The following is a 54,800-nucleotide window of genomic DNA, read 5'->3' on the forward strand; positions in this document are numbered from 1 at the left end:
AAAGCGCACAAACAGGTGCGTAAATACTCCAACAGTGGAGGGAAGCTCAACCGAGCGAAATACAGGAATCACGCCCTATACACGAATGACAAAAATCAATAACACACAACACTAGACAAACACAACGAGAAACTTATAGAACACTAATTAGGCTAAACAAGAACAGGTGTGACAACAAACAGACAAAAGCAAACGAACATGAAACATACAACGGTGGCAGCTAGTATTCCGGAGACAACGAACGCCGAAGCCTGCCCGAACAAGGGAGAGAGGCAGCCTCGGCCGAAACCGTGACAAATAGTAGAGAGAATGATTGATTTTCTGCTTTTATTTCTTTCATCACATTCCCAGTGGGTCAGAAGTTTACATACACTCAATTAGTATTTGGTAGCATTGCCTTTAAATTGTTTAACTTGGGTCAAACGTTTCGGGTAGCCTTCCACAAGCTTCCCACAATAAGTTGGGTGAATTTTGGCACATTCCTCCTGACAGAGCTGGTGTAACTGAGTCAGGTTTGTAGGCCTCCTTGCTCGCACACGCATTTTCAGTACAGCACACACATTTTCTATAGGATTGAGGTCAGGGCTTTGTAATGGCCACTCCAATACCTTGACTTTGTTGTCCTTAAGCCATTTTGCCACAACTTTGGAAGTATGCTTTGGGTCATTGTCCATTTGGAAGACCCATTTGCAACCAAGCTTTAACTTCCTGACTGATGTCTTGAGATGTTGCTTCAATATATCTAAATTTTTCCTTCCTCATGATGCCATCAATTTTGTGAAGTGCACCAGTCCCTCCTGCAGCAAAGCACCCCCACAGCATGATGCTGCCACCCCCGTGCTTCACGGTTGGGATGGGGTTCTTCGGCTTGCAAGCAACCCCCTTTTTCCTCCAAACATAACGATGGTCATTATGGCCAAACAGTTCTATTTTTGTTTCATCAGACCAGAGGACATTTCTCCAAAAAGTACAATCTTTGTCCCGATGTGCAGTTGTAAACCGTAATCTGGCTATTTTATGGTGGTTTTGGAGCAGTGGCTTCTTCCTTGCTGAGTGGCCTTTCAGGTTATGTCGATATAGGACTTGTTTTACTGTGAATATAGATACTTTTGTAACTGTTTCCTCCAGCATCTTCACAAGGTCATTTGCTGTTGTTCTGGGATTGATTTGCACTTTTCGCACCAAAGTACGTTCATCTCTAGGAGACAGAACGCGTCTCCTTCCTGAGCGGTGTGACGGCTGCGTGGTCCCATGGTGTTTATACTTGCGTACTATTGTTTGTACAGATGAATGTGGTACCTTCAGGCGTTTGGAAATTGCTCCCAAGGATGAACCAGACTTGTGGAGGTCTACAATTTATTTTCTGAGGTCTTCAAATCAAATCAAATCAAATTGTATTGGTCACATGCGCCGAATACAACAGGTGCAGACATTACAGTGAAATGCTTACTTACAGCCCTTAACCAACAGTGCATTTATTTTTAACAAAAAAAGTAAAAATAAAACAACAACAAAAAAAGTGTTGAGAAAAAAAGAGCAGAAGTAGAATAAAATAACTGTAGGGAGGCTATATATACAGGGGGCTGATTTCTTTTGATTTTCCCATGATGTCAAGCAAAGAGGCACTGAGTTTGAAGGTAGGCCTTGAAATACATCCACAGGTACACCTCCAATTGACTCAAATTATGTCAATTAGGCTATCAGAAGCTTCTAAAGCTATGACATCATTTTCAGGAATTTTCCAAGCTGTTTAAAGGCACAGTCAACTTAGTGTATGTAAACTTCCAACTTCAACTGTAGGTGTATAAACAACAACTTTGTACTATATTAATTTAACAATATGTTTGTTATTGCCTTAGATTGAATTAGAACATATCATGATGTAAATAAATGTCCTAAGTTTGGAGACATAACAATTTCTTCTTATCGTTTTTTGGGGGATGGGACTGCAATTTGCACCACCTAAAAAAAAAAAATCTAGGTCATAACCTCGAAAAATACATTTCAGGTCACTGTGACTTTAACCTTCTGCCAAGGACATATTCTTTAGACATTTGGAGTCTGTCCAATGGCCTTTCTTATTTGTGTCAAATATGATAAAAAATACCTTCTGTAAAAGCTGAGATAAATAACTACTTATTCAACTGAGAAATGTGTTTCCGGTGATTCACTGTTCAATAATGATTCAATATTTCAGTGGGTCCTAGGCCATATAGTCTAATTTTTAAGTTTGTTTGGTGGATCGCAACTAACTGAAAAAGTGCATACACCACCAGCTACTGCACTGGACAGAGCCTGAAACAAACGTTTTGGTCCACCAGCTACTGCACTGGACAGAGCCTGAAACAAACGTTTTGGTCCACCAGCTCCTGCACTGGACAGAGCCTGAAACAAACGTTTTGGTCCACCAGCTCCTGCACTGGACAGAGCCTGAAACAAACGTTTTGGTCCACCAGCTCCTGCACTGGACAGAGCCTGAAACAAATGTTTTGGTCCACCAGCTCCTGCACTGGACAGAGCCTGAAACAAACGTTTTGGTCCACCAGCTCCTGCACTGGACAGAGCCTGAAACAAACGTTTTGGTCCACCAGCTCCTGCACTGGACAGAGCCTGAAACAAACGTTTTGGTCCACCAGCTCATGCAATGGACAGAGCCTGAAACAAACGTTTTGGTCCACCAGCTCCTGTGGCAGGTACACTGAACAAAACTATAAACACAACATGTAAAGTTTTGGTCCCATGTTTCATGAGCTGAAATAAAAGATCCCAGAAATGTTCCAAAAGCACAAAAAGCTTATTTCGCTCAGATTCTGTGCTCAATTTTGTTTACATCCCGGTTATTGACATTTCTCCTTTGCCAAGATAATCTATCCACCTGACAGGTGTGGCATATCAAGAAACTGATTAAACGGCACAGGTGCACCTTGTGCTGGGGACAATAAAAGGCCACTCTAAAAATGGCAGTTTTGTCACAAAACACAATGCCACAGATGTCTCACATTTTTAAAGGAGTGTGCAATTGGCATGCTGACTGCGGGAATGTCCACCAGAGCTGTTGCCAGATAATTTCATGTTAATTTCTCTACCAATGTCATTTTAGAGAATTTGGCAGTACATCCAACCGGCCTCACAACTGCAGACCATGTGCATGGCGTCGTGTGGACGAGCGGTTTGGTTATGTCAACGTTGTGATCAGAGTGCCCCATGGTGTTGGTGGGGTTATGGTATGGGCAGGCATAAGCTACGGACAATGAACACAATTGCATTTTATCGACGGCAATTTGAATGCACAGAGTTTGGGATGCTCTGGATCGACATGAACGACAGCGTGTTCCAGTTCCCGCCAATATCCAGCATCTTCGCATAGCCATTGAAGAGGAGTGGGACAACATTCCGCAGGCCACAATCAACATCCTGATCAACTCTATGCGAAGGAGACGTGTCGCGCTGCATGAGGCAAATGGTGGTCACACCAAATACTGACTGGTTTTCTGAACCACCTTTTGTTAAGGTATCTTTGACCAACAGATGCATATCTGTATTCCCAGTCATGTGAAATCCATAGATTAGGCCGTAATGAATTTATTTCAATTGACTGATTTCCTTATATGAACTGTAACTCAGTAAAATATTTGAAATTGTTGCATGTTGCGTTTATATTTTTTGCTCAGTGTATGATTGAAGCCTTGTTTGTCTACCCAATGTAATGTTGAGAACCACCAGAAGATGGAGACAGAAGCTTATGCAAGGAAGAGGGTGGAAGAGTGGTCCACAACTAACGTGCACAAGGGCTGATTATTTTCTTATTATCTCCACTTAACTAGGTTGGGTTGACTTTATGCCTTTGTTTTTTTCCTATTTATTTTGCAAGCATTGCTAACTGCATTGTGAGCATGTAAATCTGTTCATATATTATATAGTTGGTTGATTTTAGCCCGGTCCCAGATAATTTTTTAAGTGGAATGTAAAAGAACCCGTGTTGGTGTTCATAATCAGAGTTGAGTGTGACTGTGTCATTTTTACAAAGACACTTAAAACCACGCCCCTCATTTTCATATTTCCATGCTCTTTGGCAGGTTGATTTTTAGAATTGATTGTTATAATATCTGTGTTTTTGCATGTATATTGATTGATTGATTGATCTTATGCTACACAAAAATACATTTACAAAATATTATAATCTAATCCATTCTGTTAGTAGTTGGATTTATTGCACCCGTTACTGAGATGGTTGTTCCTGTTTCGATGGTTTGGGAACTAAGTCGGAGTCTCAATTTACTGTTGAGAGTTAGAATAGTAGAATACACAAGATACAATTTCGAAATTTTATTGTGCATCAGCAGTTTTTATTTTGTTATTTCAGTCACTGACAGTCACTCAATTAGCCATGTCAACAATGTTTTGATTTGTAAATTAGTCTAGCCAGCTATCTAAACTGGTAGTAATCATATGTGCAGATACAGTTGAAGTCGGAAGCTTACAAACAAAAAACATCCCATGTGTTTATCTATACAATACCTTAACGCAGAGCTTTCCATGATTCTACATTATCTTTAGCCAAAAGTGTTTAATTTTGAGTAGACATTGTTGCCTGATAAAGGTGTAGGGCCTAGCCCTCCTTCATTTAAACCGCAATGTCTTTAAATATTCATAACAGCCATGTTTAGGGCCAATGGTTCACAGTCATTCAAATACAGTTAGGAATTGACCCCAACCCTATTTGGCACAGAATAACATTCAGACAAGGCTGCCTAAACTGTACACAGTATTATGTCACTAGATGGCGATCTAGACTAATAATTATTATTTCTGTATAAGACATTTTTACAGACACTTTTCCAAGACCTTTTTAGTCATTATTAGTTCATCACCCATGTCCCCAAAATAATGAAGATAGTAAGATATGACATCTGGTGGAAGCCGGTCATGATTGTCTTCTATGAATCACAAAAGAAAAACAGTTAGTCAAATCTAAATCAAATCTATTAAAAAAAATCAGTATTACTGAATTGTTTTTTAAAAAATATTGGGGATTCTCACGTAAGAAACATACAGTTGAAGTCGGAAGTTTACATACACTTAGGTTGGAGTCATTAAAACTTGTTTTTCAACCACTCCACAAATTTCTTGTTAACAAACTATAGTTTTGTCAAGTCAGTTAGGACATCTACTTTGTGCATGACACAAGTAATTGTTGCAACAATTTTTTACAGACAGATTATTTCACTTACTATTCACTGTATCACAATTCCAGTGGGTCAGAAGTTTACATGCACTAAGTTGACTGTGCCTTTAAACAGCTTGGAAAATTCCAGAAAATGATGTCATGGCTTTAGAAGCTTCTGATAGGCTAATTGACATCATTTGAGTCAATTGGAGGTGTACCTGTGGATGTATTTCAAGGCCTACCTTCAAACTCAGTGCCTCTTTGCTTGACATCATGGGGAAATCAAAAGAAATCAGCCAAGACCTCAGAAAAATAATTGTAGACCTCCACAAGTCTGGTTCATCCTTGGGAGCAATTTCCAAACGCCTGAAGATACCACGTTCATCTGTACAAACAATAGTACCCAAGTATAAACACCATGGGACCACGTAGCCGTCATAGCGCTCAGGAAGGAGACGCATTCTGTCTCCTAGAGATGACCGTACTTTGGTGCGAAAAGTGCATATCAATCCCAGAACAACAGCAAAGGACATTGTGAACATACTGGAGGAAACGGGTACAAAAGTATCTCTATCCACAGTAAAAATGAGTCCTATATCGACATAACCTGAAAGGCCGCTCAGGAAGGAAGAAGCCCCTGCTCCAAAACCGCCATAAAAAAGCCAGATTACGGCTTGCAACTGCACATGCGGACAAAGATCATACTTTTTGGAGAAATGGCCTCTGGTCTGATGAAACAAACATAGAACTGTTTGGCCATAATGACCATCGTTATGTTTGGAGGAAATAGGGGAACGCTTGCAAGCCGAAGAAGACCACCCCAACCGTGAAGCACGGGGTTGGCAGCATCATGCTGTGGGGGTGCTTTGCTGCAGGAGGGACTGGTGCACTTCACAAAATTGATGGCATCATGAGGAAGGAAAATTATGTGGATATATTGAAGCAACATCTCAAGACATCAGTCAGGAAGTTAAAGCTTGGTCGCAAATGGGTCTTCCAAATGGACAATGACCCAAAGCATACTTCCAAAGTTGTGGCAAAATGGCTTAAGAACAACAAAGTCAAGGTATTGGAGTGGCCATCACAAAGCCCTGACCTCAATCCTATAGACAATTTGTGGGCAGAACTGAAAAGGTGTGTGTGAGCAAGGAGTTCTACAAACCTGACTCAGTTACACCAGCTCTGTCAGGAGGAATGGGCCAAAATTCACCCAACTTATTGTGGGAAGCTTGTGGAAGGCTACCCGAAACGTTTGACCCAAGTTAAACAATTTAAAGGCAATGCTACCAAATACTAATTGAGTGTATGTAAACTTCTGACCCACTGGGAATGTGATGAAAGAAATAAAAGCAGAAATAAATCATTCTCTCTACTAGTATTCTGACATTTCACATTCTTAAAATAAAGTGGTGATCCTAACTGACCTAAGATAGGGAATTTTTACTAGGATAAAATGTCAGGAATTGTGAAAAACTGAGTTTAAATGTATTTGGCTAAGGTGTATGTAAACTTCCGACTTCAACTGTATGTGCACCACATCATTGCGCTCTCTCTTGCTCTGCTGTTTGTGCATCTTGCTATTTGTCACCCCAATGGTGAGGGGCTGTAGCTTATTGGCTAGAACTCAAATTGCTAGGGGGCTGGCCCACGTGGGGGAATATTTTGGGAAAATTGCGCAGCACAGCTTCCAGAAGAAGTTGCTTTCAATCTAGGAATTTTGTGGCTAATTGAGGTAAAACAGTAATTAAGCTAATAGATTATGCATGTATGAACTACACATTGACACATCCAGCCCAAAGTGGAGGTTTAAAAAATACTTAGTCGCCACATTTCTGGAGCATGTCTTTGACTATAAAACGTACATTTTTTTCTCCACTGTCAAGATGGGGGCATCAAAATGATTTGCCCGTGAGGTGGGGGGTCCCCCAATCAAATCTCACTTTGGGCCTGTAAAAGGCCCGGCCCTGGCTACTGGTATAAAGCATTTTTTAAAGAGAATTAAGTAGTTTAACTGCACAAATGGATTGATTGCTCAAATCATTTGACTGTATGTGTGGGTATGGATGTGGTTATGCAGACCTGTAAGTCACTGCAGCCCCTCATGATGAGTTCAGATTTTTTTGTGGCCCCCATCCCCATCAAAGTTGCCCATCCCTGGTTTAGGTAGTCTCATTTATCTATCTTCCCTACCTTGGCAGTCATTCTGAATGTGGGTGGCGGGTGATTAAAAGTTCAAATTGTTGGATATCTTCACTCTGGCTGGATTCCAATAGAAATTACATGTCACTTTGCAAGCTAGCATAATGTGACTTGCACGCCTGATGTAGCCTGCAAATCAGGAGTTTCAGAACAATGTGAGGTAAAACTAGACCGCCAAAGTAAAGCCTTATTATTATGTAATGTGTTGTCATAAAGTTTAATTTTAATGATAGCATATTCACTTAGGCACTCACTTGATGAAGGCTACAGGATTGAAAGCCATCGAATGCAACAACCATGTCTCTGTCACTAACAAACACAGTCATGGGTGGTACAGTAACTCTACAATTCACTCGAAAAGCACACTGGGATATATGCAAATAAGGCTTTACACCCTTCATAGAGGGTCCTAGAAAAAACCTTCAGAGGATAAAAGGGTTCTTGGTAGAACCTTTCGTAGAGGGTTCTAGGAATAACCTTTCATGGAGGGTTCTATGAAGAATCGTTCATAGAGGGTTCTAGGTCTAGGTAGAACCCTCTGCAAAAGGTTCTACCTAGCACCAAAAAGGGTTCCCCTATGGGGACAAACCGAATCACCTTTTTTTTCTAATAGTATAGATTTGATACTGAATGTTATGAATTATTCTCATTTCTGTTGATAGTGATTGACGCCAGACTGGAGGTACAAGGGCCAAGGACACACTGATTATTCACTGTTGTATTGCATTGATGACATTCTGTGAACACTGTACACAGTGTGATTCTGTAGCAGCTGACAAAGTTACTGCATGTTTGTTTTGACTTCCTACAAGCCTCTCGGGCTGGAGTTTACAGAACATTTACTGCTGTCTGATTAAGATATAAAGGGCCTGTCTCCAAGAATAGAATACAACATTATTTTCCATGTTTTACAGCGAACAACGGAAATGTGTCTTCTGCTCCGTTCTCATCCCAGAATGATTTTAGCTGTATATCGTTTTTTATCTCTTAAAAGCTACAGACTGGGATCTGGGAATCTGTCTAATGGTAATGTCAATTCTCTGTATATACCTATTGACATACACCATAAGCCCACAGGTCATATCTCAACCTCAGACACATAAAACATTTTTAAAATAAGAAAGCCTAGGGAGGGAAAAATCATTGAAAGTCAATTGAAGTTCTTGAATGAAACACACCATGGCTTTGTTTGACCAGGGAACAAATACAAATGGTGGAAGACTGGGGAAAAAACATCCCATGTGTTTATCTATATAATACTTTAACGCAGAGCGTTCCATGATTCTAGATTGTCTTTAGCCAAAAGTGTTTAATTTTGAGTAGACATTGTTGCCCGGTAAAGGTGTAGGGCCTAGCTCTCCTTCATTTAAACCGCAATTACTTTAAATATTGCCCTGTTTCATAACAGCCACGTTTAGGGCCACTGGTTAACAGTCATTCAAATACAGTTAGGAATTGACCCCAACCCTATTTGGCACAGAATAACATTCAGACAAGGCTGCCTAAACTGTACACAGTATTATTTCACTAGATGGCGATCTAGACTAATAATTATTATTTCTGTATAAGACATTTTTACAGACACTTTTCCAAGACCTGTTTAGTCATTATTAGTTCATCACCCATGTCCCCAAAATAATGAAGATAGTAAGATATGACATCTGGTGGAAGCCGGTCATGATTGTCTTCTATGAATCACAAAAGAAAAACAGTTAGTCAAATCTAAATAAAATCTATTTAAAAAATCAGTATTACTGAATTGTTACAATTTTTTTATTGGGGATTCTCACATAAGAAACATAAATGTGAAGTTGTGGTCCCATGTAGCTCAGTTGGTAGAGCATGGCGCTTGCAACGCCAGGGTTGTGGGTTCAATTCCCACGGGGGGCCAGTATTTTCAAAAATGTATGCGCTCACTAACTGTAAGTTGCTCTGGATAAGAGTGTCTGTAAAATATAAGTCGGAAGTTTACATACACTTAGGTTGGAGTCATTAAAACTCGTTTTTCAACCACTCCACAAATTTCTTGTTAACAAACTATAGTTTGGGCAAGTCGGTTAGGACATCTACTTTGTGCATGACACAAGTAATTGTTCCAACATTTGTTTACAGACAGATTATTTCACTTACAATTCACTGTATCACAATTCCAGTGGGTCAGAAGTTTACATACACTAAGTTCACTGTGCCTTTAAACAACTTGGAATATTCCAGAAAATGATGTCATGGCTTTAGAAGCTTCTGATAGGCTACTTGACATCATTTGAGTCAATTGGAGGTGTACCTGTGGATGTATTTCAAGGCCTACCTTCTAACTCAGTGCCTCATTGCTTGACATCATGGGGAAATCAAAAGAAATCAGCCAAGACCACAGAAAAATTATTGTATCCTTGGGAGCAATTTCCAAACGCCTGAAGGTACCACGTTCATCTGTACAAACAATAGTACCCAAGTATAAACACCATGGGACCACGCAGCCGTCATACCGCTCAGGAAGGAGACGCGTTCTGTCTCCTAGAGATGACCGTACTTTGGTGCGAAAAGTGCAAATCAATCCCAGAACGCTAGGACAGCAGAGTCACTCACCACCTTCCGGAGACACTTGAAACCCCACCTCTTTAAGGAATACCTGGGATAGGATAAAGTAATCCTTCTACCCCCCCTTACCCCACCCCAAAAAAATAAAAAATAAAAAAGAGTGTATGTAAACTTCTGACCCACTGGGAATGTGATGAAAGAAATAAAAGCTTAAATAAATAATTCTCTCTACTATTATTCTGACATTTCACATTCTTAAAATAACTGACCTAAGACAGGGAATTTTTACTAGGATTAAATGTCAGGAATTGTGGAAAACTGAGTTTAAATGTATTTGGCTAAGGTGTATGTAAACCTCCGACTTCAACTGTATGTAGTTTATAAATCTTTATCAAACACTTACTCTTTAACTCATTGATTCAAATAGTGTTGTTTTGGTGTATTGTAATCTATTATTGCTGTTATTTTACAGCGACATATTAGCTCACTATTTGACATGCACCAAAATGATCATTCCACAATTTGTATGACTTATGTTTATGAGTTAAAACTATTAATCAATTATTTATAAACTACATGTTAACTAAAACTGTTTATTGACTAGTCTAGGATTAACCATAACAACCCCCTTAGGATAAAGTAACATCTAACATTGATTGCAGCCATGAGCTTTATGGCTTTATGAAGCACAATTAGAGGGGCTTGACCTTTCATTTCATGTCTTACAATCAAATTCACTTCAAAAGGCACACACACTTTTAAAGTGTGTTGCATATCTTCCAACATTTACAACAAAAATCTAATCTGGGCATCTCAGTGATTCACAGTTGTTAGTCTATTTTACAGAACTTGATTGTAAGAAAAACTGTCATTCCAGTCTTGCTGTGCTCACATTGAAGGATGCATGTATTGCTCCTCATTGGAAGTCTGATTGGTCAGTGGAAATGGCAAGGCTGTTTTGTCCATGATGGATGTGATTCAGCTGGAACAAGGGTAGTGCTATTGAACCAAGGTGAGAAAGATGGGTGTTTGTGTCTTGTGATTGGTTTTAGTACAACTGACCTGGCCTATTCATTATGTAGTTCCACCTGTGTGCCTGTCCAGTCTAGAACTTAATCATCAATTTTCTGAATTCTACAAGAAACATCCCACATTATACAACACCCAGAAATGCCCTAAAAGTAACATTTAGACATAGCCTAAAGTACTTCAAAATGGGGGGTCGGGGTGCTAGGGGGGTCATATTTGTTGTGAACAATCAATAGTGCTGTCCTTATAAAGTCTGATTAAGGCTATTGTCTGAAAAACAATACATATCCAAATTCATTGAACATGGCTTGCAATAGCGCTCCACTCTCTCACTTTCTCGGAAAAGGTCATTGCAAAGGCATAATTTCGCCCGTGATGATCACATGTGTTTGTATCCGTGACGCAGAGCAGCCAGTCACACACAAACCTATATTATCAGTCGAGTGATAGACCATATGCATTCTGTGAAATAAAGCTCATAACAGAGCATGTTAGATCTGTTGGTTTTTAAGCGTCGACAATGGACTATAAAAGCCACATAAGTGCGGCAGCCTACAAAAAATAGTTAGAAAAAGCCTACAAACCAACGATTCTGACGCCCTCTACCAGCAAAACTATGCGAGATCTTGTTTCTTGAAACCACTATTGCTTTTGCGAGGATAAATAGGCTGCGGACCGTTACAGCAAAGATTACTAGTAACTAACCCAATATATTTAAATCAGCAAAAGAAAGCATAGTGGGGAAAACAAGCAAGGTGGACATTGCCAAGCACCAGCTAGCGACATCCTATTGACGCGATTTAGCATGTAATTGCATATTTTCGTTAGGGAACGCCTTCTCGGTGAAGTGCGCGTATGCAATAACTCGAGTCGCCCTTGCAATCCTTCTGAACAACGCAATTTCTTGAAACTTTGGCAAGTCTACAAAACGTTGTGCAATCTGTTCGTAACACACTCTAGTTAAATTGTATTGAGATCGAATGTTTGTTTCATCGATTAGAAAATTAGTTTCCCGCTACTGGACTTCCTCTCATTACCATATTTGTGGTGAGTGGAAGTTCTAAACGGATGCTTCAGATATATACATCCTGTGAGACATCTGGCTTCTTTCTATCTGTGTTCATAAACTGTCGACCAGAACTAAAGTATCGCGTAATTGGTCAAATGCTAGTTTGTCCAGCAGAGATTAGCTGTCGATCAATGTGTCGTTTAGGCAACAGCTAAGAAACCCAGTCTGACCATCCCATTGTTGAAGCTATGTTATAATTCCTTACATTTCAGCATCACAACATGGAGACAGAGGCGTTGGTATTCACCAAATCTCCCAGCACCCGGTCTGAACCGGTTCGGGTGATGCGCAAACTCGTGGTACTAACTCCCCCCTCTGTGCTGTAGCTATGACATGCACTGAATCACAGCATCCGCGCGCCCACGTTGGCCACACCCCGGTGTTAATTAACGCATTCTCATTGGCTCACATGCCTTGCGAGCCTCCACAGCGTCAGCATCCTGATTGGACAGTAACACCGGTTGCACTCCGTTCTCGTCCGGCGCTCCGGATTTCACTTTAGAACCAATGAAATTGTATAAAATACGCAAACTCCGCCCATAGAGCTAAAACTATAGCGCCTTCTCCTGCGACCCGTTGGTTTATAAACTGCGATTGGTCGATATGATGGCATAAACTCGATTATCATTGGCCATCTATTGTCCGGGAACGCGGAAAATTGAGTTGTAAACGAGGCGCGTGCTTGAAGAAAAACGCAGGACTGAAAACAAGCGTGCACCTTTTCAGCACCGATCCTCGTGGATAGCGGTACAGGTCCATTCCACCAATTAATCAGACCAGACAAGCGTGGGGATACGAGCAGCATCTGTTTCTTCGATAATCATAGAGCTACCACAATTGTGTTATTCAGCCAAGCGGCTGCCGTGTTCACTGGGTAGTAGCTGTTGAGTTCGATGAGCGGAGGATTCGAAGCAAAACGGCACAAGCTTTGTTTGCCCTAAGGGCTGCAAGTGCAAGGAGCAATAGCTAATACTGCTACCAGTATTGTTTTTAGAAGGGAAGAAACTGTGGTGCTCATTGTGATTCAGCGGGTTCTTGGATCGAAAGGGACCAGGAATAACGGCCTGCAAATGAAGGGAAGCAAGTGGAAATCGAGTAATTAATCGACCATTAAAAGAACAGCCGTAATCGTGGTGTTTGATTTTTTTAGCCACATTGCTTGTTCGTGTAGCTGCACTCTATTGTGTGAGCATCTTTGTATTATTCCCGTCACTCTCTGACCAGGATCCCGCGCTCTCGTTCGCCCGCCCGCCATCCACTCGGCCACAGCTGTGTGTATTCGCTACTATTTTCAATCGGCACGACACAGTTTGATATAAATATGTGTTCTCGGGTTTGGTTTGTGACCGACCGGCGTATCCACCAGGAGTATCCGCAAGTTCAGATCCTTCGGGCTCTGAAACAGCGATGCGCCGAGGAGGATGTTGAATTCCGCTCTCTTCTCATGGACCAAATCGTGCTCACCATCAGCGAGGGACAATTAGGCAAGTATCACTAGATTTGAAGTTGCACATCTACTACCGTAATACAATAGTCATCTAATTTTTTCAACTGTTTTGAATTGGGGTTTAATCGTGTATTGTTTTTGTCTATGGTGGGGTGTATTTCAGTGTAGTATTATATAGCCACTAGCGAGCCTAGCAGTAGCAGGTATTGTTCGGTACTGAAGCACACACACACAGCTTGCTAGCGCGAGCTGCTGGCTAGCTAGCTAACTGTGTGACGTGACCGCCTAAACCTTGGTAAAATTAGTTATATTGGATTTTTGGTTCTCTCGTCAATAGCTATTGAACCAAGCATGCAATGACTATTAAAATGGTATATTCTGAATCAGGGAAGGATGGAAAACAATATTTAATTTTTTGAATAATAATAATAAAAAGTAAGTTTCAGATTTCAATCTTCAATAGCTCTTAAACAAAGCTTAACATTACTATGAAAATTATATATTATGTATCAAGGTAGGATGGAGAAAAATGTGTTGATGGTTCTCCATCCTCCCCTGATTCAGAATATACCATTTTCATAGTCATGACATGCTTGGGTCAATAGCTGTTGACGAGTGAACCGAATATAAAAGATCAAAACCGAATATCCAATATAAAACTAATTTTACCTAGGTATAGCTCCAACCCATTTTCCAGACAGCCCCAAATAGTCAGACGGAGATACTCCATGATGCCAAGCCAAAAAATTGCTACATCGAATAGCTACTTTATTATATGCGTAGCTGGAAAATATTGTCCACATTATGTAGCCGTATAATAATTAACAAGCTAGCTAACGGTATGCTATATAGTTGTTGTGAACAGCGCATCGCAATACAAGAGTGGCCAGCTAGTAGCTAACGTTATTAGGTTATGGGCTATTCTTCATGGGCCAGCACAGCTATGCGCTACTCTAGCTTACATTAATTCAATGGAAGTATATAAGCTGTAGAAGAGGATGTAGTGCCATTTTAATTGATTTGATTTGTAATTAGCTAAGTGAAGTTTGTAGTGGGTTTAGCTAGCTAGATTGTTTCATTTTTAGCTTTTAGCTGTCTTCTCTTTCTGTCATACACTTGAGTCAACACTAGTACAACAATTGCTAATAAATAGGAGAAATTGGGTTTCTCACGAGGCACTTGCATGCAGGGACAACAGACACAGGCATCAGAACAGACTTGAGCGCTGGTGGGACAAGTACAACAATAGCTACTATAAGTTTATCACATATTAATATCCTTGGTTGCTTGATTTGAAGAACATGTGTTCCAAATTGTGGAATTTGGTAGTCATGCGTGAGCTTGGGTAAGGGGGTTGCATTTAGCTCAATGAGGTGGCAGGCTGTTTTATAGCACATCTTACATGATGGCATTGACTGGAGAGAGGGAGGGAGGGAGCAAGCTGACTCAGACCAGGAGGTGGGGATGGAGCTTGCTCTTTGACATGTGGCAGTAAGATTGGGAACAGCTTCTGAATCCAGAAGCCGCTTCCTCACGTGGGATGGAGCACGTAAGATCTAGAAACCAGTGTACTCTCCTCATCCTCCACGTAGGCTACATGTCGAATGTGCTACTCTACAATAGTTGAAAATACTTAGCTTACGAAATTACATGGCTTACAAAATGGTGGTAAAGTCAAAGCCAGTCAGACACCCACTTTAACAATGGCCTACTTAGTAGATAGCCTAGTCTTCAATGCTGAATAATCTGTGAGAAACTCAGGAGGAAGGGAGGGTAGGACTATTGGCCAAAGCCACAACTGGAGCACGGCTGTGTCCTGTGTGGGCTGCCCTCTTTTTTTCTCATAGGGAGTCATACATGCTCATGACATGACAGGCCTTACAATCCATTGTAACTGCATCATAGTGCATTAAGCCTATACCTGCAGTGCTATCTAATAAACAGTATGAAATGACAGCATGCTTGAAATGGTTCAGTATGTATCAGCCCTGTAGTGTGTAAATAACTTTAGTAGCAACAGACCATGGGCAAAGTCCACTGTCATAGCCTGTTCCATGCAAAAGTGGTTAATTGATGCTCCATGTCCTCTGAACAGGCTATGTGCTAACTAGCTTGTCTGGATTATCAAAGATGGACCTTCACGTAAGAGGCCAAACCCAGTGGTCAGCCAAAGGAATCTCACATCCCATGATTCAGAGATACAGAGTTGTGCAAGAGGAACACATGTTACGAATCGACGCCGGATTCTTTGGCCTTCCACGTAGAGGCGACACAAACACACTTTTCACCGCTAGATGACAAATATAACACTTCCATAATATTATCGAAGGCAACAGGACACAGGATCTCTCGAGCTATGGCCAACTGAACACAGTGATTTTCCACCGCCGCCAGTCATATGATGTGAGACGCATCAGTAATAGACCAGGGGCTCAGTTCCCTATCTTTCCTTAATCATAATCTTGGCACCGGAACACTGAGGAAAGACACCCCATTGACGAACCATGCTCATCCATCAGTTTAAAGTTTTATTGTCACATGCACAGGATACAGCAGGTGTTAAACAGTACAGTGAAATGCTTACTTGCCAGTTCTTTCCAACAATGCAGAATAAAAGTAATAATATAGTTAATAAAAATAAGAAATACGAGAGAAGGAAACAGAAACACGAGAATGCAAGTTATATACAAGTCAGTGCCAGTACCATTATTACAATGTGCAGGGGTACTGGAGTGATTGAGGTTGGTATATACAGTGGGGTCCATAATTATTGGCACCCCTGATAAAGATGAGCAAAAAAGACTCTATAAAATAAATAATACAAATACTGAGCTATGTTGTTTGTTTAAAATAATGGGGAAATTGTATTATTTTATACTAATAGAATTGCTCAGAGAAAGATCATTTGTTTAACAAGTAATTTAAAAAATCTCAAAGATATGGGTCAAAAGTATTGGCAACCTGTTTTCATAACGACACTGAGCCTTTTTCTAAAATGTTTTATGATATTGAAGAACACATTGGGAGGGATCTTAGACCATTCCTCCATACAGAATCCTTCCAGATCCTTGATATCCTTCATCTGCCCTCTTCAATTCTTCACAGGTTTTCAATGGGATTCATGTCCAGAGACTGAGATGGCCATTGCAAAATGTTGATTTTGTGGTCAATTAACAATTTCTTTGTTGATTTTGATTAGTGCTTGGTGTTATTGTCTTGCTGGAAGATCCACTTGCGGCCAAGTGTCAGATTCCTGGAAGAGGTAACCAGGTTTTTGGCTAAAATATCCTGGCTAAGATGCCACTGACCTTAACAAGGGCCCCAGGATCAGTGGAAGCAAAATAGCCCCGTAACATCAAAGACGTTGACTATAGCACCGGTTCCGATCCAAGTGCCAATGCCATTTATCAAACTCCAGGCGGTGCTATGGTCAGATGACATGAAAATAGAGCGCTTTGGCCACGCACACCAGTGGTGGGTTTGGCGTTGAAAAACTGAAGCATATGCAGAAAAGAACTCATACCTACATTAAAATATGGTGGTGCATCTTTGATGTAATGGGGCTATTTAGCTTCCACTGGGCCTTTGGCCCTTGTTAAAGAGTAACTATCATGAAAAAAAAGATGTAATAATTGATAAACAGATGTTTTCGACTTAGTTATAGTGAAACACTTAAATTCTGTTCTTAATTTTGACAGTTCGTTGCAAAAGTGATATATTTTGGTCTTTTAGTAGTAAATCTAGCTCTTTTTGCCCCTAGCGGTTCGACTCTACCATTGAAATAGTGATGTAGAGGCAACTTGAGAATGTTCTTCTACGTCATCTCAAGGGAGGGGTTCGGTATGAAATACACTCCCTTCTAGATGTGCTGGGTGGTACCACCTCAAGGCTTACTATAAAAGCAGGTGACAGCTCGCCTTATTTGGCAATGGTCTTGGTAAGTGGAGTGTGGCAATAATATATACTGAACAAAAATATAAACGCAACATGTAAAGTGTTGGTCCCATGTTTCATGAGCTGAAATAAAAGATCCCAGAAATGTTCAATACACACAAAAAGGTTATTTCTCTCAAATGTTGTGCACAAATTTGTTTACATCCCTGTTAGTGAGCATTTCTCCTTTACCAGGATAATCCATCCACCTGAAAGGTGTGGCATATCAAGAAGCTGATTAAACAGCATGATCATTACACAGGTGCACCTTGTGCTGGGGACAATAAAAGGCTGCTCTAAAATGTGCAGTTTTGTCACACAACACAATGCAACAGATGTCTCAAGTTTTGAGGGAGCGTGCATTTGGCATGCTGACTGCAGGAATGTCCACCAGAGCTGTTGCTAGAGAATGTAATGTTCATTTCTCTACCATAAGCCAACGTCGTTTTAGAGAATTTTGCAGTACGTCCAACCGGCCTCACAACCGCAGACCACGTGTAACCACGCCAGCCCAGGACCTCCACATCGGTCTTCTTCACCTGCGGGATCGTCTGAGACCAGCCACCTGGACAGTACTTTTGTGGGGAAAAGCTCATTCTGATTGGCTGGGCCTGTCTCCCCAGTGGGTGGGCCTATGCCCTCCCAGGCCCACCCATGGCTGCACTCCTGCACAGTCATATGAAATCCATAGATTAGGGCCTAATGAATTTATTTCAATTGACTGATTTCCTTATATGAACTGTAACTAAGTAAAATCGGTGAAATTGTTGCATGTTGTTTATAATTTTGTTCAGTATATTTTGCATGATGCTTGATTAGACTACTGACGTTACACAAAATTCAAAAGGCAGTAAGGCATATTCCCGCATATGACCAAATTCAATGTTTTTGCTTACCGTTTCATACACATCTATGTGCTTTTGCAAAAAAAAAAAAAAACATGTAGGCTATCAGGAATATGCATTTATATTAATCATACAAATAAATAGATGACAATGGTGGTCATGTCAACCTGTTGTCTTTTTTCCCCAACTGCAATGACTGGTGGTGCAGTCTGTTAAGACAGTTGGCTCATAGTTCAATGGTTGTGAGTTCTAATCCCACATGGGCAGATATATATTTTTCTTCTTCTTCAAATCCTTTATTTACAATATTCATCCCGTGCCTACACACTTCTAATTCTGAAAATTGAAAGCATACCTGTGAGAGGGGTCACCCTGGTAGTACAGTAGTTGTAGGTTTGATACAGTACCCAAGACCAATCTGAGTTAATTTGACCATTAGAAAAAGAGCCACTGTAGCGAGCTGTGTCACGACAACTCATTTGCAAATTGGAGTGGGTCCAAGGTGTCTTGGATGATGGAGTTGATGTGTGCCATTGACCAGCCTTTCAAAGCACTTCATGGTTAAAGATGTGAGTGCTACAGGGCGGTAGTCATTGTGGCAGGTTGCCTTAGAGTTTTTGAGAACAGGAAGGATGGTAGTCCGGTTGAAACATGTGGGGATTACAGACTGGACAAGGAGCGGTTGAAAACGTCTGTGAAGACGCCTGCCAGCTGGTCTGCACATTCCGTGATGACGCACCCTAGAATTCCGTCTGGCCCTGCGGCCTTACGTGTGTTAACTCGTTTAAAAGACTTAGGTCTACTCACGTTGGCTTCAGAGAGAGCGAGGTCCTCCGGAACAGCGGGGTGTATGTATATACTGAACAAAAATATAAACGCAACATGTAAAGTGTTGGTCCCATGTTTCATGAGCTGAAGTAAAAGATCACAGAAATGTTCCATATGCACAAAAAGCTTATTTCTCTCAAATGTTGTGCACAAATTTGTTTACATCCCTTTTAGTGAGCATTTCTCCTTTGCCAAGATAATCCATCCACATGACTGGTGTGGCATATCAAGAAGCTGGTTAAACAGCATGGTTATAGAGCCTCCCGAGTGGCGCAGCGGTCTAAGGCACTGTATCGCAGTGCTAGAGGCGTCACTACAGATCCGGGTTCTCCCGGCTGCGACCAGGAGACCCATGAGGCGGCGCACAATTGGCCCAGCGTCGTCCGGGTTAGGGGAGGGTTTGGCCGGCTGGGATGTCCTTGTCCCATCGCGCTCTAGAGACTCCTTGTGGCAGCCGGGCGCATGCATGCTGGCTTCGGTCGCCAGCTGTAGGGCGTTTCCTCCGACACATTGGTGCGGCTGGCTTCCGGGTTAAGCAAGCCGTGTGTCAAGAAGCAGTGCGGCTTGGCGGAGTCGTGTTTCGGACGACGCATGACTCTCGACCTTCGTCTCTCCCGAGTCCGTACAGGAGTTGCGGTGATGGGACAAAACTGTAACTACCAATTGGGGAGAAAAGGGGGTAAAAAGTACCACAAAAACAAAACAGCATGGTCATTACACAGGTGCAGCTTTGCTGGGCACAATAATAGGCCACTCTAAAATGTGCCGTTTTCTCACACAACACAATGCCACAGATGTCTCAAGTTTTGAGGGAGTGTGAAATTGGCATGCTTACTGCAGGAATGTCCACCAGAGCTGTTGTCAGAGAACTGAATGTAAATGTTTCTACCATAAACCGCCTCCAACGTCGTTTTAGAGAAATCCATTTAAATTGACTGATTTCCTTATATGAACTGTAACTCAGTAATCTTTGAAATTGTGCATTTTGCTTTTATATTTTTTCCCGGTGTAAATACCTCTGCTTTTGACAAGGTCGTTTTAGCTCAAACTAAAATCATTTAACCAAATGGGAGAAATAGGCATAGCTTAGGCTATTTCCCAGGACATTGTCAGCTGTAAGATATTGTATTCAATGAAGGACACGTGCCTTGGAAATGGTAAAGAGCAAAGTGAGCAAACACCAAGTGGTCTGAAGGATATATATTTTTAGAAGTCAGTGTAGCATTTCACCTTTTGTTGTTAGCCTACGGCTGAAGTTGAATGGAGAATTCACTTGTCTCCCAATATAATGTCAGCATTACACAGGGATTGACATTAAGGGTTGCCCTATTGCCTGGGGCCATTGAACTGAGCAGTCGCGCAAGTTGATCTTGCTCTGAGGTTGCCCCATTGGGGAGGTGATTTTGTATTATTTTTTTAAAGTGAAAACAACCAAACTATAAAGAATTCCAGTAGCCTCCCACTGGGCACAAACGTCTATTCCACGTTGGTTCAACTTAATTTCATTGTAATGACGTGGAAACAACATTGATTCAACCAGTGTGTGCCCAGTGGGCTGAAACTGATCTTTGTGGTCCTCCCCATTAAGTGAAAGACAGAAAATGTATGGCAGTAGGGCAAGTTGAGCCTGCCCTGAGAATGTTTTGATAACAACCAAAATACAAAGAATTTCAGTACTGATCTTTCTAATTCATTCCCTATGTGTACGTGAAAGGCAGGCAGAAATATATGGCACCTAAATATGCGTCTAAATAACTAATGTGCATTTTCGGGCAACCAAAAACTACTCCCGACTTGCCCAATGGGCAAGTGCCGTTTAGACGTTAATGTGAAAATCCCAACTGGCACGGGTGTTTCTGTGTGTGTGTGTGTGTGTGTGTGTATCCACTGCATTTTATGTGTGTGAATTTGTGTATCGCTGCATGTGTCTGTATTATCAGTAGACAAACCAGACCAGTGTCCAGTCCAGCCAGCCAGCCACCCTCTCCCCAGAGGAAGTGGTGCCCGCCTTGCAGGGGCTGCGTCCAGGGTTGGCAAGGCCCACCGAGCGTTGGCATGTGTCAGCCCAGCCGTATTGTGACGTCACGACAGAATGCACAGAATGCCAGAGCTGATGGGAGTCCCCCACTCAGCAGTTATGGAGCCAGTCAGTCCTGTCTGGCACAATGAAAATAACACACAGTTCAACGGCCTGTGAGGATGGAAGGCCCGGCCCACTGAAAGACGACTGACAGATCAGATGGTCGTAAACGTAATTTTTTCACTAGAAACTAGTAACACACTACTATGCCTGGATGGTCTTTCTGACAAGAGGACTAGAAGGTTTCTTTAACTTTTCTAAATGATCACATGGCTGGCTAACAGTACTATAAGTGCACCCACTCGCCCCAAATGAATGAACGGATTCATTGGGATTTTCCATGTGCTCTGTGTAGTTCCCTTGGAAACCGAGACAAGTGATGTGGACACCGAATACTGTCTTGGCCGGGGTTCTTTAATACTTAATTGTAGCATGGCTTGCTCAACGGCTGCACAATCAAAAGTGTGAATGGGGAGAAAAGGGTGTGTTTATGCAGTGATGTGAATTATCCCCCGATTGAATACTGAGAATGAGGGGAGGGGTGACGGGCAGGGCTATTCCTCAACAAACGCTTTCCACTTCTCAGAGTCATCCCCGCCACACACTCACACACTTCTCCCCACCACACCTGCAGTTCTTTATGCATACATCTCCAGCCTTTTCCATTTTTCATTTCACTGACCATAGTTTGAACCAAAAATGACCTATATCCTTCCTTCTCTCTGTGCGCTCCTTTCAGCATCAGGAGGCAGTATTTGAGAAGCCCGTCACCTATTTGTTTGTGTGCCTCAGACACTGCGACCTCTGTCGATCCAGCGTTGACGCTGTCGCTTTGGTGAGTGGAGATCTTAAGATGGCTGAAAAGCAGGTCACAGTGGAGTGAAGAGTGCTGCGTCAGTGACAAGCCTCTCTCCTCCCTCCCTCCCTCCTCTCTTCCCCCGCTCCACCTCGTGTACCATCATCACCCCATCTGCCTCTCCTTATTGTTCTTCTTCCGGAATTAAAATGGCTGGTAGTAGGCCAAAATGGACTGTTAGTTGCCAATTCAAATCTCACAGTGAGTAACTTCGGGCACAATAAAACGTTCAAACACGCAAACTATCAAATTATTATTTTACAATATGTTTGTATACAATCTATAGATAGGCTATGTCTTGTATACTTTCTCAAAAATGTGTTTGAGGATCATTCAGAGAATAGGTGCTGGTGGTGCCACTTGCGTGCATGATCGTTGAAATCTCGTATGTGTATTTAGGTTCAGTCTCCCCTATTTGTGCTGATACCTTCCTATATTGGGAGCATGCAATGAACTGTAAGCTGTATTAAGTACACTGCTGGGGATCGGTGCTCCTCCAGGGGCGACGAATCTTGGCCCTGGGGCCAGAGAAGTTGGCAGTGCCACTGGGGAGCATGTGGATGTGGGCAGGGTGTGATGTGGGTGAGCGATGCAGGCAGGACCCAGTCCAGATGATGCTATTACACCACTAGGCTACCCTACCTGGACCCACGCCTCTGTTACTCACAGCCAGCTCAGAGCTCGCGCATCCAGAGCAGCTCGATAATGACGAGCTGCGTAGACAAACACAGTAGTATCAGGCCTACGTTTGGTGCAGTGGGAACAGATTTATGGGTGTGGCCTGAATGTTCCAAACGGGCATGGGCTACTGTTCTGTGATACAGATAAAGCCAAGCCACTGTCGCTACCTGAGTTGCTCAGCAAAATGTTGATATCAATTAAATGTGTTGTTTCAGTTGGCATTCATGAGTGAAAGTGTAGCCTGCATTTCCGTATCTGTAGAAGATTGTGAAACCTGTCTATATGATCAATCATTGCCAAAGCTGTCTATATGAAACTATGTGAAATGTGACATTGGGAATATTTTAAGATAAGAGGCCTCTCTTTTGTGTCTCTCCCTCACTCCTTTCATCCACAGGTCTGCGGGTGGAGCAGGAGGTGGTGACGTCCTACCCTCAGGTGGCGGTGGTGCGGGTGCCCACCCCCTGGGTGCAGTCGGACAGCGACATCACGGTTCTGCGCCACCTGGAGAAGATGGGCTGCAGGCTGGTCAACCGGCCCCAGGCCATCCTCAATTGCGTCAATAAGTTCTGGACCTTCCAGGAGCTGGCCGGCCACGGGGTCCCCCTCCCGGACACCTTCTCCTACGGTGAGCTCAGAAGCTTGGTCATATTATTTCTGATTCCTGAGTTTAGAAAACCCATAATCCCTTGACTTTTTATGTTGTGTTGATTACATCCTTGATAATAATGATTTGCTGAAATGTATTTCTGTAACTGAAATTGGATAACTACACTGAACAAAAACATAAACGCAACATGTAAAGTGTTGGTCACGTTTCGTGAGCTGAAATAAAAGCATAAGCACAAAAAGCTTATTTCTCTAAAATGTTGTGTACAAATCTGTTTACATAATCCATCCACCTGACAGGTGTGCCATATCAAGAAGCTGATTAAACAGCATGATCATTACACAGGTGCACCTTGTGCTGGGGACAATAAAAGGCCTCTCTAAAATGTACAGTTTTGTCACACAACACAATGCCACAGATGTCTCAAGTTTTGAGGGAGTGTGCAATTAGCATGCTGGCTGCAGGAATGTCCACCAGAGCTGTTGCCAGATAATTGAATGTTAATTTATCTACCATAAACTGCCTCGAACATCATTTTAGAGAATTTGGCAATACATCCAACTGTCCTCAGACCGCAGACTACATGTATGGCGCCGTGTGGGCGAGCAGTTTACTGATGTCAACGTTGTGAACAGAGTGCCCCATGGTGGCAGTGGGGTTATGGTATGGGCAGGCATATGCTACGGACAACAAACACAATTGCATTTTATCAATGGCCATTTGAATGCACAGAGACACCGTGACGAGATCCTGTGGCCCATTTATCGTGCCATTCATCCGCCGCCATCACCTCATGTTTCAGCATGATAATGCACGGCCCCATGTCGCAAGGATCTGTACACATTTTCTGGAAGCTGAAAATGTCCCAGTTCTTCCATGGACAGCATATTCACCAGATAAAGTGCATTCGGAAAGTATTCAGACCCCTTGACTTTTTCCACATTTTGTTATTTTACAGCCTTATTCTAAAATTGATTAAATCGTTTTTTTCCCTCATCAAAACAGGTTTTTACACATTTACACAAAAAACAGAATTATCACATTTACATAAGTATTCAGACCCTTTACACAGTACTTTCATTGAAGCACCTTTGGCAGCGATTACAGCCACGACTCTTCTTGGGTGTGACGCTACAAGATTGGCACACCTGTATTTGGGGAGTTTCTCCCATTCTTCTCTGCAGATCCTATCAAGCTCTGTCAGGTTGGATGGGGAGCGTCACTGCACAGCTATTTTCAGGTCTCTTCAGAGATGTTCGATCGGGTTCAAGTCGGGCTCTGGCTGGGCCACTCAAGGACATTCAGAGACTTGTCCCGAAGCCACTCCTGCATTGTCTTGGCTGTGTGCTTAGGGTTGTAGTCCTGTTGGAAGGTGAACCTTCGCCCCACTCTGAGGTCTTGAGCACTCTGGATCAGGTTTTCATCAAGGATCTCTCTGTACTTTGCTCCGTTAATCTTTCCCTCGATCCTGACTAGTCTCCCAGTCCCTGCCACTGAAAAACATCCCCACAGCATGATGTTGCCACCACCATGCTTCACCGTAGGGATGGTGCCAGGTTTCCTCCAGACGTGACGCTTGGCATTCAGACCAAAAGTTAAATCTTGGTTTCATCAGACCAGAGAATCTTGTTTCTCATGGTCTGAGAGTCTTTTAGGTGCCTTTTGGCAAACTCCAAGCGGGCTGTCATGTGCCTTTTACTAAGGAGTGGCTTCCGTCTGGCCATTCTACCATAAAGGCCTGATTGGTGGAGTGCTGCAGAGATGGTTGTCCTTCTGGAATGTTCTCCCATCTCCATAGAGGAATTCTGGAACTCTGTCAGAGTGACCATCGGGTTCTTGGTCACCTCCCTGACCAAGGTCCTTCTCCCCCGATTGCTCAGTTTGGCTGGGCAGCCAGCTCTGGGAAGATTCTTGGTGGTTACAAACTTCTTCCATTTAAGAATGATGGAGGCCACTGTGTTCTTGGGGACCTTCAATGCTGCAGGAATGTTTTGGTACCCTTCCCCAGATCTGTGCCTCGACACAATCCTGTCTCGGAGCTCTACGGACAATTCCTTTGATCTCATGGCTTGGTTTTTGCTCTGACATGCACTGTCAACTGTGGGACCTTATATAGACAGGTGTGTTCCTTTCCAAATCATGTCCAATCAATTGAATTTACCACAGGTGGACTCCAAATAAGTTGTAGAAACATCTCAAGAATGATAAATGGAAACAGGATGCACCTGAGCTCAATTTTGAGTCTCTTAGCAAAGGGTCTGAATACTTATGGAAATAAGGTATTTCTGTTTTTTATTTGTAATAAAAATAAACAGTTTTCGCTTTGTCATTATGGGTTATTGTGTGTAGATTGGAGTGATTTTTTTAAAACTCTATTTTAGAATAAGGCTGTAACGTAACAAAATGTGGAAAAAGGGAAGGGGTCTGAGTACTTTCCGAATGCACTGTATGTCACCCATTGAGCATGTTTGGGATGCTCTGGATTGATGAGTATGACAGCGTGTTCCAGTTCCCGCCAATATCCAGCAACTTCGTACAGCGCTGCATGAGGCAAATGGTGGTCACACCAAATACTGACTGGTTTTCTGATCCACGCCCCTACCTTTTTTTTAAAGGAATCTGGGACCAACAGATGCATATCCCTATTCGCAGTCATCTAAAATCCATAGATTAGGGCCTAATGAATTTAGTTCAATTTACTGATTTTCCTTATATGAACTGTAACTCAGTAAAATCTTTGAAATTGTTGCATGTTGCGTTTTATATTTTTGTTCAGTATATTTAGTTATGTACAGTTAATTAGCTACCGCACCACTCCTTTCTGTTTCTGGCTATCAATGCAGGGGCAGGAAATCAACAGGTACAGTATCTTTGTTCAAGTCAGTACCCACCCACACTTAAGACAGCTTGTATTTAATTACAATACCACTAATAAAAAAGTCAGTAACCAACAACACAGAAGAAAATATATAATTACAGAGGAGTAAGGAGTCGACTCAAGGAATCTTAGACAGTTTGTCCAAGTTCAGTTGTTTAATTAATCGCGATGGAAGGGTTGCGCTTCAACCAACACCATGCAAGTTTGAGGTTTTTACATGGCTTTTATACTGTCACATAATGCACTTCTGATTGGTCGGTACAGAACTACCCATACTTCAAATATGGCATTAACATGAGGTTAACAGAGAGCTGAAAATAAATGTTTCAAACGGGTCAACAACTCAAGTTTACCCTCCAGGAGAATGTGTCTTGGTCAGCAACCTTACTGCCCAGAATAGGCAGAGCTCTCTTTCAGAAGAATTCCTCAGCGGAGTGGCCCTTTCTCGCACAGACATCTGACCACAAGTGAAGGGTTAAAACACACACACATTATCTGACACACACAGTACTTGAGATCTCTATATGGATATATATTGGACTATAATAACTAAGGATATATTGCTCCAAATCTCGATCTACAACATTATCACAGATCAAATGTCCTTACACTATACTGCAGATTGTACATAAAGCGGAAAATCAAAGCACGGCTGCTCTCTTTGTTCTTGGAGTGAGGGCAGTGATAATGAATTGGGTGCATCCTTGTATCGGAGATATGCCTTGCAGAGAATGATTAGCCAAGCAAGCTTTTTAAATGCACTTGAGTTGGTCTGAGTGTAGATGTAGTCTAGACATAGTCATGACAAGCGGATCTACAATCAGGATTAACCTAAAAAGTCACCTGATAGTTGCCCTTCAGAATCAAAACAGAAAGAGCATCCCCTCTATCATCATCCCTTTCTCCAACACCAATAGTCTGTGTCATTTTGGGGTATTTGTCACATTTTCCATGGAATTTCTTCCTTCTTTACGTTGGACAAAGCAGGATGTGGAAGAATACAGGCAGGCAACGGGGCCTGTACGCCCTAAGCCAAAACCACACACTCGCTGTGTTTTTGTTTTGTTGTAAGACTACACCAAAGCTGACAGACACTGTGTATTTTGATATTTGTTTTGCCACTGCAAAAATCGAATGCCGTGTGTTTTGGTGAGGGCAGCAGGGATAATCCCGAATAGCACTCAGACTACAGAGGCCAGGCGGTGCAGGGAAGCTGGAGCGCTTATGTAATGCGCCCCTCCACCCTCATGACTGAAAATAAAAGAGACCTCCCCCTGCCCCTCCCCTCCTCTGGCTCTCCCCCAGCCGCAGCAGCCAGTAACATGGTAGAACTGAGCTTGAAATGTTATGTGCTGCTCTCTCTCTTTCTTTCTGTCTCCGTCTCCCATTCTCACAGCAGTGTGGACGTGTGCTTTTTGAAAAAGGCATGTGCGGGGCAGCTCACATCTGGTTCTCTTTTAAAACGGCAGACCAGAGACAGAGAGCACAGAAAAAATCTAAATGATCCTGTGTTTCCTTCTTGCTCAAATTTCAGTGTTCAATATTCCAAACAGTCCCAGACAGAGCAAACTGAAGCAGAGCTCTCTCTCTCTCCAGATGACGTTTAAATGTCAACAATGTTCTTAATGGTCAATTGTATTAGAAGTATTATCAGATATAGTCATATGAAAAGTCAGAGACGTTAAAATGGCCGAGTATTAACACAGAATGACATACCCACAGCAATCCTCATCCAATGGCAATCATTCCTTATCAGCCATGAGTCATCTTTAAGGCCCAATCCATTCTGAGGGACTCACAGCATCCCTTGTTTGATGAATTTATGTTGCTTCCCTCAGAGGGCAGATACAGGCTCTCCAAGTTTTAAAACGAATAGGTCTAAAATCTCCTTCATGCCAGCTGCTATCAGCTTTCTCAATAAGCTCTAGTAGTACTGTTAGTGGTATATTAGTACAGTTTTGGTGTATATTATTGTAATGTGTTCAATGTGTTTTTACTATGTGCTGCAAAATCAATTGCCACCCTGTGATAATAAAGACTACACTACTCTACTCCTTGCTTCACAAGTCACAACATGGTTTCTATAGCAACAACCCCCAGTTCTCACAGTCAAATGACTGAGGTACACAGAGGGTTAATAGAGAGGGTTTGATCATTGGACAAATTGTAACGTGTGTGTGTGTGTCTTGTGTGTTTCATAGGAGGACATGAGAACTTCCGCAAGATGATCGACGAGGCGGAACCACTGGGCTACCCCGTGGTGGTGAAGAACACTCGTGGTCACAGAGGTCAGTCTGACTGCGACCATCCCTCCCCTCACCTCTCTCATTGCTGTCTCTTTACAGCCCAGGCCTCTGGGTTTATGCAAACATGTCTCTCGAATCCTCTTCCACCATTATATGCGTCATGGCCAATGGCACCTCGGTTCACCTATATAAGGAATTCAACAAAGGGGTGCTAATTGATTGAGGAAAGCACCAAGTATGAATCTTTGACAGCTTATTTAAACCCATATTTATCACGTTCCCTTTCGTTTTCATATTTTCCCCTCATTTATAGTAGGATTGCCAGAGACCTTTTTTAGAACCCTACAATTTTGGAAAGAGATTGTTCTCGGGCTATTCCACAGAGCCTTACCGGCCCATCAACCTATCTATTCATAGTCATTGACACTTTAGTTGGTCTCTCAGTTTGTCGTCCATTGTCTGTATGGATAATAGACTTTGGGTAGCGACAGGGCATATACTATCAAGACAGGGCATTGTTAAGGAAAGTGACCATTGGTGGATATCAGCCAATGAGCCATTTCTTGAGCATTTAACATGACTTAAGATCCAGCTACCTAGCCAATAGCAATGCCAACAGGGGCAGAGTCGTTCCTTCTTTTCTCACATGTAAAGCTAAGTGGTCCTCTTTGTTGAGTGTAGACTCTACATTTAATTTGGTTGGCTGGTTGACACTGGTTTTTAGTGGGTGTCCACACTCTATCTCTCATTGGACAGCTGTCTTGCCCCTGTTCCATGGGGCCTTGCTATGTCCTGTTGTTTGATCTCAGCCATGAGGTATCATGGCTATCATTCTGTGTCGTCTGCATACTGTAAGCAACGCAACCTATTAGAATATCTCTACACACACATTTTTACATTTACATTTTAGTCATTTAGCAGACGCTCTTATCCAGAGCGACTTACAGTTAGTGAATAGATCTTTTTTTTATACTGGCCCCCCGTGGGAATCAAACCCACAACCCTGGCGTTGCAAACGCCATGCTCTATCAACTGAGCTACATCCCTGCCGGCCATTCCCTCCCCTACCCTGGACGACGCTGGGCCAATTGTGCGCCGCCCATGAGTCTCCCGGTCGCGGCCGGCTGCGACAGAGCCTGGATTCGAACCAGGATCTCTAGTGGCACAGTTAACACTGCGATGCAGTGCCTTAGACCACACCCCACCACACTCACATGTGCCTCTCATGGGTCTCCCTCCCTGGTCCCTTAGTCAACGCTGACCTGTGTTGGGGTCAGAGGACATGCCACTGAGCACGAGGACAGAGTCTGCACTAATTAAAATGGGCCCTGGCATTTTTGCTAGCCAGTGCGAGAGGCATTCTGCTCTCCCCACCATGGCTTCTCAGTTAGTGTCCTGAGTGTCTCGAAATATTACTCAATTTCAATTGTTACATGGCAGTCCAGGTGAGAGGTGTCAGCATTCACACTATCACTGTCAGCTTCAGAAAAATACTGAAAGTACGTACACTGTGTTCAGAAAGTATTCACACCCCTTGACTATTTCCACATTTTGTTGTTACAGCCTGAATTTAAAATGGATTAAAATGCCTACACAATGTCAAAGTGGAATTATGTTTTTCTACATTTTTACAAATTTATTAAAAATTAAATGCTGAAATGTCTTGAGTCAATAAGTATTCAGCCCCTTTGTTATGGCAAGCCTAAATAAGTTCAGGAGTAAAAATCTGCTTAACAAGTCACATAATAAGTTGCAAGGACTCACTCTGTAATAATAGTGTTTAACATGATTTTTGAATGACTATCTCATCTCTGTACCCCACACATACAATTATCTGTAAGGTCCCTCAGTCGAGCAGTGAATTTCAAACACTGATTCAACCACAAAAGACCAGGGATGTTTTCCCATGCCTCGCAAAGAAGGGATGGGTAAAAAAAAATAAAGCAGACATTGAATATCCCTTTGAGCATGGTGAAGTTATTAATTAAACTTTGGATGGTGTATCAATACACCCAGTCACTACAAAGATACAGGCGTCCTTCCTAACTCAGTGACAGAGTTTAATGGCTGGGATAAACAACATTGTAGTTGCTCAAAAATACTAACCTAATTGAAAAGTGAAAAGAAGGAAGCCTGTATAACAAATCACTAAAGTAATATAGCAAAAATGTATGTCCTGAATACAAAGTGTTATGTTTGGAGCGTATCGAATGCAACACATTATTGAGTACCACTCTCCATATTTTCAAGCATAGTGGTGGCTGCATCATGTTATGGGTATGCTTGTAATTGTTAAGGACTGGGGAGCTAAAACCTGGTTCAGTCTGCTTTCCACCAGACACTGGGATATGAATTCATCTCAGCAGGACAATAACCTAAAACACAAGGTCAAATCTACACTGGAGTTGCTTTCCAAGAACACAGTGAATATTCCTGAGTGGCCAAGTTACATTTTTGACTTAAATCTGCTTGAAAATGTATGGCAAGACCTGAAAATGTCTGTCAAGCAATGATCAACAACCAATTTGACAGCTTGAAGAATTTTGAAAAGAATAATGGGCAAATGTTGCGCAATACAGGTGACAATCCAGAAATACTCACAACTGTAATCGCTGCCTGTGATTCTAACATGTATTGACTCAGGGTGTTGAATACTTATCTAATCAAGTGTTTTTATTGTATTTTTTTTGTGCAAATGATAGAATTTTTCTTCCACTTTGACATTACAGGGTATTTTGTGTAGATCGTTGACAAAAAATGACATTTAAATCTATTTTAATCCCACTTTTTAACACAACAAAATGTGGAAAAGGTCAAGGGATGTGAATACTTTCTGAAGGCACTGTATGTAGAGTATTACATGGTCAGGAGGGCAATGGTCACGTTAATGAATGATGACTTTTGTGACTGAAAACCCTTGCTCACTTTCTCTCTCATTCTGTTTAACTCGATCATTGTCCAGGCCATTAACTATAAATAGCCTAATGTTTATTTTTCTTTTTAAAGCATCTTTGAGATTCTTGACATGCAATGAAAAGTGCTAAATAAATTAAATGTATCATTCTTTCTCCCTACCCTCCACTCCTCAACATCCCCCCACCGCTCTCTCACAGGAAAGGCAGTGTTCCTGGCCAGGGACAAGCACCACCTGGCTGACCTGAGCCACCTGATTCGCCACGACGCTCCCTACCTCTTCCAGGAGTACGTGAAAGAGTCGCACGGCCGTGACGTCCGGGTGGTGCTGGTGGGCGGCCGCGTCATCGGCTCCATGCTGCGCTGCTCCACTGATGGACGCATGCAGAGCAACTGCTCCCTGGGTGAGTGATGCTGGACAGAGGAGAGAAGGATATTATTCAGCCACTCTTGGACAATGGAAGTACATTTTTTATGGTTCTCTATTAAAACCAACACGGCATGTAGCCTTCATCAGGGTTTTACAGACAGAAAATAAAGGTGGCTGATGTGATGCTGGACAGGCAGGTCCCCTAGGGCTGACAGTTGTCACCACGGTGTCTGGACAGGCACCCACTGGTCGGCCCTCTGCAATGTTTGTCTCCAGTGACTAGGTCTATAGACTGGTTATCGCTAGGTCAGAGTCAAATATTTTTTTTTTTTATGGAGTTCTAATCTCTCGTGGACAGATAAAACGGCAATAATCTGTCAAGGCTCACGTAGAATTATGTGATTACGAGCAGGAGTAGTTCCTGGTTTTGGGTTTTCGTCGCTGATTATTTGGACGCGAAGGCGGTGCTTAAACTGGTGCAGAGATTTTCAAGCCTGTGTGCGTTTGATAAACGGTTTCCACTAGATTCCACAGCCACAAAGTCAAAATTGTCAGAGATTCCGTTTTCAACGGAGGAGACTTAGCTTAAAAACAGAACATTTGAAACTTTCTAACCAGAATTTTACATCTGGGTACCCGAGATTAATGGAGTTCCATAAAACAAATGTTGCTTTGTTGTTATGTTATTTTCAATTAATGAGAATTTCTTTAGTTGGCTAAGAATCATATTTTTTTACTCCCGCTGAACATGCTGAACATGCTATTTCCATTAGTTTTGTTTATTTTGTTGTTCACAAGAGGATTCCAATGGATTTTGAAGGGTCATAGTTTGTCTATGTTAGGAAACCACACCAGATCATAGGGGACAGCGAGAGGAGCAGTGCACTTGAATTTGGCCACAGAAGGACAATATAGTTAGTTGTCTTGAACGTGACTTTGCTGTTGATGACAGACTACGCTTGTCATAACGTCTGCAGTTTTAGGCTAGCCAACACACTCATGTCTTGTGACATTTTGGGGTCATCAGTCATCAATTGTTCCACAGTTATATGACAAGTGTCACATGATGTTTATAACAAGATTTGGTTTGTCTTACGCAAGCATAGATTCTCGGTTGCTCCGGCTGGTTCATATAGTAGATGATGTATGTGTTTGTCCATCCTATTACTATCTATTTCTCTAAAAGAAATACTAATAATTCCACATTTCACAAGAAATAGTTGTCCTGAGAGTTGGTCACTGTTTTCTCTGTCCTTCTATCCTTCCTCGGCTTAGAGGCCTCAGAGAATGTGAATAATGTGAATGTAAGGCACACAGTCCACAGTGAACAGTCCACAGTGAACAGTCCACAGTGAACAGTCCACAGTCCACAGTGAACAGTCCACTGTCCACAGATAGCGGTGACTGGCGAGTGTGTGTGTGTGGTGACTGATGTCCCTATATTTCAATTGTGCCCTTCTCTCCTGCAGGCGGCGTGGGGATGATGTGCCCGCTGAGCGAGCAGGGCAAGCAGCTGGCCGTGCAGGTGTCCAACATCCTGGGCATGGACGTGTGCGGCATCGACCTGCTGCAGCTCAACGATGGCTCGTTTGTGGTGTGCGAGGCCAACGCCAACGTGGGCTTCATCGCCTTCGACCAGGCGTGCGGCATGGACGTGGCGGGCATCGTGGCCGACCATGCCCTCTCGCTGCTGCCCAGCCGCCTCACGCGCAAGATGTCGCTGCTCTCGGTGGTGTCCAGCGCCAGCGAGACAAGCAGCGAGCCCGAGGTGTGCCCGGCAGTCAGCAGCGTGCTGCCCGAGGCCGTGTGCAACATGAGCGTGGGCTCTACTTCTAGCGAGAGCGATCCAGAGCTGGCCGATACCACCCCGCAGCCCCCGAGCCGCCAAGCTGGCCCCAGCCCGGTGCTACCCAACCTCCCCGACCCGGCCTACAACTTCAACACCCTCCTTGCCAACGAGATCAAATTATTGACTGAGTGAGCTGGACACAGCCAAGGCGCACACTCACACACTCACACACACTCAAACATACAGACACACACACACTTACAAACACACACCTGAACATTTGGCGGTGGACATTCCTGTTACAGAGCACAAACACAAACTCCTATACACGTTACACAGGCAGGATGTTACATGCAAAAGCATGAGTTGAACAAACAAAAATGTAATGAAAAATGCCATGACCACATAAACTGACATTACGAACAGACGTAGACGCACGCACCTTCTCATACTAACTCCCCCCATAAACACATAGAGATCTGAGGCTGCTCCCCTGACTCTTCTCCCCCACTGCGAACAACCCAGTTAGTTTACAACCGCAGTTGGTGGCAGAAGTGGGATCCAGAAGGTTAGCTGAATTACTGAATCTTTTTGTTTTCAATTGTTTTGTGAGGGTGAGTTGAGCAAGAGTGTTTTTTTGGGAGAACCCTAAAGAGCGTTACATACACCAGCACATAGTCAACGGAAATCTGTCATCCTATTGAGCGAACACACACTACAAAACTGTATATTGGAGAATGAGATTGATGCGTGGTCGTCGTTGTAGATCAACCACTGAAGACGTAGCCAGGCTTGATTTACTGGTGGTGAAATGAAATGTTTTGCATGTGATTTTCTCCATGACTGGGAGAGGGGTACGCACACAGAGGACTAGATAGACTGCCCACCAGCTCCATGTAGCACAGGACAGACAGAGGACACTGTCACAGGGACTATTAAGTGCAGATTGGGGCCAGTTCCATTTTCTACCTCAGTTAATTCTGGAAATGGGATGATTTGAAAATCATAAAATAAAAATCGGTTCTCCTGAGTGGCGCAGTGGTCTAAGGCACTGCATCGCAGTGCTAACTGTGTCACTAGAGATCCTGGTTCGTATCCAGGCTCTGTCGCAGCCGGCCGCGACCGGGAGACTCATGGGCGGCGCACAATTGGCCCAGCGTCGTCCAGGGTAGGGGAGGGAATGGCCGGCAGGGATGTAGCTCAGTTGATAGAGCATGGCGTTTGCAACGCCAGGGTTGTGGGTTTGATTCCCACAGGGGGCCAGTATAAAAAAATATATATATATGTAAGTCGCTCTGGATAAGAGCGTCTGCTAAATGACTAAAATGTAAATGTAATGTAAATGTAAAATCGTCATCACATTCATTTGCATTAAATTCATGAATTGTCTGGAATCAAAATGGAACTTACCCCTCAACACTGATAAGGAGCCCCTAAACACTGGATCTATGGTCTGACTTCCCTTCCCCCAACTCTTAATTGAAGATGTTAGAAAATATTACAGATTATTAGAATTACAAAACTGACCTAGGACCATTGCCTAAGGGCACCTTGTATAGTAACAGCACTACACGATACCCTCTCAAGAGAATGCATCTAGAAACACATAAGCGTAGGTCAAGCACAATTGACCCGAAATCGAGCACTACAGTCACTCGGTTTTCAATTTCATGTTTTTAGGGGCTTGTTTTTATTAGCTTTTTTGAGCTTTTTACAAGAACAATAGTCAAACGGTGACTCTTCTTATGAGACACCGTTTCTTTTTCTTAATTTGAAAGTTCTCGGGAAGAAAGTTGGCTCCGTCTAGGAACAGTGAGGAAGCTGTCACTACACCTACAAGAATAATATACCTCAAAACAGAACTTCTCACTGCCATAGAATAAACTACTTTGAGTCATACATATCAGCCAGCATCCTTGTGGTTTCAAGTGAGCCTTGACTTACAAGCTTTGATCCCTCCATAGGACGTAGATATAGTCAAGTAAATTGTTTGTAAATAATAATTTTAGAAGCGTTCATGCATACTAGTCTCTGGCTGATAGGAAAACCCTAGGGGCTGAAATAACTGTCAACTTTCTCAACTTAAACATTTTGGTAAGCTATTGTGTACAACATATTGGTTTGTGCAGAACATGCAACGTAAAAAATAAAGTTTTAACAAAGAACATGCGTGCTAACGCTTCTGTGGATTTGGCTAAATGTGGTTAATCAGCCCAATGTTTTGGCCGATGACGAATTACTGTTTATTCTTCTCAAGTGAGCTAAACTTCATAAACATGTTGTACAAATAAAATGCAAAACAATACTTTCTTTTTTTACAGTGTGTTTGATAGAATGTTACCGTTTCATTCCTCAAAAGGAAAACTTCTCCAGGGATATATGTGGCCTAGAGCTTCTCTCTTGAGCTGTTGGTTAATTGCGGTAAATCTTCTACCACTCAGCCTTAAAAAAAGACCTATCCACTACGTATCAACTCTGGGGCATCCGCCATCAACCAAAAACCATTCGCAGTAATCATCCAAAGCACAAGCCACCCTACTTTGTGCCACTTAGTGACTAGCCATTAGTGTTGAGGCCCATAACCCATATGTAGAAGGCTTCTATGTCAAACAGTTGACTCTCAAACATAACTCAGGGAAGCAGCCTTGATCTCATACCCACTCCCAAGGCATGTGACATATCCATCCTAGCTACAGATCTGCCTAAAATGTGTATTGATGACAAACAAAAAAATAAATGTTAAACTATTAAAAAATGTGGTGTACCATGAAGGTTAACGTGCACTTTTTTTCCTTGCTTGTTTTATAATGTTCAGTGTTTTTTCCTCTAATTAATTTATGGTATTTTTTAAGGGAAAAGGTGGTTTGTGTGCACTAATCTTGTCTCAAATAAAGTGAGGCCGTTGTGAAGCTTGATTTTTGTGGGGGCGATTTACTAACGGTCTGGAATCTAACAGGGGTCTGAGGCAGTAATCACAAGCGTGCCAAATGCGAACGCGGCAAAGAATTTGTGACTTTTTGGGAAAAAGCAGTCAAGTATCTCAGCGGCTCCCCTGGGACTTAACACCATTTACAGTATTGTGATTTGTCCAGCATTATGAAATATCTCTCTGAGAACTGCGAATCCCCTGTACTTGACATAGGGCCAGGGGGTCTGGTCATCAATAAGTCTAAGTCACCCTGCTTCCACAGCTTCTGGGTGACTGGTCTACAATTGTTGTTGTCCCTTTTCTTTTTCAAGAGGTTACGTTTATTGTGTTTTATATGAAGCCTGTGTCACTCCACATTCATTCTTTTTTTAGATTAATGTAAAGAGAACACGTATCCTCTAGACCTTAAGACCAGCCATAGGAAAGAATGAAAGGACGACCATTTTCTCCAACATATGCATTGTTAAAATAATATCCCTGCTCACTACATTCATATAACCTACAGCATATCTAGGTTAATTTACTCAGTATGGTTCAGTATGTGTCCAAAAACACTTAAAACCAATTGACGAGAACAGGTTACGCTGCCTATTATATTTATGACATGGCTAAAGCTATCAAATTGGTAAGACATGGTCCTGGTTTGATGATGCAACACTCCAACCTGTTCTGTACTGACCTCTGCTGTGTGAAGGGTCTGTGACTATCCTCATTGGTGACTGTGTGCACAACAACACAACTCAAAGTTACTATTTATTTCTGAATTGCTGCTAATGTATATTTGGCTCATATATTTGAAAGGGAATTGAGGAATCCAACGGGTTTCCAAGTTTCTCTGCCTCTCAACACCTAGGAAATGAATCTGAATGCCAAAAACAAGCATTGTTGTAAAATTCAATACTAATAATACTAGTAGTGAAATGATTTTAACATTTATTATTTGTGTTTTGATATAAATAATAATAAAGACATGTCAGAAATTACCTGTACATATGTAGGACTTGAAAGAGCTCCTTAGGGTGCTTTCATCCATCAATGTTTTCAGAAATGAGCCTGAATTTTCTCCAAGGTTTACAATATTGATTGATATATTTAGTTGATCAATAAAAAACTGCTACTGATATGCCCTATTTTTTTATGATTTGATTAAACTTTCTGTGGGTTCAAATACAAATTCAATATAATTCATAACACAAGAAATGTCACCTTCAAACCATCTGTGTATGATGAAATACTGAAAACATATCTAAATGATGACGTTTTGGAATGCTAATGCCATGCATCTGCAGGCTCAAGTCATGCAATAATTTTGTGTGAAGGAATAGGGTCAATCATTACTCTTATCATTATTATGTGAACCATTTTGACAGCATGGCGAAAATGGATCCCAAATTTGGTTCAAGCTGATAAATGTACTTAGCGCAAAAATTATGTAAAGACACACCTCATTTTTAAATTAAATTAAAATGAGTCATTATTCAAAACAGACGAAAATGTGTTCTGTTTCTTATTTCTCTATTCAAATAAAGTTGAACTCGCATACAATGAGATGTCAGTATTATCTTATTAAAGAAAACGGGGTGATGCTATTTTTGACAGACCATCAGTTACCTGGTATTTATTTAGAAACTACATGGCAACAGTGTAATTGCATAATTAATACCCACAAATGGGAATAGAAGATGTCTCAAGTGTGAACGTCACATCTGAAATGTACCTCTCCCAACATGTCTGCCAACCAAGCTGCATCATGGGCCTTTTATATTCTCAACTCAAAAACACACCGGTAAGACACATCCTTACTGTTCAGTCACATCCTATCAGAAGTCACCATGGAAAGTCACAACATATTTTATTCTGTTATGATTCTACTACTATGGCCCATTTTTTCATGTGTGGAGCGTGCTTCTTTTGTGTTGAGCTGAGGAGGTAGCCGGCTGGTGGATGGACACGCAGTCAAGAAGACAGGCAGTCAGGCAGGCGGGCAGTCAGCTTGCGTTGGTAGGGTGTGGGCCTTTCTCTGCTGCCAGCTGCAGCAGGCTCTGGATGGGCTCTGTCAGGCTATGGTCTGAGACCAGCTGGCTGGACTGCAGGGCCTTCCTGCCAAACTCCAGCGCCTGACAACACACACACACACAGTAAAGCCATTGCACCCACTTCCTGCTGTGTATATACACAGTATATTAATTTATATACGTAATATGTATCACTGTAAACTGGGCTTTGCCCCAACAGTCTTAAAAAGCTTCCTTAGCGGCATGCCCACTGATCTGAAAGGACAGTTGAAAACCTATCCAGTCCTGTGATCTATCTGCGGCTATGAAGGAAAGAAGACAAGGAAAGAAAAGTATTTGGAACTACCGAGACACTGCCTGGGACTTCACTGTGCTGACTGTACAAACGTTTTACGACTGTACAAACGTTTTACAAACCAGACAAAATAAATACAATCTTATGATGTTAATGCACCATGATGAAAGGTTTTGAACTGAAATGGTTCAGACAATATCTAAGAATGTTTTGTTTATTGCCAAATGTAGCAAAGGAAATGAAGTGCAGTCAGTATTTGGGATAGATTCAATAAAACCTGCCACAGTAAGGCTTATTCAGTATTTTCATCCATACCAATGCAGCCTGTTTACACACATGCCTAATTCTGCAAGCATCCACCTGTAAAGGGAATCTACCCTTTTCCAGTTATTATGGACAATAGGGAAAATAGTTATGTTTATATGCCACTACGGAAATATGGGTTTGAATGAAAAACGAGTTCTTGGTTTTCCTGCTTTTTTCATTGTCTGTAATGCCTAGCCAGACTATTGGTGAATTTCAGTCATCTCTAATAATGGCTTCCTGTCCTCATATTTCTCCTTCAACCCCACTGATCTGAAAGAACAGAGCATTTAAAACCGAGGTCCCTCTCTTTGGCTTTTCCCATCATCCTTTTCAGATCAGTGCAGATTAGGTATAGGTGACAAGCAACTGTCATTAAGATGCACTGTAATGGCTAGCCAAGCTGAGCTTCATTCAACCCCCATTGAAGGTCGATCTATCATAGCCTGCTCCAGATCTCTACAGCATGTGCTTTAGCCAACTCCTCTGACTATCTTTGTTGTCATGTGACGAGAGTTGCTGCTCCTGATCCCTGCAACAAGAGAGAGGGAGGGACTGGAGAGATCAAAGCTGACGTGGGACAGTGGGAGACGTTCTGGGTTTGTGTGTTATTTACTCTCGCCAAGACATTGTCTCCTATTGAACTAAAGACCATAACTCAGGGTTTCCCAAACTCAGTCCTCGGGACCGCAAGGGGTGCACGTTTAGGTTTTTGCCCTAGCACTACACAGCTGATTCAAATAATCAACTAATCATCAAGCTTTGATTTTAGAATCAGCTTTGATAATTTGAATCAACCAAAACGTGCACCCCTTGGGGTCCCTAGGACCAAGTTTGGGAAACGCTGCCATAACTATAAATACCTTATCCCCCCCTGACTCCCTTTCTCAGGCATCTATTAAACTTCTTGCAAATCATTCTCTCCATTTGCATGCCCTTTCTCTTTTCTCATAGATATGGACACTAGCTACATCCCTGGATAACACACCCAAAATCCCCCACTAAGCCCTAGCATACTTGCCAGATCAGAGAGAAGTGGCCCTGGCCGGAAGCCCGGTGAGGGGAGTTGGAGTATCAGGCCAGTCGCATCGACTCCCACTAAATCCTGCCAGAGCAATAGCCTTTAAGACTAATTTAAACTAATCCTGTCTCTAGACAGCGCTCCATGGGAAGGACACGGTGGAGGGAAATGTGTCAGGGTGTCGTCATAACACCTCACCTTGTCTGGGGAACCTCCCAGGAACCACAGCATGGCCAGAGAGTGGGCCACTAGGGCATTCTGGGCCGCAGCCTGCTTGGGGCTACTCTCCTGAACCTTCAGCATGGCCCTTAGCATCTGGTCCGCTTCGGCCTGCTGAGCTTCATCTGCATGGGGATCAATACAAAACACACACACACACACATTTATGTTAATGAATTCACATCCAGGTCAAAACTAAACCTAAACCGCACAGAACTATGGGCCTACAGATCAGAGGTAAGGGTCTCAACATCATGAGTCTTCTGGGCAGAATTATTGACTGTGCGCACTGAATACTAACTTGAGATCCACTTGTGGATCTCTGACTCTCGCATAAATCATGTATGTAAACAAAGATTTGGGGTGGGGGGGTGGGGGTTTTGGGGTAGTTGGCTTGGAGTTGGGTTAGATTAATCCTGAAAGGAATAGATCACTGTCTTTCAACAAAGAGTTCGACACAGATCAGCAATGATTTGATGAATCACTGAGTTCAGCACAATGCTGAAAATGGACTGAAGACACAGTGCAGGTTCTCTAAAAGCCTGCTCTAAAGTTGCCACAGGTGATTTTTTATTTCACTGAAAACAACCAAACTGTAAGAAATTCCAGTAGGCATAGCCTAAAACTGATCTTCTTGGTTCATTCCCATTGTTTAAGTGAAAGACGGCGCAAGTTAAGCCTGCTTTGTGGTTGTCCCATTAGGCAGGGGCTTCTTGTGCATGGGGATCATTACAAAACACACACACACAGACATTTACGTTAATGATTTTGGTTTTATATAACATTTGTCACCAGGTCTCAAAGCGCTTTACATTGTTTATGTGTTTGGGGTGGCCGTGGCGGGGTAGCCTACTTCATCCACCACCAATGAGTAAATGTAGCCTACAGTAGCGCCCAACCTGGGGCGTGCATAACAGCCATCCTGTGCCAGTTTGCTCATAATACAGGATAAGAAGACACATCCCTGCAGAAACTGACCGGTGTGAGCTAACAGCAAGGTCATACACTGCAGTGGTGGCTCGCCTGAAAATCCTGGGGAATTGCATTGCCGCTAACAAGCTTAGCATCATGACTAGGGCAGGGCAGCAGCAGCAGAGAGGCGGTGTCAGAAGCTGCGACAGCCAGAGATGTGTCATGAATGGTCTTAGTCAGCCCCGAGCATGTTGATTTAAAGCTGGGGTTTAGCTCTAGGATAGCACGTCAGGGTAAGATGCTAAATTTAGTGCCACTGACCTTATTTTCAGTGATCCACGAATGGAGCCAAATGCTATTTGGCTGGTGGAGATGATGATACCTACTGATGTCATCAAGCCACTTAGAGCTGGCAGTGTTGTTGTTTATTAAGTGTGTGATTGGCTGCAGCATGTGGCTGTTAGTGAGCCCACAGAATTAAATAGACCAATTTAATTTAATGTATCTCTGTGGGTCAACAATTTATTATCATCTACCATCAATCTGTTCACAATGGTTTTGGGTATAGAGTCATTTTGACTTTGACTGAAGGAGCTGAGGCTAATTCAATAGCGTCATTATCTGATCAAGTTTCCATTTTAATTTAGTCTTGGTTTGAATGATTTGTCAATATATAAACCTGTTGTAGATGCAGTACACATATATGCACCACCATAGAATGTATACATATTTCTCAGCAGTCCTTGGTATCTATTCGATATGAAGCTGTACCCACCAAAAGAGTGCTCCAGCGTCATGGATCCTTGAGTATGAGTCTCCAAAAGTTTGGTCAGGTGAGAGTGCCATGTACTTGCCACCTGTAAAATCAGACACAAAAAAGTAGTCAGGCACAAACTCACACACCAAAACACTATGTTTTCATGGAGGCATTTGCTGTTTTAATGCTACTAGACCAGTAAATAATCACGATAAAACTACAGTATTTTGTCTTCAATTTTTTACTGTGAGGCACTTATTACAATTTTACCTCAGTGTATAAGGAACTGGCAATATCCATCTTTTCTTGCTTGATAAAGACATTGGCCATCAGAAAGTAGCCACCACAAGTGACAATGTTATCCAAGCCATACTCCTCACTGGCATAGTACACCTGAAAACCAAAGAAACAGGTTCAGATGTGGAATATTGCAGCTCTATCCAAATAGGTAGTCAAAGTGCATTCATAATTCCTGAGATTCTCCACTGGTTGACTCAGCATATGTTTGGCATGGGGATAGCATCCACATCCTTTAGTGGACACGGAGCGAACATTTTGGACATCCAAATGAGCATATGTATCAAGCATCTCAGAGTAGGAGTGCTGATCTAGGATCAGTTCTGCCTAGATCAGCACCTACTCTGAGACGGTTTAAAACAATACTGTAAAACTCCTTATAATCTGCACTGCAATCATTGTGTTTTCAGATTTTCAGGGTTGGGTATGTTACTTTCTAATCCATTACAGTTCCTAGTTACCTGTCCAAAACTGTAATCAGTAACATAACTTTTGGATTACACAAACTCAGTAATGCAATCTGTTTACTTTCAGTTACATTTAGATTACTTTCCCCTTAAAGGTCCAGTGCAGTCAAAAACTTGATTTTCCTGTGTTTTATATATATTTCCACACTGAGTTTGAAATAATACTGTGAAATTGTGAAAATTATGATAATGCCCTTTTGGTGTAAGAGCTATTTGAAAAGACCGCCTGACATTTCTGCCTGTTTTGGTGGGATGGAGTTCTGGCCTGCCTGGTGACATCACCAGGCAGTAAATTAGTTAATAGACCAATAAGAAAGAGAGTTCCAAACTTCTCTGCCAATAACAGCTAGTTTTCAGTTTTCCCCTCCCCACTCAGACCACTCCCAGACAGTCCTAGCAAAATTGTGGCTTGAGAAATTGCTGTTTGCTAAGAAGCTATTTTTGACCATTTTAACTGATAACAATTACAGTAGAAACTATTTGATATTGAGATAAAAACGACCTTTAAGAGGTGCTTGTGTTCTGGAGGCAGCTCTGCACAGTGGTCACTAACTGGCACAGCCACAAAGACATAAAATCAGATTTTAAACTTACCCCTAACCTTAACCACACTGCTAACCCTAAAGCCTAGCCTAACCTTAAATGAAGACCAAAAAGCAAATGTTGGTTTTCATACATTTTCACATAGCCAATTTTGACTTTGCAGCTGGCCCATCTAGCGGAAATCGCTAAGTTCTGCCAGCAGTGTGATTCACATCAATGTACTATGTAGATATCAATAATAACTGATATCAGTATCGCCTGTAGGCTACACCACTGCTGACGTCCTTACCTCCAAGTGTTTATTTAAACTGGATAATCTTTTGATGCCGACAGCAGTTGTACCATTGGAAGACATACTTGGACAGTAGCCTACAAAAGCCTATTCCTGCTATTTTCCCGCCATCCATAAAACACATTTGGTGAGTCATCATAGTTGTCTCAGGCGGAACAAACTTAAACTTGTGCCTTTTTTCAATGCTGATTTGAATGTCATTGATAAAACAGAAAGGTGTCAAAACCTCCTTTCTGAATTTAAAAGTAATCCTAGAAGTAATCATCTTGTTTTTCAAAAGTATCTGTAATCTCATTAGAATCTGATTTAGCTGGTAACGGATTACAGTTAAAGTTTAAAAAATATATGTTACATGTAATCCATTACTTCCCAACCCTGAGATTAGTAAAGGTGAAGGAGACACGCTAAATCCCATCTTTTCACCAAAGAAACAAAGAGAGGAAGCAACTTTTCACAATTGAAATGCACCCCTATAGTTTGGCTGCCATAGTAAATCTGTGGTTTTGAAGCACTGGTAGATTTGACCACTGATAAGCTTTGACACACACATCGTTGGCAAAGTGCAACAGCGCTCCCTCCAGGTTTTCTGTGGCGGTGTACAGGCGACCCAGGTTGCGGTGCAGCTGGTGGCGGACGGTCTGGCTACACTCAGGCGTCTTCATCACCGTCCACTCAGCCTGAGACAGGTACTCCTCTGCCTGGGCCAGACTGCCCAGACCTGGGGGGAGGGGAGCAGAGGAGTGGCTCATACGCAACACAACAACAGTCTATAGTTCAGTGGCATGGGTCACTCCACAGGTCAGAGTCATGTAGCAGGGTCAAGGGTCACATCCAGGTCAAAACTTAAAAACTACAGAGCTATGGGCCTACAGATCAGAGGTAAGGGTCTCAACATCTAAATCATGAATCTACAGGGCAGAATTATAGACTGTGAGCGCTGAATACTATCTTGAGATCCACGTGCGTATCTCTGACTTTTGTATAAATGTGTTGAATTTACACGGCTCCCAAGTAAGATTCGTCCCGAAAGGAATAGATCACTGTGTTTCAACAAAGAGTTCGACACAGATCAGCAATGATTTGATGAATCACTGAGTTCAACACAATGCTGAAAATGGACTGAAGACAGTGCAGGTTCTCTAAAATCTAATGTATCTACTACTACCCTTGCATGCATATTGTAAACACAATAGTATCTCATAGCTGCATTTGAATTGATTTGGTCTCTGCCTTCCCGTTGTTCTTTGGTAAAACTGCCAGCTCATGGGGAGTTTCCTCCTTCTTGTGACTCACCCACGTTGGCCTCGGCCAGCAGGAGGTATGCAGGGACCAGCTGGACAGCACTGGAACCGTAGACGTCCATTGCACAGCGCAGGGAGAGCTGGGCGGCAGGCAGTGACTCCTGGTACTTCCCCTCAAACAGCTTCTTCTGAGCCACAGCCCTGGAGATCTCAATCAGCTCCTCCTAAACAGGGGTTACACCAAGCAGAGACACTACAGTTACAGTACAGGACAGGGCATGCGTTTCAGTAGGTCTCATTGAGTTGTTTCCACCCAAAATCAAAGTTGTCAGACATTCCTTCAGACATCATTTGAGATTGAGGGCTACTGATTTCTCAAATGTGGTATAGGCTCTTAATTTAACAGATGGCATGGAATATGGACTCATCTTGTCCTTAAACAACTCTTTAGGTATGAAAATGTCTGACAAAACATTGATTTTGGGGTGAGCTTTCTCTATTCATGTTCATATTCATTAGACAACAAACAGTAGAAAAGGACTGAAAGAGGGAGGGACTAACTGGACTTGTCCATAAGAACAGCTGGTTTTTGTTTTCCTTAAAAAAAAGAAATGTTTCACTATGGTGTGCCCTAATGAATAAGATCCTGGTGAGTGTCTGGTCCTCACTTGTCTGTGCAGTATCTGGGCGCAGTGGTGGTCTCTGTCCGCCTGCAGGCTGTGGAAGAGCGTTGCAGTGCGGATGGGGATGAGCAGCTGGCAGATCTTCTCATGGATCCCTACCCAGTCAGCCTGCTGGTGCTCCGTGTCACTGAAATAAAAAAAGAGACATGGGCTGCATTCCAATCCCAAAAATGGGCTCCTTTCCGTTTGTCCTAGCTGACCCCGCTGTGCGAATCACACAGGACTGGATGTGAGCAATGTGGTTTCTTACAGTACTTACTTTCACCAACTGGTACTCACTGTTTTCAGGAATTTTGTTTTGAAGACATTATAGCTGTACCTGTATGCCTGGCATGTCATGCGTAGATCAATTACAGTCGGTCTGTCTACAGAAACATTTTAAGGGTGGGATACAATTTGAGGACACTAGACTAGATAAGACATCAGTCTGCCTGTATAAGTCACATTGCCTTCTCTAACATTTAAATAAGAAGGCATAGGCCTAAGCTATGACTTGAATCATTCCATGTGCAACATCTTTCAATTCCCCTAAAGGTATCCTAAATTGTATGGCATTAAATAACAGGTTTATCATTTTGTGCATCTTGCTATTTTCCCAATGCTTTGGAACTGTCTGAGTTTCCTCATGTTTTCTTTCTGCGGTGCTTGTTCATTCCAATGTGTTTTTACTGGTCTGGATTTAAGGCAGTTCAGTCACGTCATGGCAATAACACAGCATATGGGCTGGCTCACGAGAGCTGAAATGTGCATGCACTGACTATGCACTCACACAAGAGTCAAGGGGCTCCTAAGGACACAGACCTGTACTTTCTCATTCATTGATGGTCCCTAACTCAGTCTGTAGACCATAATGTATGGTGTGTTTGGCTGGTTGGGACTGCTCTCTGTTGCTCCAGAGCATGGCAGTGTTTATGCAGCCACTTGGCACAGAGACGTCTATTAATCCGGACGTAGGCAGACAGCTGGCCCTAGAGGTAGGCTAGTTTTCATACTTGCAGGATGAGAGAAATTCGTTTTAAAGGAAGAGACGCAGCAGGGGGACAGAGCCAGGGATATAACACGCTTTTAAGCTCCCTCAGAGGGAATGGCTTTAGTGTCTCATCCCTTAAAGCTTAGGGCTAGTGGAAGGCTGTCACCAAGAACTAGGCCATATTATGTACAGTGCCTTCAGAAAGTATTCATACCTCTTGACTTTTTGTTGTGTTACAGCCTGAATAATTTTTTTTATAATAATGTCTCACCCATCTACACACAATACCCCAGAATGACAAAGAGAAAACATGTTTTTAGAAATAGTTGCAAATGTATTGAAAATGAAATACAGAAATATCTAATTTACATAAGTATTCACACCCCCGAGTCAATACATGTTAGAATCACCTTTGGCAGCAATTACAGCTGTCTTTCTGGGTAAGTTTTTAAGAGCTTACAACACCACTTCCAGCAGCATCTGGCCTCCCATCCAGGGATCGACCACAACCAACCCTGCTTAGCTTCAGTGGCAAGCCAGCAGTGGGCTGCAGGGTGGTATGCTGCCAGAGGACTTTCACTGTCTTCTTGGTAAGCAACTCCAGTGTAGATTTAGCCTTCTGTTTTAGGTTATTGCCCTGCTGAAAGGTGAATTCATCTCCCAGTGTTTGATGGAAAGCAGACTGAACCAGGTTTTCCTCTAGGATTTTGCCTGTGCTTTATTCCATTTATTTTTATCCAAAAAAAAACTCCCTAGTCCTTGATGATGACAAGCATACCCATAACATGATGCAGCCACCACCATACTCGAAAATATGAAGAGTCATACTCAGTGATGTGTTGTGTTTGTCCCAAACATAGAGCTTTGTATTCAAGACATAAAGTTAATTTCTTTCCCACATTTGTATTGTGTACAGGCTTCCTTCTTTTCACTCTGTCATTTAGGTTAGTATTGTGGGGTAACTACAAGGTTGTTGATCCATACTTAGTTTTCTCCTATCACAGCCATTAAACTCTGTAACTGTTTTAAATTCACCATTGGCCTCATGGTGAAATCCCTGAGCAGTTTCCTACCTCTCCGCCAACTGAGTTAGGAAGGGCGCCTGTATCTTTGTAGTGACTTGGTGTATTGATACAGCATCCAAAGTGTAATTAATAACTTCACTATGCTCAAAGGGATATTCAATGTCTGCTTTTTTTTTGTTTTGACCCATCTACCAATAGGTGCCCTTCTTTGAGAGGCATTGGAAAACCTCCCTGGTCTTTGTGGTTGAATCTGTGGTTGAAATTCACTTCTTGACTGAGGGACCTTACAGATAATTGTATGTGTGGGGTACAGAGATGAGGTAGTCATTCAAAAATCATGTTAAACACTATTAGTGCACACAGAGTGAATCCATGCAACTTATTATGTGACTTGTTAAACTTATTTAGGCTTGCAATAACAAAGGGGTTCAATACTTATTGACTCAAGGCATTCCAGCTTTTAATTTGTTACACATTTGTTTTGTTTTTAAACAAAATACATAATTCCACTTTGACATTATGGGGTATTGTGTGTAGGCCAGTGACAAAAAATATCTGTTTAATCCATTTTAAATTCAGGCTGTAACACAACAAAATGTGGAAAAAGTCAACGGGTGTGAATACTTTCTGTAGGTACTGTATTAGTAAGAAGAATAACTCTCCCAAAAGTAACAGATTCATCAAATATAGCAAACCAAATGGCAGGGCTGCTGTTCAGATGAGGAACGAATTAAGGATTGTGCTTTTAAATGTAGCATATATAAAACTAGAAATTCAGTAGGACTTGCTATTACATAAGGGTGCACTCTTTCAGAGACCGCATGATATGGCTTGGGCGTACTTCACTTGACATTCTTCTCTTAAAAATATCCTTCAAAAGAGCTAACTTGCTTTCCATCTGTTCCCAGTACCACATTTTGACTGAGGCCAACACAAGTCTGCTTTTAGTGTCTCTGACTATCTAGTAATACGTTTGTAGCTAACAAAACACTGCCACCTAGTATTGAAACTGGTCAGATTTATTTTTCATAAAACTTAAAGTCAGAAGCTGTGAACTACTGTAACTTACTAGCAAGTTGTTGTTCTTGGAGCCATATTAAAATAATGCCATTTTTATGGTCATTTAAGGCGTATCTATGCTAGCTAACTATGTCGACTACTACTTCATAAACTTACCAGTAGAAAGTGACCCGACACTTACTGCATTGCAGGTACGCAGGGTTTTGACAAAGCTCACATTGCTTTTTCGCTCCTCTTGGGTTTGCAAGTGGATTTATCGCTGACATCAGTGACGAAACATGAGATTTACTCTTCGTTATTGAGCTCATTATATAATAAACACAAGTTTACCCTATCTACTATTGCTCGCCAAGAAAAACCACTGAGGTGAGAAAAACGTTTCACATTTTGTTTCGTGAACGTCTCAAGTTGCTATGGAGACGACCTTTGAACATATTACTTGTTTAAAATAAGACAACAGCACAGAAACATAGGCATCAAACTAATACAAACAGATCGGCGTATAAGCGTTTGTTCTGTATAAACATATTTAACATTTGATCAAATAGATAAATCATTTATGATCAATCTTTCAACTACAGAGGACATTTTCCTGAATAAAAATGTGTTTTTGTGGTAGTGGAATAAAGTTTACACCCAGAATGTTGCATGTTTTTGATAGTACAGTGCAAATACTTGGATAATAAGGTTTTATTTTGTATCATTTAAGATACTGATGATTATGACAAAACTGTACATTTGTTTTTAATTCGTATACTGGAATTTATTTGTACACTAAGTGTACAAAACATTAAGCACACCTGCTCTTTCCATTACATTTTAGTCATTTAGCACATTGACAGATTTTTCACCTAGTCAGCTCTGGGATTAAAACCAGCGACCTTTCGGTTACTAGCACAACACTCTTAACCACTAAGCTACCTGCCGCCATCCATGACATAGACTGACCAGGTCAATCCAGGTGAATGCTATGATCCCTTATTAATGTCACTTGTTAAATCCACTTCAATCAGTTTAGATGAAGAGGAGGAGACAGGTTAATGAAGGATTTTTAAGCCTTGAGACAATTGAGACATGGATTGTGTATGTGTGCCATTCAGAAGGTGAATGGACAAGACAAAAGATGTAAGTGCCTTTGAACGGGGTGTGGTAGTAGGTGCCAGGCACACCGGTTTAAGTGTGTCGAGAACTGCAATGCTGCTGGGTATTTCACGCTCAACAGTTTACAATGTGTATCAAGAATGGCCTGACGAATTGAAGCTGTTCTGAGGGCACAAGGGAATGCAACTCAATATTAGGAAGGTGTGCCTAACGTTTTCTACACTCAGTGTTTATATGTGTGTGTGTGTGGTATCTTGGTGGTATCTTGGCGCCAACGAAGATGGCAGACTTGCGACTAGCTCTTAGGAAACCTTGCGTTATTTTTTTTTTTTTTTATGTTTCCCGCTCCACGTGGTGAAGGTAGGAAACAACATCTCCACTTCGCTGATCCTCAACACTGGGGCTCCACAAGGGTGCGTGCTCAGCCCCCTCCTGTACTCCCTGTTCACCCATGACTGCGTGGCCAAGCACGCCTCCAACTCAATCATCAAGTTTGCAGACGACACAACAGTAATAGGCTTGATTACCAACAATGACGAGACAGCCTACAGGGAGGAGGTGTGGGGTCTGGAAGTGTGGTGCCAGGAAAATAACCTCTCACTCAATGTCAACAAAACAAAGGAGATGATCATGGACTTCAGGAAACAGCAGAGGATGCACCCCCCCTTTCCACATCGACGGGACCGCAGTGGAGAAGGTGGAAAGCTTCAAGTTCCTTGGCGTAGACATCACTGACAAACTGAAATGGTCCACCCACGCAGACAGTGTGGTGAAGAAGGTGCAACAGAGCCTCTTCAACCTCAGGAGGCTGAAGAAATTTGGCTTGGCACCTAAAACCCGCACAAACTTTTTATCAGTTTCCCGCTCTTTTATTGCCCACTCCCTTTGTTTATGGTGGCGGCTAAATTCGACTTTCATTCAGTTCAGAATCAATAGTAATACCATCAATCAATCCCTTATCTTGCAAAAACACTCATGTTTAGTTTAAACTGTGTTCAACCCCGGCTCTCCTGGGCTTTACCTGAAGACCGATTGTTGGACATGACAGGTCCCTAAATCCTAAACCCCCCCACACACAGTGAAATGATCCAATTAAGTTCCTGGCCCAATAACAAAGAACTCTAACTCTATATTCGTGATTAACCCAGTTTTATCTCATAGTCCACTAAAAAATCTCCATCAGGACCGAGAGAATGAAAAACAGCTTCTATCTCAAGGCCATCAGACTGTTAAATAGCCATCACTTGCACATTAGAGGCTGCTGCTGTCTATTGAAATCACTGGCCACTTTAAGAAATGGAACACTAGTCACTTTAATAATGTTTACATATCTTGCACTACTCATCTCATATGTATATACTGTATTCTATAATATTTAACTGTATCCAAGTCCATGCCGCTCTGTCATTGCTTGTCCATATGTATATTTTCTTAAATTCCATTCCTTACTTAGATTTGTGTGTATTGGGTATACAGTGGGGAGAACAAGTATTTGATACACTGCCGATTTTGCAGGTTTTCCTACTTACAAAGCATGGAGAGGTCTGTAATTATTTTTTTTATCCAGAAAATCACATTGTATGATTTTTAAGTAATTAATTTGCATTTTATTGCATGACATAAGTATTTGATCACCTACCAACCAGTAAGAATTCCAGCTCTCACAGACCTGTTAGTTTTTCTTTAAGAAGCCCTCCTATTCTCCACTCATTACCTGTATTAACTGCACCTGTTTGAACTCGTTACCTGTATAAAAGACACCTGTCCACACTCAATCAAACAGACTCCAACCTCTCCACAATGGCCAAGACCAGAGAGCTGTGTAAGGACATCAGGGATAAAATTGTAGACCTGCACAAGGCTGGGATGGGCTACAGGACAATAGGCAAGCAGCTTGGTGAGAAGGCAACAACTGTTGGCGCAATTATTAGAAAATGGATGAAGTTCAAGATGACGGTCAATCACCCTCGGTCTGGGGCTCCATGCAAGATCTCACCTCGTGGGGCATCAATGATCATGAGGAAGGTGAGGGATCAGCCCAGAACTACACGGCAGGACCTGGTCAATGACCTGAAGAGAGCTGGGACCACAGTCTCAAAGAAAACCATTAGTAACACACTACGCCGTCATGGATTAAAATCCTGCAGCGCACGCAAGGTCCCCCTGCTCAAGCCAGCGCATGTCCAGGCCCATCTGAAGTTTGCCAATGACCATCTGGATGATCCAGAGGAGGAATGGGAGAAGGTCATGTGGTCTGATGAGACAAAAATATAGCTTTTTGGTCTAAACTCCACTCGCTGTGTTTGGAGGAAGAAGGAGGATGAGAACAACCCCAAGAACACCATCCCAACCGTGAAGCATGGAGGTGGAAACATCATTCTTTGGGGATGCTTTTCTGCAAAGGGGACAGGACGACTGCACCGTATTGAGGGGAGGATGGATGGGGCCATGTATCGCGAGATCTTGGCCAACAACCTCCTTCCCTCAGTAAGAGCATTGAAGATGGGTCGTGGCTGGGTCTTCCAGCATGACAACGACCCGAAACACACAGCCAGGGCAACTAAGGAGTGGCTCTGTAAGAAGCATCTCAAGGTCCTGGAGTGGCCTAGCCAGTCTCCAGACCTGAACCCAATAGAACATCTTTGGAGGGAGCTGAAAGTCCGTATTGCCCAGCGACAGCCCCGAAACCTGAAGGATCTGGAGAAGGTCTGTATGGAGGAGTGGGCGAAAATCCCTGCTGCAGTATGTGCAAACCTGGTCAAGACCTACAGGAAACGTATGATCTCTGTAATTGCAAACAAAGGTTTCTGTACCAAATATTAAGTTCTGCTTTTGTGATGTATCAAATACTTATGTCATGCAATAAAATGCAAATTAATTACTTAAAAATCATACAATGTGATTTTCTGGATTTTTGTTTTAGATTCCGTCTCTCACAATTGAAGTGTACCTATGATAAAAATTACAGACATCTACATGCTTTGTAAGTAGGAAAACCTGCAAAATCGGCAGTGTATCAAATACTTGTTCTCCCCACTGTATGTTGTGAAATTGTTAGATATTAGTTGTTAGATATTACTGCACTGTCGGAGCTAGAAGCATTTTGCTACACCCGCAATAACATCTGCTAAACACGTGTATGTGACAAATACAATTTGATTTGATTCTGTAAACAAAAAGCAACCTACCTCCTGTGCCATACTGTTCTGTGTCTTGTCTATTTTACTAGTAAAGTATTACACAGCAGATAACACAGTCCAGGTATTTAAGTTAATATTTTCAGAGGGTGAATGGGCAAGACAAAATATTTAAGTGCGTTTGAATGGGGTATGGTAGTAGGTGCCAGTCGCAGCGGTTTGTGTCAAGAACTGCAACGCTGCTGAGCTTTTCGTGCTCAACAGTTTCCCGTGTGTATCAGGAATGGTCCACCACCCAAGGTACATCCAGCCAACTTGACACAACTGTGGGAAGCATTGGAGTCAACATGGGCCAGCATCCCTGTGGAACACTTGACACTTTGTAGAGTCCATGCCCCGACGAATTGAGGCTGTTCTGAGGGCAAAAGGGGATGTACAACTCAATATTAGGAAGGTGTTCTTAATGTTTTTTTTTTTACACTTAGTGTATATAACCAAACAACTATTTGTGAACAGTACATACCTGCATCCCCCTTAATTCCCCCCTTGGTGTCAAGATCGTTGGAGGAAGTGGACCAATGCGCAGCGTGATAAGTGAACATACTTCTTTATTTAGAGTACCACAACGAACAAAACGATACGTGAAGTCCTTAGTAACAGCCACAAACCATACACGGAACAAGATCCCACAAACACTGTGGCAAAACAGGCTTCCTAAGTATGGTTTCCAATCAGAGACAACAATCAACAGCTGATTCACGTTGCCTCTGATTGAGAACCACACCGGCCAACATAGAAAACACATCAGCTAGATAATGAACCTAGAACACAAAATCATGGAAACTACACACCCTGGCTCAACATAACAGAGTCCCAGAGCCAGGGCGTGACACTTGGATGGGAGACTCTCACTCTGCAGTAGGAGAGAGGAGGCAGAGAGAGAGAGAGAGATGTCTGTTGATTTACCCCATTTATCCCAATTCACCAGAGAGAGAGACAGAGGGACACTGACCTTGAGGAGGTGGAGGTTGTCCTCAGTGTGTGAGAGCTGCTCCAGCTCTTCATGATTCCTGCAATCTGCCTTTCTGCTGCTTTCTGCTTCTTCTCAAGGTCAATAAGCTCAGTTCGGCTTCTCTCAATCAAGAGCTTCAGTTCACTTCTATACTTTAAACTGGACCTCCCGCTCACTGTCTGCAGTTCTCTTTAGAATAGTAAACAAAATTGTCAACTAAGTCACACATAGCAGTCATTGTGGGTTTTGACATTTTTGACTCACCTTGCTGAGCTCCACTGAGCATTTGACCTCTTTAACAATATCCATTATCTCCTGGATCATCTGCTGCATTTCTGACTTCACTTTCTTAACTGTAAAAAAAAATACATTTATAAAGAGATGTCTCATTGGTTTGTTCCTTACTAATGCATGGGTCCATCCTACACACACAGTACATACCAACTTTTTTCCCCACTCCCCCAGTGGTTTGTCAGGCTCCAAGTGAGTATGTGGATACATCATATACACCGCACACACCAAACACAGCACCAGGGCCATGAGATTCCATCCAGTGAAAACACTGCCAGGCTCTTCTTCTCCATGTCTAGCTGGGGCTGGGGCCGAGGTTAAGACTTGACATTGGACAGTATGTCTAGCTTTAGATTTCTCAACAGCCTCTCTGAGTGTTGTGTTGACAGTTACCTCATGTATTTTCTGGAATCTCTTATTACAGAGTGGACACCGGTACTGGTCACTGCTTCCCCAGTATCTACTGATACAGGCCAAGCAGAAGCTGTGTCCGCATGTGGTGGTGACTGGGTCTGAGAACATCTTCAGGCAGATGGAGCACTCCAAAATGCTGTTCAGACAGGAGACTGCTGGTGGCAGCCATAGCCTGGCAACAGACACATGTTGCTGTTATTGTTGTTGTGTCTACCCCTAGAGTTCAATGACTCCAAAACAAGTTCCAAAGACTATCAAACCAGTGTTTTACATGTATTGTTTTATTGCTTGTACATTGAACAGTTCAAAGTATGACAGCTTGCTTGTGTTGAAGAATCAGTAGATAGTTGTATTCAGACCTTTGAAGGGGTGACAGTA

General features: G+C 42.4%; 2 protein-coding genes across 2 annotated transcripts; one reads left to right on the forward strand and one right to left on the reverse strand.

Moving 5' to 3' along the window:
* The first annotated feature begins 12,638 nt into the window (after window positions 1-12,638).
* Window positions 12,639-35,783, forward strand: LOC311147919 (beta-citrylglutamate synthase B-like). Its single transcript, XM_084184764.1, has 5 exons — window positions 12,639-13,486; window positions 23,070-23,300; window positions 28,362-28,448; window positions 31,520-31,723; window positions 33,159-35,783. The coding sequence occupies exons 1-5, from the start codon at window positions 13,324-13,326 to the stop codon at window positions 33,668-33,670; spliced, it is 1,197 nt and encodes a 398-aa protein (XP_084040890.1). The 5' UTR covers window positions 12,639-13,323; the 3' UTR covers window positions 33,671-35,783.
* Window positions 35,784-38,001: 2,218 nt separating this feature from the next.
* zmynd12 (zinc finger, MYND-type containing 12) lies at window positions 38,002-48,775 on the reverse strand (the record flags this gene model as incomplete). Its single annotated transcript, XM_084184771.1, has 8 exons — window positions 38,002-38,524; window positions 40,240-40,385; window positions 41,948-42,029; window positions 42,200-42,322; window positions 44,077-44,246; window positions 44,822-44,993; window positions 45,438-45,579; window positions 48,624-48,775. The coding sequence occupies 8 exons, from the start codon at window positions 48,773-48,775 to the stop codon at window positions 38,396-38,398; spliced, it is 1,116 nt and encodes a 371-aa protein (XP_084040897.1). The 3' UTR covers window positions 38,002-38,395.
* Between the last annotated feature and the right edge of the window lie 6,025 nt (window positions 48,776-54,800).

The sequence above is a fragment of the Coregonus lavaretus genome (genome assembly GCF_964263955.1).
Source record: "Coregonus lavaretus genome assembly, chromosome: 20".
NCBI classification, from domain to species: domain Eukaryota; kingdom Metazoa; phylum Chordata; class Actinopteri; order Salmoniformes; family Salmonidae; genus Coregonus; species Coregonus lavaretus.

Bases quoted from the DNA above. Each gene is read 5' to 3' on its own strand.
- LOC311147919 (XM_084184764.1), top strand. From the start codon at position 13,324: ATGTGTTCTCGGGTTTGGTTTGTGACCGACCGGCGTATCCACCAGGAG. The intron at 13,487-23,069 runs GCAAGTATCACT...TTTCATCCACAG, and splicing joins CATCAGCGAGGGACAATTAG to GTCTGCGGGTGGAGCAGGAG. The intron at 23,301-28,361 runs GTGAGCTCAGAA...TGTGTTTCATAG, and splicing joins CCCGGACACCTTCTCCTACG to GAGGACATGAGAACTTCCGC.